At 46.5% G+C, this 72089-nt stretch overlaps 4 protein-coding genes across 4 annotated transcripts in view; 1 reads left to right on the top strand and 3 right to left on the bottom strand.

Annotated features, from left to right (window-relative positions):
- Positions 1-4585, bottom strand: part of LOC142210117 (basic phospholipase A2 homolog ammodytin L-like) — an 8523-nt gene extending 3938 nt beyond the window's left edge. Inside the window, exons 1-3 of the mRNA XM_075279143.1 lie at positions 4555-4585; positions 1941-2085; positions 163-272 (exon numbers count right to left, since the gene is read on the bottom strand). Coding sequence (XP_075135244.1) covers positions 163-272; positions 1941-2085; positions 4555-4585 — 286 coding nt within the window. The remainder of the gene's footprint in view (positions 1-162; positions 273-1940; positions 2086-4554) is intronic.
- Positions 4586-32707: 28122 nt separating this feature from the next.
- LOC142210115 (acidic phospholipase A2 SpII RP4-like) lies at positions 32708-38899 on the bottom strand. Its single transcript, XM_075279142.1, has 4 exons — positions 38869-38899; positions 36982-37126; positions 34899-35005; positions 32708-32853 (listed from the first exon to the last, which is right to left on the bottom strand). Exons 1-4 carry the CDS (start codon positions 38897-38899, stop codon positions 32708-32710), a joined length of 429 nt encoding a protein of 142 aa, XP_075135243.1.
- Positions 38900-48021: 9122 nt separating this feature from the next.
- Positions 48022-50672, top strand: UBXN10 (UBX domain protein 10). The gene is made up of 2 exons (XM_075278846.1): positions 48022-48068; positions 49790-50672. The coding sequence occupies exon 2, from the start codon at positions 49805-49807 to the stop codon at positions 50534-50536; it is 732 nt and encodes a 243-aa protein (XP_075134947.1). The 5' UTR covers positions 48022-48068; positions 49790-49804; the 3' UTR covers positions 50537-50672.
- A 4043-nt stretch (positions 50673-54715) lies between these two features.
- Positions 54716-69881, bottom strand: LOC142208979 (ATP-dependent RNA helicase DDX19B). The gene is made up of 12 exons (XM_075277898.1): positions 69767-69881; positions 63732-63789; positions 62258-62329; positions 61456-61591; positions 59469-59561; positions 59277-59379; positions 58631-58745; positions 57782-57959; positions 57469-57706; positions 57232-57394; positions 56111-56302; positions 54716-55981 (listed from the first exon to the last, which is right to left on the bottom strand). The coding sequence occupies exons 1-12, from the start codon at positions 69821-69823 to the stop codon at positions 55920-55922; spliced, it is 1467 nt and encodes a 488-aa protein (XP_075133999.1). The 5' UTR covers positions 69824-69881; the 3' UTR covers positions 54716-55919.
- Between the last annotated feature and the right edge of the window lie 2208 nt (positions 69882-72089).

The raw sequence follows: 72089 nt of genomic DNA, 5'->3' as shown, positions 1-72089 counted from the left end.
AGATAAATCCCCCAGAGGTTTGTATTAGCTAAACGGACGGCAAAACATGATGTTAACAGACCCCAATAGATTTCTTATACCATTTACTATGTACAAGATCTCTGCTTGTTGTCAGTGAATGGGAAGATTTATGGTTTTATCCCGACAGAATATCCAACTTACTGCAGGTGATCGTCCCGTTCTCGTAAGAGTAATAATAGTAAGGAGTGGTAAGTCTTTTACAGACGTCTTCTGCGATACGTAAAAAGCAACAAACCCTTCTATGACAGCACCTAGGGGAGGAAAACAGAGCAATGTCATCATGTGTTACATAGGACTGCAGGTGACATCTACTACATTACCTGTACTCAGGGAGATATCACTGTGTTATCTGTGGTGTTACATAGGACTGCAGGTGACATCTACTACATTACCTGTACTCAGAGAGTTATCACTGTGTTATCTGTGGTGTTACATGGGACTGCAGGTGACATCTACTACATTATCTGTACTCAGAGAGTTATCACTGTGTTATCTGTGCTGTTACATAGGACTGCAGGTGACATCTACTACATTATCTGTACTCAGAGAGTTATCACTGTGTTATCTGTGGTGTTACATAGGACTGCAGTGACATCTACTACATTATCTGTATATAGAGAGTTATCACTGTGTTATCTGTGGTGTTACATAGGACTGCCGGTGACATCTACTACATTACCTGTACTCAGAGAGTTATCACTGTGTTATCTGTGGTGTTACATAGGACTGCAGTGACATACCTCCCAACCGTCCTGGATTCCACGGGACATTCATGGATTCGATGTCCTGTCTCACGGTCCCGGTCGGTGGGAGATATCACAGCTCAGCTCCTGCTTTAATGCTGCGCTCCGGCTTCTGCATGTGTAGGCGCTATGTGATGACATCACACCGTGCCTACAACTATGTGAGTGAGGCTGCGGAGAGAGCTGTGGGGGAGCGTTGGAAGGTGAGTATAAATGTTTTTTTTTTGTGTTAAACACTGAGGGGAACATAATGTAGGGGACCCATGAAACTGCGGGCAGATGAAGGGGGGACAGCATGAAGCTGTGGGCAGAGATAATGGGACATGAAACTGGGGGCAGAAATGGAGGGGGGACATGAAACTGGGGGCAGAGAGGGGAGACATGAAACTGGGGGCAGAGATGGGGGAACATGAAACTGGGGGCAGAGATGGGGGGACATGAAACTGGGGGCAGGGATTGAGGGGAGACATTAAACTAGGGGCAGAGATGGGGGGAAATGAACCCTCCCCCCTAACTCCCCACCCCCGTCTGAGGCGGACGATCACAAGATGAACAACCCCCCCCCCCCCGGATTCAAAACAGGGGGGGGGAGACGGGAGGCCACCAGACCTCCTCTCTGTCCCCCTCTAGTTGCCCCCCCCCGCTTAATATCCCCCTCCAGCTGAAATAGTTGAATGTCCCCTTCTAGTTTAAACTGGGACAACTGATGGGAGACATTAAACTACGGAGCTACTGGAGGGCAACATTAAACCGTCGGGGCACCAGGAGAGAGATTTTAAACTCCGGGGTCAATTTGAAGACGTTATAAGATGGTAGCATATAGTATTAGGGTGACTGTAAGAGCATTATACTGTGTGGGGAGCACAAAGAGAAATAGATGGGAATGGGCGGGTCCATATAGAAGTGGGTGGAGCTACATTTTGTGGCAGTGTGCCGCACATTTTGTTCCTCTTTCTGTCCTCTAGAAGTTGGGAGGTATGATACTGTATATACATACTGATCTGTATTATAGGACAGGAGTCAGTAACCTCCAGCTGCTGTGAAACTACAACTCCCAACATGCTCCAGTCACTTCCAAGAAAAGAAAAGTAAGTTTGCATGCTGGGAGTTGTAGTTTTACAACAGCTGGGGTGCTGAAGGTTACCTACCCCTACTGTAGGATATCAGGTTACTTACCTATCAATCTCATCCACTATTTTAGTACCACGAAAAATTCCACATTGGCAGCCATAGAAGGTGAAGTCTGATTTCTTTCTGTCTAACACTTTCTTAATCATATCACTGAATTTACCGCGTTTTTGTCCTGACACATCCACTGATACTAGAAAGAAGAAACGTCTGTCAGTAACGTCTTGTGATTCTGGATTTGTCTTGTGAGCAATTTCTTACTATAGATAATTCCTTACCTAGACTAAGGAGGAGCAGCAGACGGAGTAACATTGTGTACAGACAGACGGGCAATACACAGGAGAAGACAATCTGTAACAACAGCAAATATGACCATGTGAATATCCTGTGCGGGATATACAGAGCCCTGCACTATATATCTCTACCACTAGGTGGGGCTGTACTGTATTGTGTGTAATGCTCTGGGCAGCACCATATATGGTCAGGAGTGAGTAGATTAATAATCCTATTAATATTATAAATGTGAAAGTTTGTGAGTTTGGATGTTTGTGGGTTTGTGTGTTTGGATGTTTGGATGTTTGTTCCTCAATCACACAAAACCCGCTCGACCGATTTGGCTGAAAGTTTCCACAAACATAGTTAATACACCCGATTGCGCAATAGGCTACTTTTCGTCACAATAGCGCACATACGTTTGTGCCAGGACCCCCACAAATCCCAAACTCACACCACCATCTCTGCAATCTCACACACTTTGGACCATAGCAAGCCACAAAATTCATATTGCCCTCTGCAGCCTAGCCCCTAACCCCACACAATCACATATACATATACTTTACCACTTTGCCCCTCACCTTAACGATACTCCAGGAGGCTCTCTTTAACACTCCGGAGCAGCCATGTTTGCCCACCCCCACCGCTCTGACAATCCGCGACACCACCCACCCATGTCAATACCCCTAGGCGGTCTAATAAATGCAAAAAAAAAAGTTTTAAAAAAGTAAAAAAAAAATATAAAAAAAAATAAAAAGGATTAAAAATTCAAATCACCCCCCTTTCCCTAGAACACATATAAAAGTAGTTAAAACCTGTGAAACACATACATGTTAGGTATCCCCGCGTCCGAAATCGCCCGCTCTACAAAGCTATACAAATATTTTTCCTGTTCGGTAAACGCCGTAGTGGGAAAAATGGTCAAAAGTGCCAAATCGCCGTTTTTTCACTGTTTTGATTCTGATAAAAATTTGAATAAAAAGTGATCAAAGCAATAACATTTCCCGAAAATGGTAGAAATACAAAGTACACCCGGTCCCGCAAAAAAAGACGCCCTATACATCCCCGTACACGCACGTATAAAAAAGTTACGGCTGTCGAAATATGGTGACTTTTCAAAAAAAAAAAAATTTTTAACACAGTTTTGGATTTTTTTAAGGGGTCAAAATGTAAATACAACCATATAAATTTGGTATCCCTGGAACCGTACCAAAACACAGAATACAGGGGACATGTCATTTTGGTTGCACAGTGAACGCCGTAAAACCAAAGCCCGTAAGAAAGTCGCAGAAATGCATTTTTTCTTCAAATCCACCCCATTCTGAATTTTTTCCCTGCTTCCCAGTACATTATATACAATAAATAATGGTGACATCATGAAGAAAAATTTGTCCCAGGAAAAATTAAGACCTCATATGGCTCTGGGAGCGGAGAAATAAAAAAGTTATGGGGTTTAGAAGGAGGGGAGTCAAAAACGAAAATCAAAAAATGCCATCGGCGGGAAAGGGTTAACTTCAAATTCCTCTGTCCCAAAGTCACTATGTAAAGTTTCTCACAACACCGTATAGCAGCTCAAATACAAATTAACTTCAACACAAAAGTCTCACGTATTCTTAGAATTACAGCAAAAACAAGATACAAAGTTACATTTCATATCCCATACCTTATACACAGTACGAAAACCTTACCCACGCCTGTATATACCCACTGCTACAATCACCGCAGACGAAGTCGCAGGTACCAGCTAGTCTATAATAATCTTGGTTTACTTGGCTCACTGTCCCTAGTACAAGGATACACATGCAGTAAATCTGCTGCAGAAATATCTGTGATTTACAGAAATCCATGAACCTGCTGTAGTTACCTCCTTGTTCTAATGGATGGAGCTTCATTATCTGCATTCAGTCTACCATGTGTGACTATACCCTAATACAGGCTCCTCGCACTCCTCCACCCCTGTGCGGTTTAGTGATGGGTCAGTTTAATATATTAGCTTTTATGTATAGTAGAGTCAGCAGATCCTGCAGCTCCATCCCCCCTGTCCCCTTATATATATGACATATGGACGCTCAGATACAGCAGAGACTAGATTTACATCTGCATCAGAGGGAAACTTCATTCCAAATTCTGCATAAAATCAGTGGAGAGAAATGTCCTGCACTGAGAACTTTTCTCTCTTCTAGTTTCAGCATAAAAGTTACAGAAACTCGATGGACCCCATTATAGTCTGTGGATGGAGAGTTCAGTGCAAGTGTGAACCTAGCCAGAGCCAGTTGGTTGGACAAAGAGCACAGAGTATTGGCCCCTCTCCTCCACTTACCTCTTATCCCGGCCTCACATGACACTACAGGTCGTCTCACCTAGAACTCTGAGATTCTTTATTTCCTACCTGAGGAGCTCAGACACTTAAAGGATGCCATGTGGGCGTAGACGACTTATTTTGTTTGTTTTCTTCCAGGCAATATAATGTTTCTCCTTATTGGTTAATTCTCCTCCAGTCGTGTGCCTAGAGAAGACCGCAGGTAACATGTAGGTAGAGTGAGGCATGTGCAACAATCCAATAATCCAGCTCCCTGTATTCATCGTGTGGCCATATCTAAGAAACATCGATTTCAATGGAGCTTTAACCTTTTCACTGCCAGGGGGTTTCATATTTTTCTCTCACCTGACTGCTAGGGAAATTTTCTAAGTTTTCAGATGGACAAATAAAACCTAAATTGCATCATTAAAAAAAATCATACTAATCCCCCATACTTATATATTTTCTTAAAGGGCTTGTCCCATCTCAAGGATCCTATCTATACTGGTAGCTTAAGTAAATTGAAGACTTTTCCTAAATATATTCCACCTACGCCAAACAGCAGCACAAGATGGGGTATTCCTGCCCCTGTGTGCTGTTAGGACAGGTGGAACTTTTAATTAGCTAACAGTTTTTCCCCCTATAAGAGGCCAGAGCGACCTCCTCCCCCCGTGTTTTTTTCTGTCCTGTGCGACTGGACAGGTGGAGGAGGCTGTGGCCTCCTCTATGGTTTAGAATAAGGTGTCTTAGATCCTTTCTTCTCTTTCCCTTCTTTCTGAGTGAAAGATCTAGGTTTATACTGCAGTCTTTTGTCTTACCTGCCTTGTGCAGGTTACTGACTTTTTCAGCTGCAGTTCATTTACTGCCCTGCAGTAAGGTAAGCCGTGTCCTCTTTCAGCTTTCCCTCTGTGTTCACTGCAGAGACTAAAAGCACTAATTTCTATTGCTATGGGCACTCTGTCAACTTCACAATATCGAAGTCGATTCACCGCCATTATGGTAAGATCCAACCAAATTTTTTTTATTTCTTGCGGTTTTTCAATGTGCATTTAATTCCTAAGCGGGGACTATATGCTGTGAACCTAAAAGAAGGGTTCAGATACCTATGTACTGTCATTACTTATTAGGTGCATATTTGCTTATTGCTCACATGATGGTGGATGCTCTAAGGCAATTTGTTGTAAGGTTATGCATGTCTGCACTGCTGTCAGTACGGGGTCCTCCAGCTAGGAGCCCTTCATTTATTGTTGTCATCTCCTGGGTGAAGGAGTACATGAGATTTCTGGTAAGGTTCCCTCTCCCAGTTTTCATAAGAGGTCTTACTTAGAAATAGAAGCCCTAGTGGCTCAATCTGTAGGGTTACAGACTTGTATGCCTGAATCCACAGTATCCTGGGTTCAATCCCAGTTGCACTTTGCATTCATGAAAAAAAAAAAAAAAAAAAAAAAAAAGTTAATAAGGTACTTGTGGTTCTCATGGTCCATTCACATGGAGAAAGTCTCTAAACTTCATGCTGGACTCTGTCTGCTTGAAAATCTCCCTCCTCTAGGTGGGAAAAGATCATATCAGCAGTGCATTATTTATAGGTGATACAGCGGGTTTCCATCCTAACTGCCAAAGGTTACTGGATCTTATGTCAGGGTCTGCAGTTGCAGTCCCTTGGGCCATATAGCGCATGCGGCCTGCAGAAGGTAAGTCTGAGGCCTGGAATCACAACCCATGGGGCCTGCAGGGGCTTCATTTTAAGGGCTGGATGTCCATGTCCAGATAGTCTGGACCCTGTTGACCACAGAGACAGCCCTCTCCGGTAGAGAGCGCATCTACAGGAGATTCCCATACGGGCAATGAGGAATTGGATGGAGGAGGCTGTGTCATCCAGTTGACAAAAAACTCAGTAGTCTGGGTCAAGCCAATTTAGTTTTTCTTCAAAATTTGTCTTTCATCCAGGTGGGGTTCCATCTTAAGGACCCTGTTGACTATAAACGCCTCTCTCTCACTAGTGGGGCAAATCTAGAGAAAAGTTCCATAGGAATAAAGTGGAATTGGATGAAGAGTTCATGGTCCAATTTATCTGGACCCTGTTGACCACTGATGCATCCCTCTCTGGTGGAGAGTGTCCACGGTCCAGCTAAGGCCGGACCCTGTTGACTACCTATGTCTCCCTCTCTGGTGGAGAGCACATCCAGATAAGCGTTCCATAGGAGGAACATGAAATTGAATGTAGAGTCCACGGTCCAATTTATCTGGACCCTGTTGACCACTGATGCATCCCTCTCTGGTGGAGAGTGTCCACGATCCAGCTAACGCCAGACCCTGTTGACTACCTATGCCTCCCTCTCTGAGGAGAGCACATCTAGATCGGCTGGGTAGGCTATTTGGTCTCATCATATGTCCGCCTGATCACGGCTTATCCAAGATCCATCGGTCCTTCAACTTGTTCAAGCCAGACAAATACGTAAGGACCCTCCCTCTTCAGGGCATCAAGCAACTTTATCTAGACAGCTCTCCCATTCGGCAAATCCTTGGCCCCCCACACCTTCACAAAGGTAGTGGCCCCGGTCGTAGCCGCCCTGTGCCTCCAAGGGATCTTATTGTCCCATAACTAGACGAATGGCTCCTAAAAGCCCGGTCAAAGGAGGTGCTTGCTACACAGTTGGAATCCACTGTGGCTTTCCTAAATGAGCTGGGCTGGCTAATAAACTGGCAGAAGTCGGTAGTGGTTCCATCTACCCCAATTCAATTTCTGGGGTTTATCTTTGATTCTCTCAGCATGATGATCTCCCTGCCTCCTCCTTGGAAGGAGAAGATTGGTCAAGCGGCTCATCACCTATCCACAACCCGGAAGGTTACTATCAGGACCGCCATGAAGGTCCTAGGTCTCATGTCCGCAGCCATCAAGGCAGTTCTGTGGGCCCTATGGCACATGCGCCCCTTACAGTGCGAGATCCTGAGAGTCGGGAACCACAGTCCTTCGGGGCTACAGAGGCCTATCCAGTTATCCATCAGAACCCATCGATCACTGGCTTGGTGGTCCCAGCTCAGAGATGGGAAATCCACGGTCCAGACATCCTGGACCCTGTTGACCACAGATGCCTCCCTCACAAGATGGGGAGTGCTTCTGGGGGAGACCCCGGTACGTGGGACCTGGAACCAGCTTGGAGAAGGCTCATTTGTCCAACTGGCGAGAGCTCACTGCGGTGCACCGTGTGCTTCTAATGTTTGCACCCCACCTGCAAAGGAAAGCTGTGAGAGTGAGAACAGACAACTTAACAGCAGTCCGATATATCAGCAAACAAGGAGGGAACCAGATCCCCCTCGCTTCTGCAGGTGACAAATCTAATATTCTCCTGGTGGAGAGGAATCTTTCACAACTATCAGCGGTTCATATTCGAGGTGGGCTGAACATCCTTGCGGATCAGCTAAGCAGAGGCCTGGTGACGACAGGCGAATGGTCCCTAAAATCCGGACATCTTTCATCATCTCACTGAGATGTGGGGTCTCCCCGAGGTGGACCTGATGGCCACCCAGTACAACGCCAAAGTGACGAGGTTTTGCTCCCTCTACCAGGAAGACAATCCTTTGGCGGTAGATGCCCTGTCAATACCTTGGAGGTTCAAACTGGCATACGTTTTTCCTCCTATTCTGATGATTCCGAAGGTATTGGCGAAACTCAGGCAGGACCAGACTTCGGCAATAGTGATCATGCCGTTCTGGCCAAAAAAGGGCATGGGTTACCCACCTCATCCTAATGAGTCAAGGGACCTACTGGAGGCTTCCACAAGTCCAAAACCTGGTAATTCTGAACTGACAGCTCTGCCAGGACCTGGACAGGTTCAACCTCATGGCCTGGAGGTTGACCGCATAGTATACGGAGATAGACGATTATCCCAGGCCGTTCTAAGAACGTTGGCCCATTCAAGAGCGGATTCAACTAACAGGAGTTACCAAAGGATCTCGGATAGGCAGCTTAATAACTCTATCGAATCGGTCTTGGAGTTCCTACAGAGTGACCTGGATAAGGGGCTAACTCCAGCTACCCTGAAGGTTCATGTTTCAGCACTTTCCGTTCTTCTAGGGACCTGGTTATAACAAGATCCTCTATTAAAGTAATTCCTTAAAGGGGCCTCTAGGCTCCGCCCTCAGATGCAGCCCCCTGTCCCGCAATGGGACTTGGCTGCGGTTCTTCAGGGGCTTTGTTCTCCCCCCTTTTGAACTCTTAACAGAAGTGGACTGGAGATATCTCGCCTACAAGGTAACCTTCTTGTTGGCAATTACCTCTGCCAAAAGGGTTGGAGAATTACAAGCTTTGGCTGCCTCGGAGCCATTCATTACCTTTTTCCCTGATAGGGTTCAACTTGGGTTCATCCAGGGATTTTGTCCTAGGGTCGCATATATCTGCGCATATATTTGGATTGTACAGCTTCCTTTCGAAGAACCTGCTCATCAATACCTACGGCCATAACAAAGGTGTTAAAGCCTCTAAAGCCACCCTGTCAAGATGGATCAGGGAGGCCATCGCTTGCTCTCTTCGCGCTCAAGACCTACCAGTACCGGAATTGGACCAACTTCCCGGTCAGAGAGACGCTCACTCTCCTTAGAGCAGATATGTTCTGCTGCTTCCTGGAGGTTTCATCTGATGTTCGCCAGACACTGCAGATTGGACTGGCGCAGCTCAGAGGCCACAGCCTTCGGACATTCTGTCTTGGCATCTGCTTGCCAAGATCTCCCACCCTAGTTGGGATTTTACTTGCTAGATCCCCATCTTGTGCTGCTGTTTGGCGTAGGGGGAATGGAAGATTATGAAGATAATCTGTTTTCCCTTAGCCCAAACAGCAGCACAGGGCTCCCTCCCATTGTTTATGGTAATGTTTGTATTGTTATATTGCCTTTTATACTTTTTGACTAACACAGGGGGGAGGAGGTCGCTCTGGCCTCTTATAGGGGGAAAAACTGTTAGCTAATTAAAAGTTCCACCTGTCCTAACAGCACACAGGGGCAGGAATAACCCCCCATCTTGTGCTGCTGTTTGGGCTAAGGGAAAACAGATTATCTTCATAATCTTCCATTGTTGTAGAAATTCTGCTTTGTTTGCCTGCTATGTGACCTTATTCCTCCCATTGTTTACACAGCATTTCTATAACCATGGACCGCTAGGACAAGTGACGTCCCATACTCAGTGCTCTTGCCAGCTGGACAATCGTTTAACTAACTGCACTTTGCTGATAAAGCCAAGTGTGTTATCTGTCTATGTAAACATACAGATAACACTGAGTCCATTCTATACAAACAACTGCATGTTATCTGATCTGTGTACGTATTGTGATACTTTATTGTCCCGTTCAGCAAGAGGGAGATGGGGGGAGAGAAATACAGGTAGTGGGAAGCAGACACTGCTGGCTACCTGGTGAAAGACTGAGATGGGAACACCCCTTTAAACTAGACGCCTGCAGCATTGCCAGAATGCCACTTGGTACTGTATGTGAACAGGCGCCTTCATGCAATTTTGATGTAAAGTGAATGTTTTATTCAAATAAATTTATATTAGTTGCTAAAAGTGTAAACCAAACAAAAAGTTATATGCACCAAACCTCCTAAAAACAAGAGTTCAACATGTAAGGCCTACACCTGTATGCATATGTCGGAACTGTAAGGAAAAAAAAAAATTTTTTTAAGCTGGAAATTTTAAAAAAGTATCATTCTAGAAAATGTAAGGCATGCATAGGAGGAGAAAATTATGCAGAAAGGATGTGCTCCTCTATGGAACCACAGTATTGAATTCTTAGGATCCTTGATCTCTGCGCAAGATCTTGAGGTGTCCACTCTTCCACATCCGGGGTGGACCTTAAATTGACAGGCAAATTTGCCACAGTGACGGTCGCATTCACCTGGATAATCGACCGTCGGAGAGGACTAGAGCCGCAAACAATAGATGAAGTAGGTTGGATCTGGATAAATCCTAATTTATGACCCCATTTTTATGGCCTCCACACAATTTATAACCCCTTTTTTATGGCTCCCAAAGTTTATGACCTGCTTTTATACCACCCCCCATGGTGTAATTCCATGAGGTGCTGCCTGAGGTCATTGCAATTACACAGAGATTAAAGGGATTCTACCACTAAAACACATTTTTTTTTCTAGTTACCACGTCGGAATAGCCTTTAAAAAGGCTATTCGTCTCTTACCTGTGGAGGTGCTCTCCGCCGCGCCGTTCGTTCAAAATACCGGTTTGTACCGGTATGCTAATTAGTTCTCTCGCAGCGATGGGGGCGTCCCCATCGCAGGAGCAGCGATGGGGGCGTCCCCATTGCAGCTCGAAAACCAACCGCAGCGCCGCCTCTCTGGTCTTCGGTGTCCTCCCCTTGCTTCTTCAGCGTACTGTCGGACGCCTGCGCAGTACGCTCTATTCGGCGAAGATTGCCGAACATACTGCGCATGCGTGAAATTGCGGTCCCAGCCATAGTGCGGGACCGCAATTTCTACTGCGTTTGGTTTCCACAGAGTTTCACTATGTGGGGCCTTAACCTTGGATGTGGTTAGTACTTGGTCCCGAGCCACCTGAACAGAAAACTAAAGAAATCTAGGTTATTAATATAAGATCAGTCTCCCCCTCCTCACTTCAGTGCATTGATAATTACATGGGCACGATTTTGTTGCCCAACACGTCACATTGAGCATCGTACCCAAGGAGCTAAGATGCTTGAAGGAACTTGGGTACAGAAGGTGTGTGCAGACGTCTTGTTTTCTCTGAGGCAACATAATGTTTATCTGTCCAACATAAATTCCTACCTCTGTTATGCCCGGAGGTGCTCGGAGGAGACAATATAAGTAATGTGAGAAATGTTACATAGTAGATGAGGTTGGATGAAGACATCAGTCCATCAACTCCAACCTATAACCCTACAATGTTGGTCCAGGGCAGGGGTCCTCAAACTGTGGCCCGAGGGCCACATGCGGCCCGCCAAGCACTTCTGTCTGGCCCCGCCGACAACGCCGGTAGGCGTGCATTTATAATGAAGCTCCTGGGGAGCTCGGGCCAGGCCATGGAGTGCACTTCACTTTACCTATTGGAGGGCACCGCTCCCGATGTCTGTGCGACCTGCTCTGCTTCCGGCCCACTGTTTAAAAAGTTTGAGGACCCCTGGTCCAGGGTGAGGCAAAAAAAAACATATGAGGTTCATGCTAATGTGCATCATGCAGCTGTTACATTCCTATAATACAACATCCAATGGTCTGTAATCCCCAGTAATCCAGCACAAAAATAATGCTAAATTCCAGACCTGGGTTAGGAGGATAACCCCAGGTTATAAGGACTGCAAGGGACAGCATGGGGTGCCAAGGCCTTAAGGTGCCACTTAATATCTTACTCTGCAAGGATGAACCTGTACATCCAAGTAAGGTTAGCTTGCTGTACGAAATTGTGCAGCTGTGGGATTGGGATGCGGCTGTCACTACAGCTGGACCTCCCATAGGGAATGCAGGGAGCGGGAGTTTATTACTGTCCCTGCCTTCCCTATTTCTTTGTGCACAGCTATGGGAGCCGCCATTATGTGACTGCCCTCTGAACCAGCGGGAGACGGGAACCTTATGGGTGGCATAATGTGTTAAGAAAAAAAAATACAAAGAAATAAATAAAGTGCCCCTCCCCTCTGTTCCACTACCACTAGGATTTTTTGTTTTTTACTAATTTGTGGAAAAATGTGAAAAACAGGACATTTTCCCTAATTTTTCCCTCCTTTTTACATTTTTTATGTTCCCTCATTTTCCCTGGCCCAAGGATCATTATATTCCGGGGTCTGAAAAGGACCCAGAGTATAATGACAGCAGTGTTTGTGGGGTTTGCGGGCCTGCGGAATCGCATGCCGATTCCCATTCCTGATCACAGAAGGAGAAGCGCAGGCGGCCGTGAGCAGGAGCGAGGATTGGTAAGTAAAACAAAACATCAGAGGCCCTGTGGCAGCGGTTACCGCTGTTTCCCCGGTAGTTACGCCACTGTACTGTGGCAGGCTTCAATAGTTACATAACAAATCTGCCATAGACAGCAATGCAGTAGTATTGCATTGTAAGCCACAGGTGATCTAAAGAAGGGAAGGGGGAGTTAAAAAAAAAAAAAAAAAAAAAAAAAAAAAAAAAATTAAATATGAAAAACTTTTTAAGAACCTAAAAGTTTAAATCACTCCCCTTTCCATAGATCACATATAAAAGTAAACCTAAACACATTAGGCATCCCCAAGTCCAAAAACATTTGTCCCATACGGTAAATGGCCATAGCAGGAAAAAGATCAAAATGGCTGATTTAGTGGTTTTCACCAAACTACTTCCATAAAAAAGTGATCAAACAAGTATCAAGAAGAGCTGCATATTGTCCAAAAAATAGACACCCTACAAAGGTCTGTATGCTGAAATATAAAAAAGATACAGGGGTCAGGATATGGGGATTTAAATTTTTTTTTTTCAAAATTTAGAATTTTTGTAACGTTATTAAAACCGTCCATGGGCGTTAGCGCATAGTGTCTGCTGTATGATACAGCAGACACCAGGCGGCTATGGCAGCCACCTGACTTCCAAGCAGCCGCCATAGTTAAACTCTTGGCATCCACCGTACTAGTACGGCGAATGTCGGGAAGGGGTTAAACACATCAGTAAATAACTACATTCCATTCCATTAAGGACGTTCAGTCAAGAAATGGCAAATATGGGTTTTCAGTATACAGTATACCAAACTGTGGTAACCAGGGGTAAGACTGTTTAGGTTGGCTGGGTATGTAGAATCACATGGCAGCATATATGCAGCCCTAGTGTTTCTGGTGTCCCACAACCCTAGATTCCTCTGGATTACCCGTGTGCAATGTGCAGGCCAATGACTTCTGGACACAAGGTTGGAGTAAACCAGGTAACAGTTATTACTGAAGGATCAGTGGCGCAACTACCGTGGTAGCAGCAGTAGCAGCTGCCACAGGGCCCGGGACATTGGGGGCCCAGTGGCAGCCGCTACCGCTGCGTTTTTTTTTTTAATAGGCCGTTACCGGCTGGAGTTACTCCAGCCGCTAACGGGCCCTATATACTTACCGATCCTGGCAGGGGCCGGGATCGGTAAGTGACACTGCAGGCCCCACAAGCACTATTATACTCAGGGGGTCTTTTCGGACCCCCGAGTATAATGATCGGAAGTGCAGGAGAGATAACTGAACATAAAAAACTGTGTTACTTACCTCTCCAGGCTCCGCGCAGGCTTCGGCCCACTTGTGTGACGTCTCAGACGTCACATGATCGGGGCCTGCGTCCTTATGCGTCGCGACGCAGGCTCCCGGTCACATGACGTCCCTGACGTCATTGAAGATGGCCGCCAGCGGGGAGTCGGGAGACAGGTAAGTTACAGTGTTTGTTTTTTTTTATGTTGTTCTTCCCCTGGGTCTCCGATTATTATACTCTGGGGTCTGAAAAGACCCCAGAGTATAATAATTGTTAATGGGTGTCCACAACGGGGCATAATAGTGGGTGAAGGGGCCACTATGGGGTATAATACTGTGTGCAGGGGCCACTATGGGGTATAATACTGTGTGCAGGGGCCACTATGGGGTATAATAATGTGTGCAGGGGCCACTATGGAGCGTAATAGTGTGCGTAGGAATGCGGGGGGTGGGGTCGTGCAGGGTTTTCGATGTCAGCCGGGGGGGGGGGGGGGGGGGCATGTCAAAGGTTCGCCACGGGACCCCGCCATTCCTAGTTACCCCACTGTGAAGGATTGTGCATAAAACTGTAATCCAGACATAGATGTGCAGAGGAAAAGTCACGTCAGATGTCGGCAGAAATGTACCTACACACATGGATGTAGTCTGTATAGTGCCCAGGCTGGAGGAACCATTAAAGGCCTGGAGCGTATAAAGGGGCCCTGGACATAGGAGTATCCCCTCTGGCTCAGAGATACCTGTAAGGAGAAGATGCTCTTCTGTCATGGACTGGGTGACAGGAGAGAAGCTTGCCCAAGTCTTACAAAGATTTGGCCAGGCCTGACCCCTGGATACAACCTCTTTATAAAACACCTCAGCCGGGACTACTGGAGAAGACATGGCCGCAGAACAATGTAATGGAGGAGCAGAGTAGTAGTCTGAGGGGCTCATCTCCTGAGGGGAGACATGATGAGGTGATGGTGTCCTGTCAGGCCCCAACTCACTACTGAAGGAACTGCACACTGTGCTAGGAGGGAGGGGGGAAATCTAGCAGGTTCTAGAACCTTCTGAGGCATCAGCTGATTCCATTGGCTGGCAGGATCATGTGACAGACTTTTGGCACGTACCATTACAAACAAGGAATAAACCAATATTCATGCAGACAGATTAATGTGTCATTTTGGTCATTAGGTGGCAGTAACATAATAAACCTAATGTGAGGTAATGTAGTATAATGTAATGCCCATAGGAAGCCATTACACACTATTATTTAAGGTGACAGCACTCATTAATATCCCTATGCAAAGCATTGGCAAGTGGCACACGAAGGCCCAATGTATATAGAAATAATGGCCATTTTGGGACTTTACCAAACCCCCAGCAGCTACACACTGGCTTGGAGGTACTAGGACATTGTGTACATATCCCAATCCTATAGGGTTACATAATAAGGCAAGGCCACTGACAATAACAGAGTAAAACATTGGCTTAAAGATGGGAAGCCCAGACGGGCAGGGTCCACTTTTTCTCTTGTACAGGCGCAGGTTTGAACTTAGCCTTACTCCTATGATTCTCTAGTGTCGCTGCTTTATTATAGGAGAAAATGGAGTACCGTATATACTCGAGTATAATAGGCCACCCGAATATAAGCCGAGGCCCCTAATTTTACCACAAAAAACTGGGAAAACTTATTGACTCAAGTATAAGCCGAGGGGGGCAAATGCAGCAGCTACTGGAAATTTTCAAAAATTAAAATGGCCGAGTTCTTGGGTGCAGTAGTTACTGGGGAAGGGGAGGGGGTGTTTTGGTTGTCTGTCTGCCCCTTCTCTGAGCTTGAGGACTGGGTTTTTTCCCCCTACTTGGAACTCAGCCTGGCTGTATGTAGGGTATCTGCAGTGCTCCTATTAACCCCTTCCCGACGGAACAGGAGCACTGCAGATCCCCTATATTCAGTAGACTGGGCACTGTCAGATACAGGGATATCTAATGTGTATGTTTCACAGTAATTTTCTACTTTGAGGGCAGGTTCACACCAGTGCCCGATCTCCATTATGTAGGTTTCCATTTTCTGCCTGAGAAAATGGGCAGGAGACGGAAAATGGCAGGCAGTTTTCAAACCATTCATGGGTTTGAAAAGTGTCCGCCGGTTAGCGTTTTCTGCTCTCCGCGGCGAAACCGTTTTTTTTTTAACCGGACACAAAGTTGGATATGCAGGACTTTGTGCCCGGTAAAAGAAAAAGCGGTTTCGCCACGGAGAGCAGAAGACGTTCACCGGCGGATAGTGAATGTTGGTTTCCGTCTTCTGCTGACAGAAAACAGAAACCTGCATAACAGAGATCAGGTGCTGGTGAGAACCCGCCCTTATATGTATTGAGCTTGTCGCGCAGGAGCCGGCCTGCAACTTTTAAGGTATGTGTCGTATGTCCGTCTCACAGCGGGGCGAGGTAGGACATAGTGTATATGAGTTCTTGGATATTAGAGAGCTTAGACGAAGGGACAATCCCAGACAGCAGTTGTTGTTAAGGTTTTACTTCTCCCGCTTCTCTTCACACAGTCTCCACAGCTATCACATACAGTACAGGAGTCTTTCAGAACAGATATCACTGTATACTGGCAGTTGTATTTATCACTGGGAAAAGATGGATGTCTCAGTCAGTTCTGGCCTTACGGCGTCTAGTATTTAGTCACAACCAGAGCACATGGAGCTGGAGAACAGAAAGCAGAGAGGATTGTAGTGTGGTAATGGAGGATGGAAGGGGAGAGACAGGTTTGTTTTACATGAGACGGCATGTTGGATGAGGCTGAGGGGAGTGAGTGATGTAGTTACATGGGACTGCACATTCAATGAGGCTGAGGTAAGGAGTGATGTAGTTACATGGGACTGCATGTTGGATGAGGCTGAGGGAAGGATTGATGTAGTTACATAGGACTGCACGTTAGATTAGGCTGAGGGGAGAGAGTTATGTAGTTACATGGGACTGCACATTAAATGAGGCTGAGGTAAGGAGTGATGTAGTTACATGGGACTGCATGTTGGATGAGGCTGAGGGAAGGATTGATGTAGTTACTTGGGACTGCACGTTACATTAGGCTGAGGGGAGAGAGTGATGTAGTTACATGGGACTGCACGTTGGATGAGGCTGAGGGGAGAGAGTGATGTAGTGACATAGGACTGCATGTTCGACGAGGCTGAGGGAAGCAAGTGATGTAGTTACATGGGACTGCACGTTGGCTGAGGGAAGCGAGTGATGTAGTTACATGGGACTGCACGTTGGATGAGGCTGAGGGGAGAGAGTAATGTAGTTACATGGGACTGCATGTTGGATGAGGCTGAGGGAAGGAGTGATGTAGTTACATGGGACTGCACGTTGGATGAGGCTGAGGGAGAGTGATGTAGTTACATGGGACTGCACGTTGGATGAGGCTGAGGGAAGGAGTGATGTAGTTACATGGGACTGCACGTTGGATGAGGCTGAGGGGGGAGTGATGTAGTTACATGGGACTGCACATTGGATGAGGCTGAGGGGGGAGTGAGTTAGTTACATGGGGCTGCACGTTGGATAAGGCTGGGGGGGTGAGTTATGTAGTTACATGGGACTGCATGTTGGATGAGGCTGAAAAGAGAGTGATGTTTTATATGGGACTGTATCCCGGAGGGTCTGGGGGATTGGATTGATGTTTAGGGTGGTATAGGAGTCGTTGGCATGGAGGGAGACAGGGTTCTTTGGGTGTTTCTGGCATTTAAGGGGGAGCAGGAGATCTTTGGGGGTACTGCTGCATCTAAGGGGGAGGGCAGTGGCGTGCACAGTATTTCATGCTCAGCAGTGCCCCCCCACAGTATTACATGCCCAGCAGTGTGTCCCCCCACAGTATTATATGCCCAGCAGTTTGTCCCCCCACAGTATAGCAAGCCCAGCAGTGCTCCCCCATACAGTATAACATGCCCATGCTGCGACCTGTGTCCTTGTTTGGAGGTCCCTGGGGTGCGTTTACTATATGGAGGTCTTCCCATAGATAATTAATATTTTTGTACTATGATAATTCTATGTTGTATTTGCACTCTAAAAATTATGGATATTGTATATATCCTTATATGTATGCAATGAGAGTGTCATTTACTTACTAATATATAGTATTATCTCAATTGGGCCTCCATTTTTTGTATGGTTGTACCACCTCATTATCTCTTTTCTTATATATGTTTTAACATGTATTTAAATAAAGTCTGATATATTTTTGTTAAACATTTTTTGTGGCATTGCGCTTTTTTAGCATAGTGTTTCAAGATAGAAAGAAGGTAGTATGACTATAGCCTGATATAAATGGTGTCTCTTTGTATTAATATTCCCCCAATATCCCCTGATACCCCCATGATATAACCAATCCCCCCAATGTGCTCTAAGACCATCAATGTCACCTGCTGCCACCATGTTTTTATACCCTCCTGTAATGTAACCTGATTCCCCCAATAATATAATCCCCCACAATGTCCCCTTATTATAACCCCCCCGATGTGTGAATATTCTACTCACCTCCGCCATCCCGCGGTGACGCTGCTTCTTCTTCCAGATTGTGAGCCACATACAAGGTACCGGGCGTTCTGAGAGGACATGAGTGACCCGACACGGGGGACACAAGGCAGTGATTATTCCACCACCTGCACCAGGACACGTAACTTGTCTGTTTTCCTCGCACTTTGTAGACCGCAGGGTACTTTTAACCTATATATCAGAGTGGTAGGGCAGGAGGCCTATGGCTTCCTGCTCTACCGGAGGCTCAGAATCACATCGGTGGAACCTTTTATCACTGTCTTTGCAAACCTGCCAAATATTTAACAAGTAGATCAACAGAACTGGGGAGAAGCGGCTTCATCCCACCCCTACAGGTGACTCTATAGGCCGTTTTTGGCGGTGTCAGGATCACCACTTCCACCCAGGGATCTCCAAATAAGTGCAGTGTCTCTGCTGTCTTTGCCTCTGGTCTTCAACCCACGGCCTACAAGCTGGTCTCTTACGTTACAAGGACAAACCCAGGTTTGTACTTCAGGTTCCAGGCCAACTCAGTCTCTTGATAAGATGACGTCTTCCATGTTGTTGAGGATTCACAACTGGATCTGTGCTGTACCCATCCCAACTAGCAACATGGACTCTTTTCCATTTTTCTGTCTGCAACATTGTCTAGCCTCTCCAATGGTAGTTCTGTGGCTCAGCCCCATTGTCTACGTACCGGACCCTACTCTGTTCACAGGTGCCATACTGAAGACCCTGCCTCTGTCCTACGGAGACATCTTGGGGCTTTTTGGATCTATGGAACCAGCTACCCCTAATGGCCAGGGGCGAGACTTCTGCACTACAAATACAGGAGGAAAGTACTGAAGTACATTTACACTCATAAATAATGATTCTGGAAGGGGGCAAATACTTTTTTTATAATGCTTACATTGGACGTGACTAGAAAGAAATAATAATAATTGTGGCTCCTGCTGGATTGTCGATATAATTGGGTGATGGTTCTGCTGCGGATTGTGTCCTCTGGGAGGTAGAACGCCGAGCATGTACTGGGAGATGGTAATAATTGACCTCCCGGGTCGGAAGCCTCCATGATATGTACGGTATATATATATATGTAACAAAGAGTGGACTGAATGAGACACGTGCGGCACCGCAGCATCACACAAACCCCTGACAGATGCACTCCAGATGCACTCCATGAAGGTTATATGAAAGTCTGCTCTGTCACTTTAAGCTGTCAGCATAGAATCAGTGCAGAATATGGATAATAACATTCCTATGGGGTCTGACAGATGTAGCAGTGCTGACTACTGAGTCCCCGCTGTGTGAGGCTAGGGATAATACATGCTCAAAACACTCTGACTATAGATAATATTAGATCAGGAGTATACGGAGCCCAAGACAAGACTAAGAAGCATCCAAAGACCAGGCTAAACAGAGCCCTAGGTCAGAACTAGATACAGCCCAAGACAGGACTAGACACAATCTAGGACAGGGTCAGACACAGCCCAAGAATAGGTCTAGACACGGCCCAATACAGGACTAGATACAGTCCAAGACAGGACTAGATACAGCCCAAGACAGGACAAGGTCAGACACAGCCCAAGATGCAGTCCAAGGACAGGACTAGACTCAATCCAGGACAAGGTCAGACACAGACCAGGACTAGATACAGTCCAAGACAGGACTAGACCCGATCCAGGACAGGGTCAGACACAGCCCAAGAATAGGTCTAGACACAGCCCAATACAGGACTAGATACAGCCCAAGGACAGGAATAGACACAATCCAGGACAAGGCCAGACACAACCCAAGGCCAGGACTGAACACAATCCAAGACAGGCGAGGACTTCAGCAAAGACTAGGATCAGATCAGGACAACCAAGAACTTCCATCATATTAAACCTCAAAGATAACACAAAACAGCACCGAGCAAAAACCGCTGATAGTGTAGTAATTTTTAAAATATGGTTGGTACAAAAAAAGTATAAAGAGTAATAATATCTATTTAGACCCGATGGCCTCTCACCTGTTCAGGTTGTGAAACTGACGTGCACAACCACGTGTAAGGGAACATTCACACAGAGTAACGCCGAGCGTGTATCACAGCCGTACATGCAAGCGCTACGGCAGGCTGCCGAACACTTCCCTTTAACTTCAGTGGGAGCGCTCGTAATGGGTTCAGTCTGTAAAGAAAGAATAAATAATTGAGTTATCAGCTGCTAAAATGTGTATACATTTTTTTGGGACACCCAGTATATGTGCGCGCATATATATGGGACACCCTGTATTTGCGAACGCATATATATGCACTCGCATATATATCTCAGACTGAATCTGGCTCTGACCTCTCATACTGCTTCTGGCTCTGACCTCTCATACTGATTCTGGCTGTGACCTCTCATACTGATTCCGGCTGTGACCTTTCTTACTGATTCTGGCTCTCTCCTCTCATACTGATACTGACACTGATCTCTCATACTGATTCTGGCTCTGACCTCTCATACTGATTTCAGTTCTGACCTTTCATACTATTTCTGGCTCTGACCTCTCAGACTGATTCTGGCTCTGACCTCTCAGACTGATTCTGGCTCTGACCTCTCAGACTGATTCTGGCTCTGACCTCTCAGACTGATTCTGGCTCTGACCTCTTAGTCTGATTCCGGCTCTGACTAATCAGACTGATTCTGGCTCTGATGTCTCATACTGCTTCTGGCTCTGACCTCTCATACTGATTCCCGCTCTGACCTTTCATACTGCTTCTGGCTCTGACCTCTCATACTGATTCTGGCTCTGACCTCTCATACTGATTCCAGTTCTGACCTTTCATACTACTTCTGGCAATGACCTCTCAGACTGATTCTGGCTCTGACCTCTCATACTGATTCCGGCTCTGACCTCTCATACTGATTCTGGCTCTGATCTCTCATACTGATTCTGGCTCTGACATCTCATACTTCTTCTGGCTCTGACCTCTCAGACTTATTCTGGCTCTGACCTCTCAGACTGCTTCTTGCTCTGACCTCTCAGGCCGATTCCGGCTCTGACCTCTCAGACTGCTTCTGGCTCTGACATCTCATACTTCTTCTGGCTTTGACCTCTCAGACTGATTCTGGCTCTGACCTCTCAGACTGATTCTGGCTCTGACCTCTCAAACTGATTGTGGCTCTGACCTCTCATACTAATTCTGGCTCTGACCTCTCAGACTGATTCTGGCTCTGACCTCTCATACTGATTCTGGTTCTGACCTCTCATACTAATTCTGGCTCTGACCTCTCAGTCTGACTCTGACCTCTCATACTGATTCTGGCTCTGACCTCTCATACTGATTCTGGCTCTGACCTCTCAGACTGATTCTGGCTCTGAACTCTCAGACTGATTCTGGCTCTGACCTCTCAGACTGATTCTCGCTCTGACCTCTCATACTGATTCTGGCTCTCAACTCTCAGTCTGATTCTGGCTCTTACCTCTCATACGGATTCTGGCTCTGACCACTCAGAATGATTCTGGCTCTGACCTCTCAGTCTGATTCTGGCTCTGACCTCTCATACTGATTCTGGCTCTGACCTCTCATACTGATTCTGGCTCTGACCCCTCACACTGATTCTGGCTCTGACCTCTCAGACTGATTCTCGCTCTGACCTCTCATACTGATTCCAGTTCTGACCTTTCATACTACTTCTGGCTCTGACCTCTCATACCGGTTCTGGCTCTGCCCTCTCAAACTTATTCTGGCTCTGACCTCTCAGACTAATTCTGGCTCTGACCTCAGACTGATTCTGGCTCTGACCTCTCATACTGATTCTGGCTCTGACCTCTCAGACTGATTCTGGCTCTGACATCTCAGACTGATTCTGGCTCTGACCTCTCAGACTACTTCTGACTCTGACGTTTCATACTTCTGGCTCTGACCTCTCAGACTGATTCTGGCTCTGACCTTCTTTACTGTTTCTGGCTCTGACCTCTCATACTGATTCTGGCTCTGACCTCTCTTACTGATTCTGGCTCTGACCTCTCATACTGATTCTGGCTCTGACCTCTCTTACTGATTCCGGCTCTGACCTCTCAAACTGATTCTGGCTCTGACCTCTCAGTCTGATTCTGGCTCTGACCTCTCAGTCTGATTCTGGCTCTGACCTCTCATACTGATTCTGGCTCTGACCTCTCATACTGATTCTGGCTCTGACCTCTCAGACTGATTCTGGCTCTGAACTCTCACACTGATTCTGGCTCTGACCTTTCATACTGCTTCTGGCTCTGACCTTTCATACTGCTTCTGGCTCTGACCTCTCATACCGATTCTGGCTCTGACCTCTCATACCGATTCTGGCTCTGACCTTTCAGACTGATTCTGGCTCTGACCTTTCAGACTGATTCTGGCTCTTACCTCTCATACTGATTCTGGCTCTGACCTCTCATACTGATTCTGGCTCTGACCTCTCAGACTGATTCTGGCTCTGACCTCTCAGACTGATTCTGGCTCTGACCTCTCAGACTGATTCTGGCTCTGACCTCTCATACTGATTCTTGCTCTGACCTCTCATACCGATTCTTGCTCTGACCTCTCATACCGATTCTGGCTCTGACCATCTGTCTCGCGTGTGTATCTCTCCACAACAACAACGGAGGAGGGGGGGGTGGGGGGGGGGGGGGGTGGGGGACCTCTCATACTATTTCTGGCTCTGACCTCTCATACTATTTCTGGCTCTGACCTCTCAGTCTGATTCTGGGTCTTACCTCTCATACTGATTCTGGCTCTGACCTCTCAGTCTGATTCTGGCTCTGACCTCTCATACTGATTCTGGCTCTGACCTCTCAGACTGATTCTGGCTCTGACCTTTCAGACTGATTCTGGCTCTGACCTTTCATACTAATTCTGGCTCTGACCTCTCAGACGGATTCTGGCTCTGACGTCTCATACTGCTTCTGGCTCTGACCTTTCAGACTGATTCTGGCTCTGACCTTTCATACTAATTCTGGCTCTGACCTCTCAGACGGATTCTGGCTCTGACGTCTCATACTGCTCCTGGCTCTGACCTTTCAGACTGATTCCGGCTCTGACCTCTCATGCTGATTCTGGCTCTGATCTCTCATACTGATTCTGGTTCTGACCTCGTACTGATTCCGGTTCTGACCTTTCATGCTGCTTCTGGCTCTGACCTCTCATACCGATTCTGGCTCTGACCTCATACCGATTCTGGCTCTGACCTCTCATACCGATTCTGGCTCTGACCTCTCATACCGATTCTGGCTCTGACCTCTCAGACTGATTCTGGCTCTGACCTCTCATACTATTTCTGCCTCTGACCTCTCAGTCTGATTCTGGCTCTTACCTCTCATACTGATTCTGGCTCTGACCTCTCAGTCTGATTCTGGCTCTGGCCTCTCATACTGATTCTGGCTCTGACCTCTCAGACTGATTCTGGCTCTGACCTCTCAGACTGATTCTGGCTCTGACCTCTCACACTGATTCTGGCTCTGACCTCTCAGACTGATTCTGGCTCTGACCTCTCACACTGATTCTGGCTCTGACCTCTCAGACTGATTCTGGCTCTGACCTCTCATACTGATTCTGGTTCTGACCTCTCATACTAATTCTGGCTCTGACCTCTCAGTCTGATTCTGGCTCTGACCTCTCAGTCTGATTCTGGCTCTGACCTCTCAGACTGATTCTGGCTCTGACCTCTCAAACTGATTCTGGCTCTGACCTCTCATACTGATTCTGGTTCTGACCTCTCATACTAATTCTGGCTCTGACCTCTCAGTCTGATTCTGGCTCTGACCTCTCAGTCTGATTCTGGCTCTGACCTCTCAGACTGATTCTGGCTCTGACCTCTCAGACTGATTCTGGCTCTGACCTCTCAGACTGATTGTGGCTCTGATCTCTCATACTGATTCTGGATCTGACATCGCATATATATGCGCTCATGTATGTATGTATGTAAATATATATATATATATATATATATATATATATATATATACAGTCCTATGAAAAAGTTTGGGCACCCCTATTAATCTTAATCATTTTTAGTTCTAAATATTTTGGTATTTGCAACAGCCATTTCAGTTTGATATATCTAATAACTGATGGACACAGTAATATTTCAGGATTGAAATGAGGTTTATTGTACTAACAGAAAATGTGCAATATGCATTAAACCAAAATTTGACCGGTGCAAAAGTATGGGCACCTCAACAGAAAAGTGACATTAATATTTAGTAGATCCTCCTTTTGCAAAGATAACAGCCTCTAGTCGCTTCCTGTAGCTTTTAATCAGTTCCTGGATCCTGGATAAAGGTATTTTGGACAAACAATTCAAGTTCAGTTAAGTTAGATGGTCGCCGAGCATGGACAGCCCGCTTCAAATCATCCCACAGATGTTCAATGATATTCAGGTCTGGGGACTGGGATGGCCATTCCAGAACATTGTAATTGTTCCTCTGCATGAATGCCTGAGGATTTGGAGCGGTGTTTTGGATCATTGTCTTGCTGAAATATCCATCCCCGGCGTAACTTCAACTTCGTCACTGATTCTTGAACATTATTCTCAAGAATCTGCTGATACTGAGTGGAATCCATGCGACCCTCAACTTTAACAAGATTCCCGATGCCGGCATTGGTCACACAGCCCCAAAGCATGATGGAACCTCCACCAAATTTTACAGTGGGTAGCAAGTGTTTTTCTTGGAATGCTGTTTCTTTTTGGACGCCATGCATAACGCCTTTTTTTTATAACCAAACAACTCAATTTTTGTTTCCAAAATGAAGCTGCCTTGTCCAAATGTGCTTTTTCATACCTCAGGCAACTCTATTTGTGGCGTACGTGCAGAAACAGCTTCTTTCTCATCACTCTCCCATACAGCTTCTATTTGTGCAAAGTGCGCTGTATAGTTGACCGATGCACAGTGACACCATCTGCAGCAAGATGATGCTGCAGCTCTTTGGAAGTGGTCTGTGGATTGTCCTTGACTGTTCTCACCATTCTTCTTCTCTGCCTTTCTGATATTTTTCTTGGCCTGCCACTTCTGGGCTTAACAAGAACTGTCCCTGTGGTCTTCCATTTCCTTACTATGTTCCTCACAGTGGAAACTGACAGGTTAAATCTCTGAGACAACGTTTTGTATCCTTCCCCTGAACAACTATGTTGAACAATCTTTGTTTTCAGATCATTTGAGAGCGGGCTGTCCATGTTCGGCGACCATCAAACTTAACTGAACTTGAATTGTTTTGTAGAAAGAAATGGTCCAAAATACCTTCATCCAGGATCCAGGAACTGATTGAAAGCTACAGGAAGCGACTAGAGGCTGTTATCTTCGCAAAAGGAGGATGTACTAAATATTAATGTCACTTTTCTGTTGAGGTGCCCATATTTTTGCACCGGTCAAATTTTGGTTTAATGCATATTGCGCATTTTCTGTTAGAACAATAAACCTCATTTCAATCCTGAAATATTACTGTGTCCATCAGTTATTAGATATATCAAACTGAAATGGCTGTTGCAAACACCAAAATATTTAGAACTAAAAATGATTAAGATTAATAGGGGTGCCCAAACTTTTTCATAGGACTGTATATATATATATATAGGGTTCTCGCATATATATACTGGGTGTCCCAAAAAAATGCGCGTGCACATGTGCGAGGGTGTCGAATATATATGCGCTCGCAAATATATGCGCTCGCATATATATGCGACACCTGCGCACATGTGCGCGTGCATTTTTTTGGGACACTCTATATATATGCATATATATAAATATGCGCAGGTGTCGCAAATATATGCGCTCGCAAATATATGCGCTCGCATATATATGCGCTCGCATATATATGCGCACGCATATATATGCGCACGCATATATATGGGACACCTGCGCACATGTGCGCGTGCATTTTTTTGGGACACCCTCTATATATATGCATATATTTATATATATAAATATGCTCGGGTGTCCCATATATTTGCGCTCGACCTGGCTCTGACCTCTCACACTGATTCTTACTCTGACCTCTCATACTGATTCCGGTTCTGACCTTTCATACTGCTTCTGGCTCTGACCTCTCAGTCTGATTCTGGCTCTGACCTCTCACACTGATTCTGGCTCTGACCTCTCATACCGATTCTGGCTCTGACCTCTCATACCGATTCTGGCTCTGACCTCTCAGACTGATTCTGGCTCTGACCTCTCATACTATTTCTGCCTCTGACCTCTCAGTCTGATTCTGGCTCTTACCTCTCATACTGATTCTGGCTCTGACCTCTCAGTCTGATTCTGGCTCTGACCTCTCATACTGATTCTGGCTCTGACCTCTCATACTGATTCTGGCTCTGACCTCTCACACTGATTCTTACTCTGACCTCTCATACTGATTCCGGTTCTGACCTTTCATACTGCTTCTGGCTCTGACCTCTCAGTCTGATTCTGGCTCTGACCTCTCACACTGATTCTGGCTCTGACCTCTCAAACTGATTCCGGCTCTGACCTTTCATACTGATTCTGGCTCTGACCTTTCATACTGATTCTGGCTCTGACCTCTCATACTAATTCTGTCTCTGAACTCTCATACTGCTTCTGGCTCTGACCTCTCATACCGATTCTGGCTCTGACCTCTCACACTGATTCTGGCTCTGACCTCTCAAACTGATTCCGGCTCTGACCTCTCAGACTGATTTTGGCTCTGACGTCTCATACTGCTCCTGGCTCTGACCTTTCAGACTGATTCCGGCTCTGACCTCTCATGCTGATTCTGGCTCTGATCTCTCATACTGATTCTGGTTCTGACCTCGTACTGATTCCGGTTCTGACCTTTCATGCTGCTTCTGGCTCTGACCTCTCATACTGATTCTGGCTCTGACCTCTCATACTGATTCTGGCTCTGACCTCTCATACTGATTCTGGCTCTGACCTCTCACACTGATTCTTACTCTGACCTCTCATACTGATTCCGGTTCTGACCTTTCATACTGCTTCTGGCTCTGACCTCTCAGTCTGATTCTGGCTCTGACCTCTCACACTGATTCTGGCTCTGACCTCTCAAACTGATTCCGGCTCTGACCTTTCATACTGATTCTGGCTCTGACCTTTCATACTGATTCTGGCTCTGACCTCTCATACTAATTCTGTCTCTGAACTCTCATACTGCTTCTGGCTCTGACCTCTCATACCGATTCTGGCTCTGACCTCTCACACTGATTCTGGCTCTGACCTCTCAAACTGATTCCGGCTCTGACCTCTCAGACTGATTTTGGCTCTGACGTCTCATACTGCTCCTGGCTCTGACCTTTCAGACTGATTCCGGCTCTGACCTCTCATGCTGATTCTGGCTCTGATCTCTCATACTGATTCTGGTTCTGACCTCGTACTGATTCCGGTTCTGACCTTTCATGCTGCTTCTGGCTCTGACCTCTCATACTGATTCTGGCTCTGACCTCTCATACTGATTCTGGTTCTGACCTCTCAGACTGATTCTGGCTCTGACCTCTCATACTATTTCTGCCTCTGACCTCTCATACTGATTCTGGCTCTGACCTCTCATACTGATTCTGGCTCTTACCTCTCATACTGATTCTGGCTCTGACCTCTCAGTCTGATTCTGGCTCTGACCTCTCATACTGATTCTGGCTCTGACCTCTCATACTGATTCTGGCTCTTACCTCTCATACTGATTCTGGCTCTGACCTCTCAGTCTGATTCTGGCTCTGACCTCTCATACTGATTCTGGCTCTGACCTCTCATACTGATTCTGGCTCTGACCTCTCATACTGATTCTGGCTCTGACCTCTCAGACTGATTCTGGCTCTGACCTCTCAGACTGATTCTGGCTCTGACCTCTCACACTGATTCTGGCTCTGACCTCTCACACTGATTCTGGCTCTGACCTCTCAGACTGATTCTGGCTCTGACCTCTCAGACTGATTCTGGCTCTGACCTCTCATACTAATTTTGGCTCTGACCTCTCATACTGCTTCTGGCTCTGACATCTAATACTGCTTCTGGCTCTGACCTCTCAGACTGATTCTGGCTCTGATCTCTCATACTGATTCTGGTTCTGACCTCGTACTGATTCCGGTTCTGACATTTCATGCTGCTTCTGGCTCTGACCTCTCATACCGATTCTGGCTCTGACCTCTCATACCGATTCTGGCTCTGACCTCTCATACCAATTCTGGCTCTGACCTCTCAGACTGATTCTGGCTCTGACCTCTCATACTATTTCTGCCTCTGACCTCTCAGTCTGATTCTGGCTCTTACCTCTCATACTGATTCTGGCTCTGACCTCTCAGTCTGATTCTGGCTCTGACCTCTCATACTGATTCTGGCTCTGACCTCTCATACTGATTCTGGCTCTGACCTCTCAGACTGATTCTGGCTCTGACCTCTCAGACTGATTCTGGCTCTGACCTCTCAGACTGATTCTGGCTCTGACCTCTCAGACTGATTCTGGCTCTGACCTCTCAGACTGATTCTGGCTCTGACCTCTCAGACTGATTCTGGCTCTGACCTCTCAGACTGATTCTGGCTCTGACCTCTCAGACTGATTCTGGCTCTGACCTCTCAGACTGATTCTGGCTCTGACCTCTCATACTGCTTCTGGCTCTGACATCTAATACTGCTTCTGGCTCTGACCTCTCAGACTGATTCTGGCTCTGACCTCTCAGACTGATTCTGGCTCTGACCTCTCAGACTGATTCTGGCTCTGACCTCTCAGACTGATTCTTGCTCTGACCTATCAGACTGATTCTGATGCGCGTACACATGTGCGAGGGTGTCGAATATATATGCGCATATGACCTCTCACACTGATTCTGGCTCTGACCTCTCATACTGATTCCGGCTCTGACCTCTCATACTGATTCCGGCTCTGACTTCTCATACTGATTCCGGCTCTGATCTCTCAGACTGATTCCGGCTCTGACCTCTCAGACTGATTCCGGCTCTGACCTCTCAGTCTGATTCCGGCTCTGACCTCTCATACTGATTCTGGCTTTGACCTCTCATACTGATTCTGGCTCTGACCTCTCAGACTGATTCTGGCTCTGACCTCTCATACTGATTCTGGCTCTGACCTCTCAGACTGATTCTGGCTCTGACCTCTCATACTGATTTTGGCTTTGACCTCTCATACTGATTCTGGCTCTGACCTCTCAGACTGATTCTGGCTCTGACCTCTCATATTGATTCTGGCTCTGACCTCTCAGACTGATTCTGGCTCTGACCTCTCAGACTGATTCTGGCTCTGACCTCTCAGTCTGATTCTGGCTCTGACCTCTCATACTGATTCTGGCTCTGACCTCTCATACTGATTCTGGTTCTGACCTCTCAGACTGATTCTGGCTCTGACCTCTCAGACTGATTCTGGCTCTGACCTCTCAGACTGATTCTGGCTCTGACCTCTCAGACTGATTCTGGCTCTGACCTCTCAGACTGATTCTTGCTCTGACCTATCAGACTGATTCTGATGCGCGTACACATGTGCGAGGGTGTCGAATATATATGCGCATATGACCTCTCAGACTGATTCTGGCTCTGACCTCTCAGACTGATTCTGGCTCTGACCTCTCATACTGATTCTGGCTCTGACCTCTCAGACTGATTCTGGCTCTGACCTCTCATACTGATTCTGGCTTTGACCTCTCATACTGATTCTGGCTCTGACCTCTCAGACTGATTCTGGCTCTGACCTCTCAGACTGATTCTGGCTCTGACCTCTCAGACTGATTCTGGCTCTGACCTCTCAGACTGATTCTTGCTCTGACCTATCAGACTGATTCTGATGCGCGTACACATGTGCGAGGGTGTCGAATATATATGCGCATATCACCTCTCACACTGATTCTGGCTCTGACCTCTCAGACTGATTCTAGCTCTGACCTCTGAGTCTGATTCTGGCTCTGACCTCTCATACTAATTCTGGCTCTGAACTCTCATACTGATTCTGGCTCTGACCTCTCACACTGATTCTGGCTCTGACCTCTCATACTAATTCTGGCTCTGACCTCTCATACTGATTTTGGCTCTGACCTCTCAGACTGATTCTGGCTCTGATCTCTCATACTGATTCTGGTTCTGACATCGCATATATATGCGCTCATGCGGGTGTCCCATATATATATGTGCTCATGTGTATATATATATATATATATATATATATATATATATATACAGGGTGCTCGCATATATATACTGGGTGTCCTAAAAAAATGCGTGCGCACATGTGCGCGGGTGTCACATATATATGCGCTCGCATATATATGCGCTCGCACATATATGCGCTCGCATATATATGTCTTACTGTGTAAGTTTGTATACATCAAATGAATGAGCCAACATGGAGGCGCAGCCCGCGCAGCTTCCGCCTGAAGAAAGAGCATGTCGCTTCTTTTCTCCGCTAGCAGCAGCCCGCCGCTAGCGGAGAAAAGAAGCCCGGCGGTATCCATAGACCGCCATTTTAAGGGGAGGTTTTGGCCGCGAAATCCGCTGTCAAAAACCTCCCCTTATACTCATGTGTGAACTAGCCCTTAGCCTTTACCCTTTTTTTTTCCTATTACTCCCCTGGATCACTGTCTCCCTCCCAGCACACCCTGCTGTGGCAGTGACCACTTCCTGTCTCTTGTTAGAGCTTTAACTCCACAGGTGCTGGATGATTTTACATCACAGCTGCAGTCTGTCTCTACTTGTCACATATGGGGTCTGTTCGGACCGGCCTTGGGGCTAATTTTAAACTTGGAGGGGAGGAAGGACATCTCCAGCGGGTACCTCTGCTGTAACTCTTACAGCGGAGATGCCGAAGCAGCTCCGGCATTTACAGCTTACGGATTTCACCAGGGCAGTGTGGTCTCCAGCTGCGATGTCCTCCTCCTGTGTTACATTACGAGAGACCCAGTACAAAATTCTCCACCTTGCTGGCCTTGCTCCACCCTTTTATTCCTTTGGTCTCCTCCTCGTGCTGGCGATGTCAGGCCTTGTTTGGTACAGTTTGCCATATCTTCTGAGATTGTCCTGTTATCCTTCCCTTTTGGGTTGAAGCGCGGTTTCTCACTGACAAACTTTTTGTTCAGGGGTCCCATTGGATCCCATGACCTATTTACTGAATTTCCCTCCTAGGCATTTGGGCAAGAAGACATCTTGTCTATTTCTTTACCTCAGCACTGTGGCGAAAACACTTATTGCCCATCACTGGACGGATGCGCTCCCCCCAGGAGGTCTGAGTTGCTTGCCATTATGAGGGATATTCGTACTCTTGAGTTTTTAATGGCTACTGCTTTCAATTCTATCTGGTCGCCCTGGGGCACCTACTGTACATTGCATGGGCTCTGATCTAGCATTGACCTTACACCTCTCTCAACCCCTTTTTTTTTTTCTCTCTCTCCCTTATCATAAGAAATGAAATGCAAGGGACAACATGGGGGGGTAGCAAAGTCTTATCTCTGGAGGAGGTGGATGGAGTCCCACTTGGAGTTGATACTGTGTCTACCCTGCACCCATCAGTTGTGAGTAATAATTCTGGACAGTGCCATGATAGCTATGTATTGTCCCTGCCCATAAGCCTGCTCCACTTATTGATGGTGGCGTGCACCATTCTCTCACATGGACATTTATAAGGAGAGGCCCACATGGAGGCCCGAGTAGGGACAACTTTCCTCAAAAATAACGGTGGCTAGGTATTCTCCAGCGAGACTGTGCGCTGCCATCAGTTGGGGACACACAATGGAATCCAGTAAGTGAAACTGCACCAACTGCATCACCAGTAACTTGGCCAGCCGGATGACTCGGGGCAGATTGTTGTTTACTGGACAGACATTCCTTTATGGATGATGACTGATTGAGGAGGAGATGGAGATAATCATGAATAATAATGGCCACGTGCTAGGTGTGGATGTGACCTATCTACAAAGACATTCATAGAAATGATAAAAAACGAACAATTTGGAATATTTCAGTCAAACCCATTTTGTGATGAATCCGCTCACCCTTCTCTAGTTTCTAGAACAATATAGTGAAGAGAGATTGTTAAGAGATTGTTCAGGCAAAAATCGACATCCCCTTTAACTTTTAATTCAGCCAAGGTTGGCGACAATAACCAAAAAAAAATTCTGCTCACCTGCCAGCAGAACTCCGGAAGAGACCCGTTGAGCAGAAGAACCAGAATTTCCCAGGAGGACACTGGAGCATCGGGGACAGGTAAGTAAGCTTTTTTTTTTTTTTGCTTTTTTCGTTGCCCCCAGCTGAGTTAAAATTTAAAGGGATTTTCCATTTTTACCTGGACAACCCCTTTAATGCAGTTCTAATTCCAATATCAAAAGAGGGACATTTACCGAGAAAAGAGGGACAGACGGACTTGGGTAAAAAGTAGTCAAAAAATGGGACAGTGGAGGTAAGTGGTAAGAAGTGTCTGTGCAGAGTATGTAACACCACAAGAGAAGGACACAAGGCTTTCTATGTATTGCTGATGTGTTTTATTACAGTGACATGCTGTGTGACGTATGACAGCAGCTCCTGTATACAGCCCCGAGAGCTCTTAGGATGTGACACTAGCCATGTATACAGGGAGATACAGGTTTAGCAGGGTGGACTGAGCCCGTTACATTTCCTGCTAATCCGGTATCTTCTATTTTCTTCTAAGTACTTATGTCTCTTGATACATAACACGGCAGCTTTGTCGCACTCACAGATTTGCCTGGCGCAGCTGGACATGTCCTCATTATCTGAGGGGGAAACAGAAAGATATGTGGTTATATAGAGGTAGGGGGCTCCATCTCTTACTGAGGTCCTGCACAACTGCAGTTTTCTATGGAAGGACCTAACAATAGCCTCCCGGCTTGTCATGTACAGGTAGTTATTACAGTAACATGCAAAAGTTTGGGAACCCTGTATGGTTAGCACCTAGTAGCGCCCCCTTTGGCAAATACCACAGCTTGTAAACAATTTTTGTAGCCAGTCAAGAGTCATTCAATTCTTGTTTGAGGGATTTTCATCCATTCTTCCTTGGGAAAGTCTTCCTGTTCTGTGAGACTCCTGGCTCGTCTTCTGCTCTTATGAGGTCTAGCCACAGATTATCAATGATGTTCAGATCAGGGGACTGTGACGGCCATGGTAAAACCTTCAGCTTGTGCCTTTTTAGGTAGTCCATGGTTCATTTTGACGTGTTCAGTATCATTATCCATTTGTAGAAGACAACCTCCTCCTCCTATTTTTAATTTAAGTTTACAGATGGCATTATGTTTGCTTCAAGAATTTGCTGAAATGTCATTGAATCAATTTTCCCCTCTACCTGTGAAATGTTTCCCGTGCCATTGGCTGCAACACAACCCCAAAGCATGATTAATCCACCCCCATACTTAACCCCCTCCGAACATCTTCTGGATGCCGGGTGTGTAAACATGGTGGCCGCCAGGGCCGGCGTCAGCGCATGGCATAGTCGGGCAAATGCCGGGACCCACAGAGCCTCTGGGGGCCCCCCGGCACTTGCCCACCCCAGCACTTGCCTGTCCCGATTTCAGCTCATCAGCGTCCGTCGGACGCTGATGAGCTGAATACATAGGCGATTAAAGCAGGAGCTGTGAGCTCAGCTCCTGCTTTAACGCTGCAGGCCGGCTTTGGCGTGTGTAGGCACGATGTGATGATGTCACATCGCACCTACAGCTATGTGAATGGAATGAGAGAGCGGAGAGAGGAGCGGCGGGGGAGCGATGGAAGGTGAGTGTAAGTGTTTGTTTTGTATTAAACATTTAGGTGGAACATAATGAAGGGGGCCCATGAGGGGGGGGGGGACAGCATGACACTGGGGAAGATGAAGGGGGTGGGGAGAGAATGGCATGACACTGGAGCAGAGACGGGGGGACATGAAACTGTGGGCAGATGAAGGGGGGTAGAACGGCATGAAACTAGGGACAGAGATGGAGGGGGCCCAATGAAACTGGGGGGCAAATGAAGAAGAGGGGGGAACGGCATGACACTGGGGAAGATGAAGGGGGGGAGAATGGCATGACACTGGGGCAGATGAAGGGGGGGAGAACGGCATGACACTGGGGCAGATGGAGGGGGGGAGAACGGCATGACACTGGGGCAGATGGGGAGGTGGAACAGCATGACACTGGGGCAGAGACGGGGGACATGAAACTGTGGGCAGATGAAGGGGGAGAACGGCATGAAACTGGGGACAGAGATGGAGGGGAGACATGAAACTGGGGGCAGAGGAAGGGTGTATATGAAACTGGGGGAGAGAAGGAGGGGGCATATAATTTACGGGTGACTGTAGGAGGATTATACTGTGTGGGAGCACATGAAAAATGAATGAGAATGGGTGGAGTCAACATAAAAATGGGTGGAGCTAAATTTGCCACGGCGCGCATTTTGCTCCTCTTTCTGCTCTTCAAAAGTTGGGAGGTATGGCGTTGGTGACGCCACACTCCTGCGTGACGTCACTCGCTTCATCTGCGACGCACAATGTCTCGACTTCCCCGCCTCCTTTACAAGGGGGCCCACTGAGGCTCTGTCGCCCAAGGGCCCATAAAAACCTGGAGCCAGCCCTGGTGGCCACTAATAATGTACTTATATCTGCACCCCGGGCAGAGGGGTAAAGACTAGAAGATAAATCCCCCCGGAGGTTTGTATTAGCTAAACAGATGGCAAAACATGATGTGAACAGACCCCAATAGATTTCTTATACCATTTACTATGTACAAGATCTCTGCTTGTTGTCAGTAAATGGAAGATTAATGGTTTTATCCCGACCGAATATCCAACTTACTGCAGGTGATCGTCCCGTTCTCATAAGTGTAATAGTAAGGAGAGGGAAGTCTTTTACAGCCTCTTTTATAGATATGTAAAAAACAACAAACCCTTGTATGACAGCACCTAAGGGAGGAAAACAGAGCATTGTCATCATGTGTTACATAGGACTGCATAAACCTTCTACTGCACTGAATGTACCAGGAGAGTTATCACTGTGTTATCTGTGGTGTTACATAGGACTGCCGGTGACATCTACTACATTATCTGTATATAGAGAGTTATCACTGTGTTATCTGTGGTGTTACATAGGACTGCCGGTGACATCTACCACATTATCTGTACTCAGAGAGGTATCACTGTGTTATCTGTGGTGTTACATACAGTCCTATGAAAAAGTTTGTGCCCCCCTATTAATCTTAATCATTTTTAGTTCTAAATATTTTGGTGTTTGCAGCAGCCATTTCAGTTTGATATATCTAATAACTGATGGACACAGTAATATTTCAGGATTGAAATGAGGTTTATTGTACTAACAGAAAATGTGCAATATGCATTAAACCAAAATTTGACCGGTGCAAAAGTATGGGCACCTCAACAGAAAAGTGACATTAATATTTAGTAGATCCTCCTTTTGCAAAGATAACAGCCTCTAGTCGCTTCCTGTAGCTTTTAATCAGTTCCTGGATCCTGGATAAAGGTATTTTGGACAAACAATTCAAGTTCAGTTAAGTTTGATGGTCGCCGAGCATGGACAGCCCGCTTCAAATCATCCCACAGATGTTCAATGATATTCAGGTCTGGGGACTGGGATGGCCATTCCAGAACATTGTAATTGTTCCTCTGCATGAATGCCTGAGGATTTGGAGCGGTGTTTTGGATCATTGTCTTGCTGAAATATCCATCCCCGGCGTAACTTCAACTTCGTCACTGATTCTTGAACATTATTCTCAAGAATCTGCTGATACTGAGTGGAATCCATGCGACCCTCAACTTTACCAAGATTCCCGGTGCTGGTATTGGCCACACAGCCCCAAAGCATGATGGAACCTCCACCAAATTTTACAGTGGGTAGCATGTGTTTTTCTTGGAATGCTGTTTCTTTTTGGACGCCATGCATAACACCTTTTTGTATGACCAAACAACTCAATCTTTGTTTCCAAAATGAAGTTGGCTTCTCCAAATGTGCTTTTGCATACCTCAGGTAACTCTATTTGTGGCGTACGTGCAGAAACGGCTTCTTTCTCATCACTCTCCCTGACAGCTTCTCCTTGTGCAAAGTGCGCTGTATTGCTGACCGATGCACAGTGACACCATCTGCAGCAAGATGATGCTGCAGCTCTTTGGAGGTGGTCTGTGGATTGTCCTTGGCTGTTCTCACCATTCTTCTTCTCTGCCTTTCTGATATTTTTCTTGGCCTGCCACTTCTGGGCTTAACAAGAACTGTCCCTGTGGTCTTCCATTTCCTTACTATGTTCCTCACAGTGGAAACTGACAGGTTAAATCTCTGAGACAACGTTTTGTATCCTTCCCCTGAACAACTATGTTGAACAATCTTTGTTTTCAGATCATTTGAGAGCGGGCTGTCCATGTTCGGCGACCATCAAACTTAACTGAACTTGAATTGTTTTGTAGAAAGAAATGGTCCAAAATACCTTCATCCAGGATCCAGGAACTGATTAAAAGCTACAGGAAGCGACTAGAGGCTGTTATCTTTGCAAAAGGAGGATATACTAAATATTAATGTCACTTTTCTGTTGAGGTGCCCATATTTTTGCACCGGTCAAATTTTGGTTTAATGCATATTGCGCATTTTCTGTTAGTACAATAAACCTCATTTCAATCCTGAAATATTACTGTGTCCATCAGTTATTAGATATATCAGACTGAAATGGCTGCTGCAAACACCAAAATATTTAGAACTAAAAATGATTAAGATTAATAGGGGTGCCCAAACTTTTTCATAGGACTGTAGGACTGCAGGTAGCACATTCTACATTAAGTGTAAGCAGCTTGTAACAGCACAATTCAGCTCTGCTACATCTCTTCATGTATATACTGTATATATACTGATCTATATTCTAGGATATCAGGTCACTTACCTATCAATCTCATCCACTATCTGACCTCTGAATCCAAGTCCACAGTTGCAGCCATACAAGAGAAAGTCTGACATCTTTCTACCTAACACTTTCTGAATCAATATATTGAAGTAACCGAGGTTTTGTCCTGACACATTCACTGAAACTACTGTAGAAAGAAGAACCGTCTGTCAGTAACTTCTTGTGATTCTGGTTTTGTCTTGTGAGCAATTTCTTACTATAGATCATTCCTTACCTAGACTAAGGAGGAGCAGCAGACGGAGTAACATTGTGTACAGACAGACGGACAATACACAGCAGAAGACAATCTGTAACAACAAATATGACCATGTGAATATCCTGTGCTGGAGATATACAGAGCCCTGCACTATATATCTCTACCACTAGATGAGGCTGTATAGTATTGTGTGTAATGCTCTGGGCCGCACCATATGGTCAGGAGTGAGTAGATTAATAATCTATAATAACCTTTTTAATGGCTAACTAATAATAATGATGACAGATTACAACGTTTCGGAAATCTCTGCTCCTTTCTCATGTAAATTTAAAAACCATTTCTAGGGGCCACACGGTGGCTCAGTGGTTAGCACTGCAGCCTTGTAGCGCTGGAGTCCTGGTGTTCAAATCCTGCCAAGGACAAAAAAACATCTGCAAGGAGTTTGTATGTTCTCCCCGTGTTTGCATGGATTTCCATCCCATATTCCAAAAAGACATACTGATAGGGAAAAATGTACATTGTGAGCTCTATGTGGGGCTCACAATCTACATTTAAAAAAAAAAAAAAAAAAAAAAAAAACATTTCTGAAGGATGCAGATTTATGTACAAAAGGACACATAGGGATAGAATTCTAGGAGGAAGGGGGGTAGGGGGTTATTAGTAATTGGTGGAAACAATGTAACCATTTCCAGGTTCTTATCCGTTCTCATGGTCTCAGGTCAGTGATTTCTGTAAGATGCCATAAACCCATGTGACAGATTTAACCCTTTCTCCAGTGTTTGAAGCAGGGTCATGAGTTTATACTCATAAATCCGTCGCTTTCCTTGATTTAAAATTCCCTCTTAAAAGCAAAATTTTCATGTGATCGGTGATATTATGATCCTCATCGCAGAAATGTTTTGACACGGGAAGGTCCATTCTTCGTTCTCTAATTGTATGGCGAGGTGAATCCACATTCTAAGCTGCTGTCTGGTCTCTCCAACATACAGATTTTCAGTGCGACATTTGGTGCATATTATTAAATACACTACATTAGGTGTGTTACAGGTGAACGTACCCTGGATTTGGTATATCAACTACTGAAGACTATCAATTTTTTTTATTTTTTTTTAAATATTTCCTACCCACTGGCTAACACGGTACGAGAACAAACATTTTCCTTAGCAGAAATATCTGTGATTTACAGAAATCCATGAACCTGCTGCAGTTATCTCCTTGTTCTAATGGATGGAGCTTCATTATCTGCATTCAGTCTGCCATGTGTGACTATACCCTAATACAGGCTCCTCACATTCCTCCATCTCTGTGCGGTTTACTCCCCCCTCTCTCTTATATATGACATATGGACGCTCAGATACAGCAGAGACTAGATTCACATCTGCATCAGAGGGAAACTTCATTCCAGATTCTGCATAAAACCAGTGGAGAGAAATGTCCTGCACTGAGAACTTTTCTCTCTGTTGGTTTCAGTATAAAAATTATTGAAACCCGATGGACCCCATTATAGTCTGTGGATGGAGAGGCCAGTGCAAGTGTGAATCTAGCCATAGACAGTTGTTTGGACAAAGACCACAGAGTATTGTCCCCTCTCCTCCACTTACCTCTTATCCCGGCCTTGCAGGACACTACAGGTCGTCTCACCTGGAACTCTGAGATTCTTTATTTCCTACCTGAGGAGCTCAGACACTTAATGGATGCCATGTGGGCGTAGACGACTTATTTTGTTTGTTTTCCTCCAGGCAATATAATGTTTCTACCTACTGGTTAAACCTCCTCCAGTCGTGTGCCTAGAGAAGCCCGCAAGTGACATTGAGGTATAATGAGAAAGGCAGCTTTAATAGTGTCTCTGATCCACCTTGACAAGGAGGGTTTAGAAGCTTTGAGACCCCCTGTCTGCTATACATATTAACCAGGAGATTCTGGATCTTTTGAAGGCCCGAGTGCGTATAAAATAGATCTGGAGATAATTTACTACATCCAGATTATGTAGCTCTTCTTCCTCCGATGATGGAGTAGGGGATAAAAAGGGAATGAATCTAAGTTGAATCTTGTCTGGTAAAAATGTAATGTATGGCTCCTCACGAGAAAAAGCCTGCAGCTCCCCCACACTTTTAGTTGAGTTAATGGCAAGCAAAAAAAGTGGTTTTATAGGCTAGGAATTTAAGGTCCACCTCTTCCAAAGGTTCAAAGGGTGATACAGAGATCCATGAGAACTGTGGCTAGATCCCACCATGGAACAGGGACTGAGACCACTGACCTAAATCTCAGAGCACCCTTAAGGACTCTAAAGATTAAGGGATTCTGAGACAGACGTCCGCCTATACAGGCGTATAGGGCTGAGACCTGTACCTTCATAGTGGCATTGGAAAGGCCCTTATCCAAGCCATCCAGAAGAAAGTCAAGAATCACTCCAGCAGAAGGATTCAAACTCTTAGCTTCCTGATTGAAGCATCACTCCTTGATGACCTTACCTATGCTTAGGTAGTTTCGGTTGGTGGACTCTGAGAAACCAGGTTCTAGAGAGGGGGAAGCCTCCAAAAGATCCCTCAACTCATAGCATGAGTTAGGTAAACCAAGCTCTATTTGGCCAGAAAGGTAGGATGGCTATCACAGAGGCTTGGTCCTGTCTGACTTTCATCAATACCCTAGGAATCATGTAAAGGTCAGGGCCAAGGGATCAACAGGGTCCAACGAGGTTGGGCCTTGGATATCCCATCTCTCAGGTGTATCCACCAGTTGAGGGAAAGACGGGTACTGGGAGAAAGTCCGATCCTCTTGTCGAGACCCACAATTCCAGAGATTTAGGACTTCTATCTGAAGAGGACGCATATTCCCTAAAGCCCAAAGGACTGTATAAGCAGAGGCTGACACAAGGCCCAGGACTCTCATAGCTGCCCGATGGACACTTGGTGTGCTATGAGAAGATACCGGACTGCTCTGAGCATCCTTTCTTTCCTTGCTGGTGGTAAGGAAATTTCCATCCGGCCTGACTCCAGGCCAAATCCGGAGAACATCTTCCGAGTTGAGGGAATCATCTATGACTTCTCCCAATTTATTAACCAGCCTAGGTGTTGGAGAAAGGACACAGTGTGATGTTCTCATATTTATTAGTTAAATGTCCTGTATTACTAATTCCTTCTCATGTTATTTTTATGCATTATTGTTGCTGTCATCCGCTTGCCAGAATTTGCATGCTGCATGCCCTTGCTTTTATTAATAAAGTTTTACTTCTGGATGTGGTTTTAGGCAGCCCTGGTCCATGTCACTCCCTGCAACCATTTTAGTTCTTCATAGCTGTGTGACAGGACTTGCTAATACTTTGGGATTGTGAAGGCATTAGTTTTTGACCAGCAGTTAGCCTCAGGATCTAATGTATAAGGGAAAAGACATAATTATTTATTCATTGACACAATTCCAACAACAAGGTTGACAATTAGAATATAAACAAATTGCATTCGCGATTGAGTCGATGAGGTGACAGTATGCGCAATGTGTGTATCCAATAACATTTGCATTGTTTTAACCTGAGCACATGATCAGCCCCTCTCGTGACAAAGGTGCATGCTCCAGCACCTGAAAACGCAACTGTGATTCAGTATGTTTAAGTCTCAATGGCACGATATTGTTGCTGCACTGAAGTTGGGTAGAAGAACACCCTGTCCCTGCATAGCGCTTGTGCTAAACGTATTGGTGCGACACTTTTTATAACACATATAGTGGCTTTCACCATCTCCAGTTCTTAGCACTATTTGATAGGCGCTGTCCTACTGATTCCAGCACAGATTACATTTTTATGTAAATCCCAACATTCCCAAGCAATCTGTCTTGTTAGTTTTGGTGCAACATAAACTCTCTACTGTCAAGTAGGCAGGAAAGGAGACGTGATTCACAGCTCCAATCAGAGGCAGCCAATGTCAGAGCTCAGAATCACACCCACTTGTCTGATCCTGCCTGACCCCACCCTCCTGACAGTACAGAGACTAAATGGTATATCAGGCCCAGCATATATTGCTCAGGAATGGTGGGGGCTAGAGAGAAAATTCCAGTTGTGTAAGTATCAGTGGAGCAGTGCCCATTAAATGATGCATAGATTTGGACTTTTTTGGAGATGGTGACAGGTCCTCAATAAAGGAGGTGCTGCCCATGGCCAGAAAAGTGATGAATGATTATTTGTTATTTGTGCATTTAGAGGGAAGTATATCCACACCTGAAGTCCTTTGACGAAGCCACCAAATATGTCAGCAGAGACAACTGTAACATCAGTGATGTCATCACTTCATTATATATATACAGGAAACACACTCATATAACAAGGGATGAAAGAATGTTTCATTGCTTACACAGTGGCACGCATACTTACCCGTCACGTGACTGCTGATCAACAACTTCAGCAGAACTCCTGAAGAGACCCGTTGAGAAGAAGAAGAACCAGCACGTGCCGGGAGGACACGGAGTATCAGGGACAGGTGAGTATGAATTTTTTTTTTTCTCACTGCCCCCAGATGATTCAAAAGTTAAAGGGGTTAACGGATGGCTTGCCAGCTGAATTCTATAAATGCTATGAGGGTGCCCTGGCCCCCAGGCTTCTTCAATTGTATAGCACAGTGTATGGGTCGGGTTCTCTGCCACTCTCCATGACCGAAGCTCGTATAGTAGTTTTACCAAAGCCAGGGAAGGATCTCGCCTTGTGCGAGTCCTACTGTCCAATTTCATTATTGGAAGTAGATGTCAAAATTTTAGCAAAATTTTTTTTTTTTTTGTAGATTGTCAGCCCCTCACAATGTACATTTTTCCCTATCAGTATGTCTTTTTTTTTTTTTTTTTGGAATATGGGATGCAAACATGGGGAGAACATACAAACTCCTTGCAGATGTTTTTTTTTTTTTTTTTTTCCCCTTGGTGGGATTTGAACACCAGGACTCCAGCACGGCAAAGCTGCAGTGCTAACCACTAAGCCACCGTGTGGCCCCTAATTCTAGCTAAAATTCTGTCATGCAGATTGAATCGAGTGATTCTTTCATTTATCCACTCAGATCAGAATGGTTTTATGCCTGGCCGCTCTACCGCCCGTAATCTGCGCCATCTATTCTTGAATATCCCGGCAGTGCACGATGGTCTCCCTGGATGCAGCCAAGGCATTTGACTCCCTTGCATGGCATTACCTGTGGTTGGTCGTAGGCAAATTTGGGTTTCCTTCAGAATTTATTTCATGGGTCCAACTTTTGCACTCCCACCCCAGAACTTTGGTCATGGTGAATGGCTTTCTCTCTAGATCAGGGGTAGGGAACGTACGGCTCTCCAGCTGTTGCAAAACTACAACTCCCAGCATGCATACTGGCTCTGCTGTTCTTGGAGCTCCCATGGAAGTGAATGGAGCATGTTGGGAGTTGTAGTTGCACAGCAGCTGGAGAGCCGAAGGTTCCCTATCCCTGCTCTAGATCATTCGCTCTCCAATGCGGATCCCGTCAGGGCTGTTTGCTCTCCACTCTCCTGTACGTGCTGGCAATTGAGCCTCTGGCGGTTATATTAAGATGGTCCCCGGGAGTGATGGGATTGGTACGGGGCTCGTTGCGGGAAGTGGTCAGTCTCTATGCTGACAATACTTTGTTATACTTGGTAGACGCTGGAGACTTGTTGGCGGAGGTACTGAGAATTATTAATGGATTTGGTGCCCATTATGGCTTATGTATTAACTGGTCTAAAGCTAATATCCTGCCCCTTGACTATATGGTGCCCTCCGCCTCTGAGCAGCCGTTGAAGGTCTCCTCTGAGATCACGTATTTGGGAGTGTGTGTCTTTCAATCTCTCTCTGACTACTATAATCTCCCATTGCTTTCTTTTGTTCATATAAAGGTGACGGTGTGGGCTCGGTTACCTTATTCTCTCCCCTCACTGGTAAAGCTCATTAAAATGGCCATCCTTCCTAAAATTCTGTATATACTCCCGCATTCATCCGTGTATATCCCAGGCAGATTCTTCAAGAAGTTACATGGTGTCTTTTTTTATGGAGGGGGGTTGCACCCGGGTGACCACAGCCCTACTACCCCACCCCTGGGAGGAGGGAGGTGTTGGACTGCCCAACTTCCATATGTATTACCGAGCGGCTCAGCTTTCTCACATTCTCTGGGCTGTTCATCTGGAGAAGGGCCAGGTTCTTGAACTGATGGTCTACACCTATTCTAGATCTCACTCTTCCCCTGGGCACCTCCTGCTGGTGGTCATTTTTGGCACGGGGGGCGGTTGGATGGCTCATTCCCTATTACGTCAGATCCTGTTGATTTGTTCTCAGTGCTGAGCTTTGTTCTGCCGATGCGGGTATATTCCAGCACTCCCTGAACTGAGGAGTCTTCCCAGCGCCTCCTGGTGGAGGGCTAAGGGGGTATTCTTTAGGGGGGATATCTGTGTGGATGGTGTCTTCCAGTCTTTCCAGCAGTTGAAAGATAGGTTTGATCTTCCTAACACGTTTCACCTGCCGTACCTCCAGCTCTGCCATGCCAATCTCAGTTCCTTGGGACTAAATTTTGTGAGAGTCCCTTTCCTCACCCACGCTACTTATTGGAGCCCCTGGGGGGGGGGGGGGGGGGTCGAGCCATTTCCATTATATATATAGGGATCTTTTGTCAGCAATCTTTAATAGGTCTCCCATTCCGTCTAGGTCTCGCTGGGAGAGGGATGTAGGACGTTTAACAAGGAGTGGGAGTTAGCGGTTGAGACTCCAAAGCTCGTATCTCCCAACATGGGGGAGCGGATGTTCCAGATATATATTCTGCACTGTGCTTATATGAGCACTGCTCGGGTCAACAGGTTCTGGCCTGGTTTTCGGGACCTTTTCCCCAAGTGTGAGAGGAGTACGCAGGTACGTTCTATCGTCTTCTTGGGAGCAAGGTTTTCTTGCACGACCAGATGGGGGCAACTGTCTCAGATGATCCCAAACTATGCCTCCTCTATGTGGATCCAGTGTTTCTGTTCTACCACAGAGAAAATGTTTCCTAATAAATCCCTGTATTGTGCTCGTAAGACTTTGGTCTGCCGTTAGATGTCCTCCTGCCCTCCAGTGCTTTGCGACTGGATCAGATCTGTGAATGTCTCTTTACCTCTTAAAAAATGGATATTTAAGCATAGGGATCTATCTATGGGATCTACGTCTAAATTAAACGATGCCTGGGACAAATGGATTGCATCCCCCCAGACCATGTCTCACCCTAGCCAGGACTATGACTAAATACTTTGTGTTCGTCCCATGTTCCTGTTTGGATGGGTACGAGTGTATGCGTATATTGGTGTGGAGTTCCCGGGGGGTGGTCCTGGAGGAAGGGGGGTTGCTGGTTGTTTATGGCTTACTGTGTACTATTTTTCGATGTTTTGGTATAATTTGTTTCCTTTTTACATGAGGAATTACAATTCTTATATGATCTCTATTTAGAATTTGGGTATTGCCTTTTCTATTACTTGTTACTAAGGTTGAGCCGATCTTGAGATTTCAGGATCATTTTTAAAATCCGATTTCCGATCATTTTCCATCTGATCCCGATCCTAATGCAAGTCAAAGGGATTTTTTAATGCTCGAAAATCGGATTTTAAAAACGATCCTGTTCACTACAGGCTTCAATTTGTGGACTCCATGCTGTGCAGTGATTAAAAAATCCCCCGGCTGCTTAGTCCCCTTACTTACCTGCACAGAACCGCTGCCGCTCCCCGTTGTTCTCGCTCCTCTTTTTTCTACTTCACATGCCTGTAGAGCGCCATGCGTGCCACCGCCTCCCAGACTAGTGTTACTGATGCTGGGAGTAGGCGGGGCTTGTTGTGGCTTAGGAGAGTGTGGGCGGGTACAGGGCGGGGAGGTGTGAGTGCATCACTTACGTCTCCCCTACCAGTACCCGCCCACACTCTCCTAAGCCACAAGCCCTGCCTTATTGTTAGACTCTCAAGCATTGCAAAGCGCTGTAGCCACTCAGGGTCGTCGTCCCCCTAAAGTTGATGACCAGGCTCAATAGCTACATAGTGAATCTGCCGTGGACTATTTGACAAACAAGGCCTTTGTTTGTCAGGCGAAACGCACATTGGGAGGGTCTACGGCTGTGGTGGTAGGTTTGACATGTGAGGGTTTTATTTGATTATGCTCTTCTATGGCTCTGTGACTTTATAGTGGTATATGTGTAGATGTTTGTACCTTTTATGTATCATTTACTGTTGATTTATATCCATAATAGCATGTACATATAATGCCATAGCCATTTTTGTATCATCCCTCACTTTTCCTCTCTAACCCCATACCTTGGTAGTGTTTGGTTTTTGACTACATACTGTCCCCCCTACCATAGTATTTTGTCTACATGTCCTTATATATTTTTATTATGAGTATTAATAAATTATACCGTTTTATGAGCTAGTGTGTGTTCTTTTGGGTTTAATTTGGTATGCTGCACACTTGATATATTTGTTGTATTTTTACAATAACACATTGACCAAGATCCCTGCTCTATCACATTAAGATTTTCCACAGATTTCCCCAATATCTAAATCCCAAATACCCCTGGTTGGCAAATGCTGCTCCGGAGCCAGATGACACATACAGCAGAGCCAACTGGGTATACAAATAAAGACAGAACATTTAACCCCATAGATTGCACCGACCTGTCTGCTTACCTCTTATACCAGACCTGCTGGACATTACAGGTCAATTCACCTGGAACTCTAAGATTCTTTAGTCCCAAGGACTCTCTAAGGTTCTCATGTGGGTAAAGATGTGAGCCAGGAGGAGATAAGACAGCTAAAGAGAACCACAATAGAGCACTGGATTCTTCGCAGGATCCAGGAGAGGAGATGGAAGGTTTTTACTACTTATTGCACCTCTCTTGGGCCTCTGCTTATAGTACTATGATGTCTGAAGAGTCTCTACAATATAATAAAAACACAACTGATTTGGAACGAAACAAAACTGGTGAGCAAACTCTGCACAACAAATCTGGAGAAGTTCACCCATCTCTACCATTAAGGTGTCCATATCATGTATGTGGGACAGACTCGCTGATTTTGGCAGGATCAAATGGACTATCTATTGTGTATGGGTAGTCTAGAAATGAAACATGTCTAATCCTTTCTTTTTTTTTTAAATGTAGATTGTGAGCCCACAATGTACATTTTTCCCTATCAGTATGTCTTTGGAATATGGGATGGAAATCCATGCAAATACAGGGAGAACATACAAACTCCTTGCAGATGGTTTTATGCCCTTGGTGGGATTTGAACACCAGGACTCCAGCGCTGCAAGGCTTCAGTGCTAACCACTGTGCCACCGTGTGGCCCCATGTCTAATCCTTTCTTCCCACAGAAGATAATAAACTGCAGGAGGTGTTTGGAGGTGTTGGGGAAAAAACAATGGTGTTTAGAGAGGACAGAGGTGTGAGCCAATGGTTTATTTCCCATCCCCGTTAAAATTAATGCAAGTTGGAGCAACACGGTGGCTCAGTGGAGCCTTGCAGTGCTGGAGTCCTGGGTTCAAGTCCCGCCAAGAACAACATCTGCAAGGAGTTTGCATGTTCTCCCCATGTTTGTGTGGATTTCCTCCCACTCTACAAAGACGTACTGATAGGAAAAAATGTACATTGTGATCCCTATATGGGGCTCACAATCTACATTAAAAAAAATAATAATTAATGCACGTTTAGCCCCAGTCCGGGGTGTACGGGGAGTCTTATCTTCATCGTCCCCACACGTACTTCATCACTAGACTGGTCATATAGATGTCTACCTCGGAGTGGAGGGTCTGACACCATCACTGTCCACTTGCCTAGAATCCTATAATATCAGCCTATGAATTTATCTTTTTTTTCCCCTATAGGTGATTGTGATTTCCATAGTGATGCAAATAGCGCCATCTAGTGGTATCTAAATGATGGTGCTACTAGTACAGTTTATTATCAACTATATTATAGATTATGCGGTACATTTGGGGATTACACGTGCTGTCTGGGTAAAGCAGGAGGGAAATAAAAGAGAACCTTACATTTTGGTTCACTGTAATACTTGTAGTTTTGCTTTACAACCATCATAATATGCAGCGCCCCCTTGAGGCCTAAGCGTAGGTGACCGTAGACAGGAGCAGAGATGGTAAAGTGAAAATGGGCCATTACCTGTTGTAGTAATCCAGTAGGTAGAGGCCTAAAGTACCTCTATGGGGGGCAGTAATAGGGGTGGGTGATGGACAAAGAGGCGTACTAGGCCTAAGTATAATACTTGGGGCATAAGGGTGTTTCTCCAGTCCCTCACACTACAGGGCGAAACAGCGATCAGGGGTCGCACCCAAAATCACAATGTAGCCCCAGGGAGAGGCCTTTAGATTAAGGGATGAGACATATTGGCGAGAACTTTGCACCCTCAATTTTTCACTTAACTATTGTGCCACAGTATGCCACCCTGGCAGAAGACAAGGCTTTACCCACAGAGTAATATTGGGCCGTGCAATTGGTTTAGTAATGCAATACAAGACATACACTAAATAGAAGTCAATGGAAACCACCTGCAACCATGAGTAATGTATATTATCTGGGGTGTTAATAGTAAAAATGGGGCCCCTTTACAATATTTTGACTGCCAGACCAAAGTACAGGCCAGGCCTAGAAAGTTATCTGTCACTTACATACAGCACCATAGTAAAATACTGCACAAATCTACTTTCCATAATAGATATCCTAACCCCGCCAACAATATGGCCGCCGCCAAGGCAGCGACATCCGTTACCAACCAAGACGTTCTTGCTAAACGTGATGACGTTGTCCGGCGTGTGACGCATGGTTACCCCGGGAGACGGGGTTGTTTACTAGCCATTACTGGACAGGCAGATGGCGGCGATAGGAGCGGCCGTGCACAGGTAACCCGGGGCGGTTTCCTAGTGAGTGAATAGACGGGTCACTAGCTGCGTGGTGGGTGACGTGCATTATGGGGACCACTAGTTAAAAGGACGATATTTTGCACCCCCATTAGCTAATGGATTATTCCGATCGGTCGTCGCAAGTTACGAACTTCCCTGGTGGGATTGTACCATTTATAGGGGTGTTTAGTCAGTCATTAACTGTATGGGGTAGTACATTGTGGGTGTATATTTGGGAGGAGAGGGGTAATATCAGGGGCCTTGTGGGTAATAGTGCCATGATGGATGTTTAGGGGGTGCCCTCTAGGGGTGGGGTAGTGTCATGATGGATGTTTAGGGGGTGCCCTCTAGGGGTGGGGTAGTACCATGATGGATGTTTAGGGGGTGCCCTCTAGGGGTGGGGTAGTGCCATGATGGATGTTTAGGGGGTGCCCTCTAGGGGTGGGGTAGTACCATGATGGATGTTTAGGGGGTGCCCTCTAGGGGTGGGGTAGTACCATGATGGATGTTTAGGGGGTGCCCTCTAGGGGTGGGGTAGTGCCATGATGGATGTTTAGGGGGTGCCCTCTAGGGGTGGGGTAGTGCCATGATGGATGTTTAGGGGGTGCCCTCTAGGGGTGGGGTAGTGCCATGATGGATGTTTAGGGGGTGCCCTCTAGGGGTGGGGTAGTACCATGATGGATGTTTAGGGGGTGCCCTCTAGGGGTGGGGTAGTACCATGATGGATGTTTAGGGGGTGCCCTCTAGGGGTGGGGTAGTGTCATGATGGATGTTTAGGGGGTGCCCTCTAGGGGTGGGGTAGTGCCATGATGGATGTTTAGGGGGTGCCCTCTAGGGGTGGGGTAGTGTCATGATGGATGTTTAGGGGGTGCCCTCTAGGGGTGGGGTAGTGTCATGATGGATGTTTAGGGGGTGCCCTCTAGGGGTGGGGTAGTGTCATGATGGATGTTTAGGGGGTGCCCTCTAGGGGTGGGGTAGTACCATGATGGATGTTTAGGGGGTGCCCTCTAGGGGTGGGGTAGTGTCATGATGGATGTTTAGGGGGTGCCCTCTAGGGGTGGGGTAGTACCATGATGGATGTTTAGGGGGTGCCCTCTAGGGGTGGGGTAGTGCCATGATGGATGTTTAGGGGGTGCCCTCTAGGGGTGGGGTAGTGCCATGATGGATGTTTAGGGGGTGCCCTCTAGGGGTGGGGTAGTGCCACAATAACAGAAAGTGAGTCAATATGTGCATTTTCTCCAATATGGATGCATTATTGCACCTGGGCCTGCCTGTACCACGGGTGGCGGTGACCTCGGTGATGCATTTCCATCGTCCCCAGTGACTGGTGCACGTAACTCACATCCCCAAGGGGTCAGGTCATTTGGCAAAACAACAAAGTACCAAATTGTCCATTTTTGTATTGTTTGCCAAGAAAATTGCGCTGAATGATCAGGGCATCCGAACGTATCTGTCCGGGCAGACGTGAAAGTGTTAAACACATGGCGTGATTTGTACCGCCTGCACCTATTACTTTGTGACACTTTGGGGATCCCATTGTAAGGACTATTGGGCAGGGGCACTGAATGGTCATATGACTTTTTTTTTTTTTTTTTTTTTTGGGGGGGGGGTCTTTGTTGTAATTAAGGGTTATGGTGTGTGGGGGATTTTATCGGATTAAGGTGCCGTCTAGATTAGGGGCCACATTGCTGCGGACTCTGATTTGTTGTCCTTTCTTTCAGGTGCAGTGAATAGAAATGGCGTCTGCTCCGACCGGGCTTAACTCTCCTGCCACGGGGGACCCCTTCCAGAGGATGCACGTCACCAGACCCAAATCTGCCAAAGGTCGCACCAGGACCACCCCGCAGCCCACCGCCCACAGTACAGAGCCTTACCCCTGTGGCATGTCACCCACTCCCAGGGTGTCATCGGCTAGGTCCCTCTCTGGTCCCAGGATATCTCAGGACGACGTCCCGGAGCTTCTCCACCAGCTTCCATATAGACCGCCATCTTCCAGTCTCAACCGCTATCGAGTTCTCCCCTCCATTGGCACAAGCGGGGGTGGGGACAATGCAGAGGATGAACTGGTCCATAAAACCAGCGCCATGAGGCTGGCCCCCGAGGTCCGCGAACGCCACAACACCAAGACTCTGTATCGGGAACAGAGCAGGGGAGAGATGGGGAGCGGCCAGGGCCAAGTCAGTATAGACACTCAAGTGCAGGAGCCACCATCTGAACAGGAGCCTAGACTCCTCCTGGCCATCAGGTCCCATTCTGGTCAAAGGTTTGAGCGATTTTTCCGCCCCTCGGACACGTTGTTGGCCGTCCTTGCAGCAGCGGAAGAGAAGACGGGCGTCTCGTGTAAGAACTGCGCTGTGGAGTCAATGGAGGTACCAAGGAGGAGCTTCCCAGACCTCAGCCGGACCCTACAGGAGTGCGGGATCCCCAACAAGTCTGTACTGTGCATCCATCGGCTTGGAAGGGACTGAATCTGAGGTGCCTTAACATCATACACCATGACCCCGTGCCCAAGCCGTGCAGGGTCACCTCCGGAAATCCTCTAGGACTAAGGCTGCCTGTTTTTTGTTGCAGATTTTGCTGCATTTTTTGACCCAAACCCAATAGTGTCTACAAAAGGAATGAGAAATAGATAAGAAGTTCTTATATTTCTTCCTTCTGCTCGATCCATTCTTGGCTTTGGCTCCAAAAAAGCAAAACACAGCAAAATCTGCAACAAAAAAGGCAGCGTTTCCACAACGTCGGGCCTCAGACTATAAATGTAAGTCCTTGACATAATCGCTAGGTCCCAGTTACATTGTTTAGTGGTCGTCACAATTCTGCAACCCAACTTTCCCTGCCTCTGAAGGGCTGATCTTTCTGTTTACTCATCAATATGGAACTAGGCAATGTATCTGTCCGTTATTAGACATTTGATATGCAGGGGCCTGGGAAAGTGTGGTGGTTAAACCAGTGGGGATTGATTGCAGAGATGTTTATTATGAGGCAGCTTTCCTGGATTCCTGAATGGATCATCTGACTGTTTTTTTTTGTTTTTGCATCATCACAGAAACAGGTGATGTGACAGGGTACAAAGTTAGACACATTGGTCTTTCAGTGCTCTGGGAAAGCTGGGTGCCAAATCCGGCGGGTGTCATAATCAAGGCCATCCTGGTATAAGATGGCAAATCAATCGGTGATCTATCCCTAAGATAGGTCAATAATTGAAGATCAGCAGGGGGGGGGTCTGACATCCAGGACCCCACAGTTCAGCTGTTTAAAGAGACTAGATTAGCACTGTTGCTTCTTCATTACTTACCAAGGACAGCGCCATACATTGTTTAGTGGCTGTGCTTGGTATCACAGCTCAGCTAATTCACTTGAAAGGGACTGAACTATGAACAAACCAGGTGACCAATAAACATGATGGCACATGGCTTGTGAAGCGGTGCCTCAAACAGCTCATCCATGGAGGGTCCTGGGTTTTAATCCCTCACTGATCTTTAAGAGAATGACCTATCCTAAGGAAAATTCACAAATTATCAGATCCCATAAAAACCCCTTTAAGGCCGGGCCCCATGGGACGTAAACACCGCGATTTGCCCGCAGCGGGAAAAATCGTGGCGTTGTACAGTGCAGGCAAAGTGGATCGGATTCATGCGAATCCCATGCCCACTTTGCGGAAAAGATTGCAGCGCGGACAGGCTGCGATTTGGAAAGCCGTTGCGACTTTGCAAATCGCAGCATGTCAATTATATCTACGGAAACGCCAGCGGCTTTCCCGTAGATATAATGTTAAGAGAAAGTCCGCGGAAGAAAACTCTGTGAACTTTCCCTTAAAAAGCTGAGGAAAGAAGAGCAATGTGTTCACGCCGCGGTTCTTTCCGCAGCGCTGTGATTATGGCCCGTGGGGCCTTAGCCTAAGTCACACGGGTGACAGGGACACTTGACAATCTTTATTACCTCCTATGGGGCTAACGTATATACTGCGACACCACATGCGCTAGATAGCGGCACAGGGCGCTGCCCTATTGTCTTGTATTATCAGTAATGAGTATTAGACATGATCACTGTAGATAATGACCCCCACATGACATGTTATAGAAGACGTAGTGATTCCTGGAATCGCACCGTTACTTCAGTAGATTATTATTCTTCTCTGTGATTCTCATCCCACGTTATGTCTCCTCCATATTACTACCAGATCTGTGTTCAATGAGCAGAATGACAACGTTATTAACCGGCCAGTATCCACAGTGTTGTATATGGACCGCACCCCCTCCCCCATGCTCATCTCTGGGGCCAGCGTCCGGCTTATGGAAATGACGCTTAGTGATTGGGTAATGAAAACTTCTGCTGCTTTCATCCTACGCCCAAGATCTCTGCTCCCTTACAGTAAAACGTATTATATTTACTTTATATACTGAAGCCCCACTAGTTACACGATCGGTGACCTATCCGTAGCCTAGGCCATCGATATCTGTCAAAGTATAGTGGCTGTTTTTGGGGCTGAGCTGCAATGCTGTTCACTTGAATGGGACTGAGCTGCAAACAGAGCACGTGACCCATGAACACGACAACACTGATTTGTGACGTGAAAGCGGAACTTACCTGAGCTGATCCTAAGTATTGGTCCCCCATGGTTTAGATTTTGCTGACGTATGCCAACATGTAAGGCCGCAGCACATGAATAAGTGCGCCATCCGATGGTCCGTTCTTTTGCAGCATGTGATCAAGCGTCTTCGAAAACGGTAATAAAGTCTGTTAGAGAGTTGCAGAACGTATCACACAATGATCAGGACTGACGTACAGAAGACTGGACACTGGCCCTTTAAGGCTGTACATCAGCAACCTTTGGCATTGCGGCTGCTGTGGTGACGCTATATGCTGGGAGTTGTAGTGTCACCACCGCTTGCTCCACATCCCATTATTCCAGTCCTGAACAAGTTACTCGGCAGCTGCACAATACTGTGCTCCAAAGAGGATCCATTAAAATACAAGATGGCGGCTGCTGCCAAGCAGCCTGTACAGAGATTACTGAAAACCTAAACATTTGGGGTGACCGCTGTGAACCCCATTTACTCCGAGTCACATCAGAAAATCTGCATAGTCAAGTGTGTAGATATGGCAAACAGCACCTCATACTTCAGCCTTTTGTGACTAGAGGGCGATGGGGCTGAGGGGGTCCCTCACGTCACCCCTGAATTTGTAGGTTGGAGCTCCACAGGGGCCGACCGTCGTCATCCTCCGCCGATCCTGCGTTTGCTGTGAGCTCAGTATTGTATCTACAGAGCTGAACCAATCGCACTTAATAAACAGATTGACACCGACATTGCGTCCAGTTATTGCTCTAAACACAACTCAAGCTGCGGCTGAATAACCTGGGACACACGGGAGTGCGGTTTTACATATATATATATATAAGGGGAACCATCTCGATGTTTGGGACCACTAGGAGTTTAGCATCCAAACCGGACAAGTAGCCATCTGCCTTAGTGTCACAGATCTTTGGGGAAGGCGCCCGTGCCTCCTCATTGGCAGCTCTGGGCACACATGTGCCAAGTATAGTACACAGTGCATGTGCCCAGAGCTGCAGACTTCGCTCCGGGTGGGCGATCTTCCCTTCCAGCATTATCCCCAATTTGGCCTTTATCCCTAGTCAAGATTTCTTTAAGAGCTGTACATTGACGTACATGGCTACATCCAATAGGTGGCGCTAAAGGCACAGCATTCCTTAGAATCCGATCAAAGAACTAGAATCTCGTTTCTGTTTCTCCAGTCAGTTTCAGATGATTAACCCTGAAACTGACTGGAGAAACAGGACTAGAGGCAGCACCTTAATAGACTCTTTAAAGGTTATCCAGGCCTATGTTTAGCTGAAAAAGGGATTTCTGAATGATAGAATCCCTTTAAGGCTGAGGCCTACGTTGCAGAGAAGTGGATTTTGTCGCAGATTTTGCTATGGTCTTTTGAGACAAAGCCAAGAATGGCGTCAACAGGAATGGGAAGTATAGAGGGAGTTCTTATATTTCTCCCTTTTGCTCAGTTCACTCCTGCACACATATATTATGTATAATTTTGTGTAATATACGCGTTCAACTTTGCTACAATATGGGCCCTAAGCCTAACAATTTGCCAACAGGCTCTCATCCATATTGATCAGACATGACTGATCCCGCAGACCACCAAAGCAGATCATTACATTTCACACAAGGCCAGTAGTTATTCCTTCTGCCACACCCCTCATGTTGGCTGCCTAACCTTTAATAGACATGTTGAAGTGTAACATACCTGATCCGTCCCACCCACCCACTTGCAGAATGACCTTAAGTCAGACAACCAAATATACATAGGCAGTCACTTGGTCCTAGAGATCTGCTGCAAGTGTGCAGATATTCTGCCAGACTTCTCTAGCATGTTAAGATTCAGCTGCCTGTCCGAGCCCTGCTGTCAGAGCCCCCTATACATAATAGGGAGCCTTCACACAGAGTAAACGCGCATGTATTTTTGCAAAATACACGTATGTTTACTCCATGTGAAGCCTCCCTTAGGCCAATGTTGGCAGGACTGACCAACTATCCATTGTGTACAGCCATGTTAACTCTTGCCCCTTTATACAATTCCCCCCTCCCTGACACCAGGGGTGACACATAGAAGGCAACAGCCATCCGTACGGTATCAACACATTCTTTATTCAAACATAAGGAAACGGCGGAGCAGCAGGAATCCATCCCTCCCCGGCACGAGCATCGCTCCTGCAGAACATCCTACAAATTTCTCACCTAATTAAAATCGTCCATTTTCCTAAAACTTTAGGTACAGATTTGTCACTTTTTTTTTATTTAGCCTTTAAATTTTACTTGGTAAAAGAATTTTCTGCTTCTGTCCTGAAGCAAATTGTGTTATATAAACCAAAATGCTAAAAAGGAAAGTGGGGGATGGGTATCCAGCGAGATGGAGAAATGGGTATGAAAGGCGATCTGGGTAATTCATGGATCTCAACCTGCAAACAGAGGAGCAGACCCAAGAACAATGGACAGGGGTGCCCTGAACACTTCGTTTGGGGCTACACGGAGACCAGAGATTGCCGGGTCACCCCTTGTGACTCCTCCAGTAATGTTAGTGAATGGAGTGACATTGCAACCACAAAGCAGTGTTCAATCTGTCATGGCGGCCTAGGAGGAGACTCCATTCAGGAACAAAGTCGCAGGGTGACCCAGTCAACAAGGCCATGTAGCCTCATGGGAGACGCCATGTGTCGGCCATACTAGCACAGTCAGCGACAACCATGCACCTCACTGCATCCTACTATATCCCCAACAGGCCTTTGCCCATCTACCAGGGAATGCTGAGACTTCCACGAGAGTCGCTGGATAGTAAAACAAAGCAATTAAGACCAAAATGATAGAAACCCCCCCAAAAAACTAATATATAAATAGCTGGTAGCGCTACCGAGGGAGGTGCAAAATAAAACAAATGATAAAATTTGGATCAAAAACTGAAAGTCTCTCCAGGTTACCCAGCACAGGCACAGCAATAGAGGCGGCCATCACTTCACGCCAGGTCTGGACATGTAAAATCTCATTGCAAAGGCGGCCGTAGTCCCAAGTGACTTGTGTGGGGTGAACGGGTAACGGGTTACATAAAGGAACCCCAATGCTGGAAGAAAAACAAAAGTCCTGACAGCAGAGAAGGGGTTAAAGCCTGGTCCAGAAAATGAGGAAAGAAAGTTTAAGAATTCTTTATAACACTAGGCTAAAAACATCGGGTTTCACGTCCCGCACGGAAGCTCCTTCCCAGGTGGTGGCGGCGTCTGACGTGACGTCTTCAGAGTGCCCCGATCCTGGCGGAGTTGGGAGGAGACCGGAGGTTTGTTCAGTTGTTGATTTTCTCAATCTCATCGATGTCGTCTGTATCCAACTTCTCGATGGTTTTATCTAAGAAAGAAAGGACTGGTGAGTCGCTGAGGCCGTTCCAGGACAAACCTGTCACCCCACAGCACCCTATAGAACCCCAAATAGTCAACCCATGACCCCTTCACGTTTGAGGATCCAATGCCCACTTACTGAAGTGCTGCTCAATTTGTCTTAGGATGTTCATGCTGTGTTTGCTGTCCACCATGTTGATCGCCAGGCCCCTCTTGCCAAACCGCCCGGTGCGTCCGATTCTGTGCAGATACGTTTCGTTATCTGGATTTCCATCTTTGTCTACGGGAAGGTCAAAGTTGATCACCACCGAGACTTGCTCCACATCGATGCCTGGAGAAAGACAGATCGGGTCAGCACACAACACGCCACCATGACAAGCCACTATATAGCACCAACGTAAGGTGCAGCATTGTACAAAGACTGTCACACACATCAGTCCCTAGTCCAAATCTAAACGTCATGTTAACCCATTGTGTTTTGCAGTGTGCAAAGACAAATCTCATGCACATCTGGCTCTGTTGGATTTAGTAATAGGCACCTTCACATGGTAGAATCTGGCACTGAATGAGGCGGATTGCACTACAAAAATCAGCTCCAAATTGATTGATTTTCATTGGAGGTGAATGCTAGTCACCCCTGTACTACCTAAAAATAAGAATCCCGCTCAATATTCAGGCAAATTCCATCTATTCAAGTGAATGGGAGGCAAAAAATTCCACCTGGCTGATGCAGAATTTGGACAAGCAGAAAAATTCAGCTTCAAATTCCTGAAGTCGGGGCAACACGGTGGCTCAGTGGTTAGCACTGCAGCGCTGGAGTTCTGGGTTCGAATCCGCCAGGAACAACATCTGCAAGGAGTTTGTATGTTCTCCCCATGTTTGTGAGGATTTCCTCCCATTCTACAAAGACATACTGATAAGGGAAAAAAACCCTGTACATTGTGATCCCTATATGGGGCTCAATCTACATTAAAAAAAAAAAAAATCCTTTTCAACACTTACAGCCTGCATATGGTAAGAATTTATTATATTGCACCAGAATGGAGGTCTGTACCCATCAGCTACTGGGAACGCAAGGGAAATTGAATTTCTCATCACCTTTAAGGCTAATAAATGATATTGCAGATTTTCCTCCCCTGATCACTTGACTATATTCTACATTGGACCACTAGACTGCAGATGGCACACTTACTATTCAACAGTATTCACCCCTTGGTTTACTGCGAGATCCCACACCCCAGTCACCCCGGCTGTACCCACCTCTGGCGCACACGTTGGTGGTAACAAGAACCTTCTCTTTGCCTTCTCTGAATCGGTCGATCACAGCCGCCCTCTGCTCCACCATCATCTCACCGCTGAGTAACGCCACCTGGTGGCCTTCTTTAGATAACTCTCCAGCAAGCCAAGAGGCCGTTTTTCGGGTCTGTAATGAACATCATGTATTAAACATACTGGTACTATAAGTGTCCCCATCTCACACCAAGCAGCAGAACTTACATGGCAGAAGATCATGGCTTGCGCTATGGTTATAGAGCCATAGATGTTACACAGGGCCTGGAACTTCTCCTCCCGGCTGTTACAGAGCACGTAGTACTGTTTAATGGTGTCCAGAGTCTCCTCTTCTCGCTTCAGTTTAATGATGTTGGGCTCGGGGACGACTTTCTGAGCAAATCTCCAGACGGAGTCTTCAAATGTAGCGGAGAAGAGGAGCATCTGGCAGTCCTTGGGCAGCATCCTGCAGGACACAACGTCTCATCAGCTCCATGTATACGGATACAGCAGGAACGTCGCTGACCTACCCGGCACTCACCTCTGGATGCGGATGCTTTGGTCCTGGTGTCCCTGGGTGGCTATCATGACATCTGCTTCATCCAACACAAACACTTTGATCTTCTTGGGATCAATGAACCTCAGCTTAGAGCACCAGTCCAGCACGGTCCCTGGTGTCCCGATGACAATCTGCTCTGCAACCTTCTGCCCGCGCTCCACTGTACGGGTATGAAAGGCGACATCGGTTATACAAGTGCTACATATGGCAAGTGCCTGCGCCGTGCATTGAGGTTAATCCCCTTAACTTTTTTTTTGTACTACTGATGGTAAAAAAAAAAAAAAAAAAAAAAAAAGGTCATTCAGGAACTGCTGAAGCCTGTTATGACCTCTCCATAGACTTCTGAGCTTTTTCCGTCCCTCTAGAGGACTTGAACATCCATAGTCTTGATCACTGATCCCCTGCACTTCAGTACATTGCAGTCATGTGACTGCCCACCCCCCATCTTAATTTAAAGCACACCCCCAATAATAATCCACAACTTCTCATGAATGAAGACTACGAGTGAATAGAAGCTTTGTAATCAAGGGGATTGTTTCCTTCAGTGACCATTGCAACGAGTCTTATCCCTGTTTGGGACTTGAGTGGAACGAACTAGTGACAGGCGACTATATAGAAACATGTTTAGTGGGAAGATGATGTGCAAGGCGTTATGGGATCAGATACCTTCATAAAACGAGACACTCAGGTTTCCCATACGACAGATGTAGGATAAGCATGTAAAAGCAGCATCTAAGTAACATCTACTATATGGTCCGAACTCTGCCACATAGGTACTAGTGCCCCAGATAAGGATATGCACAAGTAACGCCATTTACAGGGATCACTTACATTTGTTTCCTCGTACAGCATAGGCCAATTTCAGCTCTGGGTAGAAGTTGCCCATCTGTTCAATGACTTTTCCAGTTTGCAGGGCGAGCTCATACGTGGGAGAAAGGCACAGGCACTGACGAAAGAACACAGGATGAATGACCAAGTGACCTCATGTGAGCAAGAAGGCCAAACAACTGAGTAATGGGTGTAAAGCCAGAAAGAAGGGACTGCTCTGGAGTGTAATACTCAGGATCAGTAATGTAATGTATGTACACAGTGACTGCACCAGCAGAATAGTGAGCGCAGCTCTGGAGTATAATACAGGATGTAACTCAGGATCAGTACAGGATAAGTAATGTAATGTATGTACACAGTGACTGTACCAGCAGAATAGTGAGTGCAGCTCTGGAGTATAATACAGGATGTAACTAAGGATCAGTACAGGATAAGTAATGTAATGTATGTACACAGTGACTGCACCAGCAGAATAGTGAGTGCAGCTCTGGAGTATAATACAGGATGTAACTCAGGATCAGTACAGGATAAGTAATGTAATGTATGTACACAGTGACTGTACCAGCAGAATAGTGAGTACAGCTCTGGAGTATAATACAGGATGTAACTCCGGATCAGGATCAGTAATGTAATATCTTTTCACACTCACCTGTGGATATCTATTTGCAGGGTTGACCCTAGACAGCATAGCCAGAACAAAGGCAGCAGTTTTCCCTGTGCCGGATTGTGACTGAGCTATCAGATTTTGGGGCCTGTGAGACATGGAATCAGAACATCAGTGTTCTTGGTGTGAACATCAGGTGGAGAACATTGCACACATTCCAGCAGATCAGATACTTACGGCTCTGCCAGCATCATTGGCAATGCATTTTCCTGGATTTTTGAAGGTCTGTTAAATCCCATGGCATAAACTCCTTGCAGAAGTTGGGGCTTCCTGAAAAAAAAAAAAAGAAAAAAGAAAAAAAAAAAAGAAAAACATGTCAAAAGCCAGAACAACACAGAGCAGAGACAACAGGGAGGTTTGTTCTATAAATGCCAAGACAGACCGTCAATAGTAACATAAGACATCCACTACCCTCCTCCATAGAAATAACCCAGTCCTCGTGCAACATAAAAACTTCTCCATTGGCTCATAGCAATATATGAATATCTCATTTGGAATAATTTTATTTAGTTGCTTCATTTTAGCTATAAAACTACAGGCAAAAGAAATTGGATGCATTACGTTAATCTCTGCGCTAATAAAATGATATCAAGTTTATATAGCGCGCAGGAAGCACATCTGCTCGGGAGGCCTGACGCCAGTCATTAAAGAGCAGGGAATAAGCTATTACAGGCCCAGGAGCCTCCGTGCAGGGGTGGGGGGTCTCCTTTGGAGCTAGTTGCTGTGGAGACAGAGGCGAGAGATTTGGCTCGGTAATGTAATTAGCGCTGCTCCTTCGCAGTGGCTGCACAGGAAAGACGGCGGCCAGAAACACAGGCACAATAATACCAGGGAAAGATCTTAATGTATCTGATAACACTGCGGGGGTCAATGTCTCACTGCATTGTATAAAACCTAATAATGGCTGGACTAATGCAAGCCCTGGTAACTTGAAATCGGGAGTCCCCAGGACCAAAGCAAATATTTAAAGGGGGATTTCAATGCTTATTTCCTTGTTGGTTCTATTTGGGGAAATTCATGGATTTCAGGGCTGGTTTGGCCTCTGGATCACAAGAACGGAACTGGCACAATTGTCCCCTCTCCCATGTACTAGGAGGGCTGGCAGAATAGATTGTAATTTAAAGGGATCTGCAGCACCACCCCACCCACAGGTCCTTATGGACTAGATCAGGGGTAGGGAACCTTCGGCTCTCCAGCTGCTGTGAAACTACAACTCCCAGCATGCTCCATTCACTTCCATGGGAGTTCCAAGAACAGCAGAGCAAGTATGCATGCTGGGAATTGTAGTTTTGCAACAGCTGGAGAGCCGTACGTTCTCTACCCCTGGACTAGATGATTAGTGTCTTGAATCCCTGTTATAATGCAATTCACTACTGCATTAAATATATTATAAGATTTACCTAGAGGTTACATTGACATCTCTAGCATCTGTGCTGTTCTTCATTGACGTACACCCCAGGTTCATTGTGCATGCATCGGAGGTCCTGGATTCACTGAACTGTGCCAGGAGCACGGCCAATAGTTGGAGTATTAAGCTTTTTATTTTAAAGTGGCCATGGTTTACGTTATAACAAGGCTATATGGGACACTAAACCCCAAATCATCCTGATAGATTCTCTTTAAACACTTATTTGGGAGTAACCTGTACTATGAAGCAGGCAGGCTTCATAGTACAATCCCATAGAAATGCTCCTGTGTGACTGCTGCTCCATTCAGGTGCTATGTGTCCCAGCACTGGGACTCCCACCGAACTGCATCTTATATCCTATCCAATGGGAGCCGGTCGTTTCTTTTTTCTGGGAGCAGTTTGTTCCGTCTCCCATAAAAAAGAACGGACATGCTCATTCTTCAGGCGGATTGTGCCTCGCAAATCAGCCTGAACACACTTTCAACTAGGCCCTTTAATTTGGGCTTAATCCGGATTGTAGTGCCATGACTGGATGCTGATGCACGGCATCCAGTTGTGGCTGCCCTGTATTTTGGACCAGAACATGAGGCAGCCTCCACGTTAAATTCCGATCAAAAATACTCCGTCTGAACTCAGCCTAAACCAACTGTTAGCAACTTGTGTGTCTCCAGCTGTTGCAAAGCTTCAAGTCCCAGTAACAGACAAAACCAAGTAGTTAGGATCCCTCCATTTTTTCAGCAGCATGACAGCACTTACAGCCTCAGCTCTTCGAAGGACTTGACAGAATACAGGGGTGAATTTGGGTCACGCTGCAGAACCTCCACTTGGTTTGTTGTATTGACCAGGTTATTCCGTATGAGCTTATTGAGCAGAGACTGAGCTGCTTTATCCTCTGAGGAGGAAACAATAAATAAAGTTAGTGTAGTGCAGGTGCGTGGTAGAGTATATACACAGTATACAGTGTTGTGCAGGTGGGTGGCAGAGTATATACGCAGTATACAGTGTCAGAGTGAAGTCGCCTCAAATGCCAGTAGCTCAGATGCAAGTAAGCCATGATGGCATGGAGACATTTATCTATTGTGCCATTCAGACTTCCACTGCCTATGGGTTATGCCTGACCGTGGCAAAGCTTTAGAACGAGGCCATTATGGGTTGTCCAAAATTTGGCATACATGCATACACGTCCAAAATTTGGACAACCCTTTTATAAATTTTTGGCATTAGGAGTCCACAGAAGTCAGAAGGGGACAGCGACAGTCAATACAGTAAGGCTGCCTGTGCAGTATGACAGAGCTCCGTCCGTTTAGCTCACCAAAACATCATCCCATAGAGTTTGGGAAATGCTTCACACACAGACATTTTAACAGAGAAGACTCCTGTAAATGCAGCCCAAAGCTGGGCTTGGTAGCAATAGTGTGCTGCATGGCCAGATATGTTGAGCAATGATGTCCGTACAGGTGAAGCACATATCCAAAACCGCAGCCATAATATGTGTAATCCCACCTACATCCCCACCAATGGCCGTCATGAACTACAGTGTCTGGACCTGGTAGCTCACCTTTATCATCCTCTTCAGATTTATCTTCATTGTCAGTCTTCTCAGGTGCTTCATTGTCCACAGGAACAGTGCCTAGAATAAATCAGAACGGAGAGGCCATGAGCAAGAGAATAATCCACCATTCACTCCATCCCATGGCCAAGGTGTGGCCAACGCTCTCCTTCGTAAATGGCAGCGGGGTCTCTACTTGACCATAGACAATGGGTGATAATTCAGTGAACCGTCAGCACGTTCCCTGGTACTGGAGATATCGGAGCCTTACAGATCAGCCATCACTTTGGAGACCACCGCCCTGCCAGTACTCTTCCATAGCCTTGTACTGTAAGAGGGGGCATTCCTCAAAGCCCAGTAATGTCACTAGGCAGTAAGGCCCGTCCTTCTCACAGTGGAGGGACGTCTGTGCCAAAAATAACACAGATGATATCTCTGGGACCAGGGCATGTATCGGCAAAGCTTTCTACCAGTAACCGAATCAAATATAAAAATAAAACTGCATCTGTTATTCCAACCTAAGGATATGTTCCCATGGCAGAATTTGGTGCCAAATTTGAGGTAGATTCTGCCTCAAGAGTCAGCTCCAAGTTCTCCACTTATATCAATGGAAAAAAACCACGTCATGCTCAATCTTCAGATGGATTCTGCCTGGTAACGTCCATTGAAGTGAAGGTAGAAAATTCCTGATGGCAAGTGTGGAATTCTTTCAATCGGAAAATTCAGTCAGTTATTTGCAGTGGTAAGAGGGAAACAAATTGCCCAAGACCGTTCTGTTGTCACCTTATCTCCTGTAGAAACAAAAGATCAGGCATGGTAAGAGCCAACAGGCCTGATCCCTTGCCCCAAATATCTACTGTTGAAGGGCTGGGACACTCCCTTAATGGCAAGCCACCTTTAGGCCGGGTTCACATGGGGTCTTTTGGTCTGGAGCCTGAGACGGAGGCCACCTCAGGTTCCGGTCCAAAATACGGGTAGCTGTGACTGGATGCCGATGCAGTGCACCAGCATATAGTCGTGCACTCTGCTACAGATTAGGCCCAAATGAATAGGCCTAGTCGGGAGGAGGGAGTGTCTTCAGACGGACTTGTAAGGCGAACCAGAAAAAGGAACTGACCGGCTCCCATTGATTTCAATGGAAGCCATCTTTTTGGTCAGGATTTTGAGGCGGATACGGCCTCAAAATCCTGACAAAAATACCCCATGTGAATTCAGCCTTAGACAACGGTTAGGACATGCTGGAAGCCAGAGGTATAGCTACAGGGGATGCAGAAGTTGCAGTAGCTTCAGGAGACCAGAAACCTCTACATCACAAGACATCAGTATTATATGGCAAGTGTGGTTCAATTACAGATATTGCATCGGGCCCAGGACAGTTAAGTTACAGCTCTGTCTGTAGTTTCACCCCAAGACGTAGGCCAAGGAAGCAGCGGGACATGAGATTCACAGCCAAGGATCTGAGAGTGGATGACCTCAAACTCACCGTTACTCTCGGGTTTCAGTGCATCAACTTTATCTTCTTTCAGCTGCAGTTTGGTTAGCTGAGGGGATAAAGGAAGAAAAGGTAAGGCTGAGAATCGAAGAGAAAACAGAGAACTGACTCATTTAAAGGGATTCTACCACTAGAACGCTGTTCTGTACTTTAGACGTCGGAATAGCCTTTAGAAAGGCTATTCGTCTCTTACCTTTAGACGTGGTCTCCCCCGCGCCGTTCCTTAGAAATACCGTTTTTTACCGGTATGCTAAGGAGTTCTCTGCAGCAATGAAGGAGGGCCCCAGCACTCAAACGGTGATGGGGGCGGGACCATGTGGGGACCACTGCTGCACGAGAATCCACCCCAGCGATGCCTCCTTCTTCAGCTGCATTCTCCCCTTTTCTGTTGTCTTCTTTCTTTGTCGCCTGCACAGTCGGCTCTGCCGTGAGACACTGGTAGAGCCAAGTGCGCATGCCAGCCATATTTTTGAGGCCGCAAGGCAAGACTGCGCAGGCGTCAGAGCTGACGAAGTAGGAAGACGACAGAGAAGGAGAGGATGCAGCTGAAGAAGAAGGTGTCGCTGGAGCGGGTTCTCTGGCAGCAGTGGGGACGCCCCCATCGCCGTCTGAGCGCTGGGGCCCGCCCTCATTGCTGCAGAGAACTCATTAACATACCGGTAAAAACCAGTATTTCTAAGGAACGGCACGGCGGAGATAACATCTAAAGGTAAGAGACGAATAGTATTTCTAAAGGCTATTCCAACGTCTAAAGCAGAAAAACCAGTGTTTTAGTGGTAGAATCCCTTTAAACAGAATCACGTTCATATAACAGGTCTATAAACATTCTTTGATCTTCCTCCATGTCCCACGGACTATAAGTATCCATACCAGATCTATGCGGACGGCTGGTTGTACTGACAGAGTCTCCAGGACTGCAATACATCTGACAAACCACCTCATATACAGACAGGCGTAGATGTGACCTTGTTCTACGCCCTGTTCTGGGTGGAGTAGGACAGAGAAACCTAAGCCTAATAAAGTCACCACTGTTGGCCCTAAGTAACAGCAACGTCTCCCAGTCCCATGGGGTTCTACAGTGAATCACGAGAGACGTCTACATTACAACAAACCCTCAGCTGTGAGGAGTATTACACGTCACTCAGGCTTTAATAACAGAGGAAATGATCCCATAATGTGTATATACTATCCCTGTGTAGATCTCACTCTTCTAGTCCGCCTTCACATTCCCCAGCACTGTAGGCCATTTGACTTCCTTGCCACAAACGCATGAAAACCTTCTATACAGAGGACGGTCCTCAGGGATAGGAAAGGCAGAGCGTGACTGTACTTCAGGGATGAACGCGCCATTCACTGCGGCCGCTCCATACAATATACCTGCTGTTCATGAGACGTACGTGACAGGCAGAAGCAGATCCAAGTCACAGACTGTAGGGAGCGACCAGACCGCCAAGACCCTGGACCGAACTCATAACCAGCAATATCTTCCTGCTCCGCAACAACTTCATCTTCTATCATTAATAAACCTTGTAGTACTGTATTCAGCATTTTGGTCTCCTTTCTGTGAATCCTGCAATCTTTTATTCCCCAATGATATCTGTCCCCTGATTCTTACTGTATATGGGATGGTGTGTAATCATATTGTGGGAGGGGGGGGGGGCACTTAATTATCTCTCAGGCATCATTAAACAGAAACTCGCTCCTGGTGTCATAGAAATGGGGAGATTCTGATCTTTTTATGACACCAAGGTTGTAGTTCCATCAGCGGAGATCACTGGATGAAAATAAAGTTGGATAAAGATATACTTATATACAGCTGCAGCTACAGACCCCCCCCACCCACATACAGCCTAGCATTTTCCAATGAGAAGTGGGGGTGTCCTGAATGTAAGACTTTTCTCCTCTGCTGACAGACCCCATTACAGTAAATGGAGTCGGCCAGGCCCCTCGTGTAACTGCTATTACAGCAGTATGCCTGTCCGTTGTTCTGGTCCAATGGATAGGTCAACGCTAGTATGAACCTGGTGTAAAGATGCAATATTTGGAAGAACTTGATGGAGATTAGTCTTTTCAACCATAACTGTAACCATATAGAAAAATTCGACAATTCCTGGAGGACTGGACATCTGTATATGCAAGTCCTGCACAACCTTCAGTAACGTCGCTCTGCTGTCTGTCCTCTAATATTTTGGACGCAGGATATTGGAATATATCATCAAGCCCTAATACGGTATAAGACAAGGTTCCATAAAGCGATGTACATTAGTGACACGTAGGATTGTGTGTTGTGGGTCAGAGCTGGTGAACAGCCATGTGAACAGTCTTCTATCCAGGAAAAGCAGGCTAACTGCAGCAGCCATATAGGATATTCCATCTTTACACCCAACTCCAGTGCTTTACCTCCAGGCTGTTTGTACCAGGTGACTACAGGCCACATTCATACGTGACAAGGCCTGTGTATGGTTGCAGTAGCCCCCTACCACAAATGGGATGTCACTGCTGACAGCCAGGGAAACTTAAGGCTGAGGACCCTTGTTGCAGAAATGCAACTTTTTTTGTTGCAGATTTTGTTGCAGTTTTTTGAGCCAGAGCCAGGAGCGGATTAAGCAGAAGGTAGATGTATAAGAACTTCTTATATATTTCTTATTCCTTTTGCAGACATTCTGGGGTTTGCCTAAAAAAACTGCAACAAAAAAAAAGCTGTGTTTCCGCAATGTGAGGCCTTAAAGAGGACCTTTCACCATATCTGGGCACAGGCAGTGTTATATACTGCCAGAAAGCTGACAGTGCGCTGAATTCAGCGCACTGTCGGCTTTCCCGATCCGTGCCCGGTGTAAAGCGCTATCGGTCCCGGTACCGTAGCGCTTTACAGTCAGAAGGGCGTTTCTGACCATTAGCCAGAGACGTTCCTTCTGCCTCGCGGCGCCTATCGCGCTGTGCTGTGGAGCCGGGAGGAACGCCCCCTCCCTCTCCTGATAATGCTGGTCTACGGACGAGCTGTGTGAGCAGAGGGAGGGGGCGTTCCTCCCGGCTCCACAGCACAGCGCGATTGGCGCCGCGAGGCAGAAGGACGTCTCTGGCTAATGGTCAGAAACGCCCTTCTGACCATAGAAGAGCTACGGTACCGGGCCGTAAGCTCTTCACACCGGGCACAGATCGGGAAAGCCGACAGTGCGCTGAACTCAGCGCACTGTCAGCTTTCTGGCAGTATATAGAACTGCCTGTGCCCGGATATGGTGAAAGGTCCTCTTTAACCTAAAGGGGGTTCTCCCCATCTTACTGTTTCAGTTTTACCTGCTGTCTCTTCTCATGTCTTGTGTTCCCTCCTCAGCTTGCTGAACAAGACTATGAAGTATCACAATACTTATGCAGATGAGATAATATGTACATGCTTCTAGAGAAGGACTTTGTGTTATCAGCGTGTTTACCTATAAGAAATGACAGACTATCAGCAAACTGCAACTAGCTGAACTGATTGTCCTGCTAGCACTGAGCGAGTGACATCACTTGTCCTATCACAAAGGTCCATAGTTATGGAAACGCTGTGTAAACAATGGGAGGAATAAGTTCACATAGCAGGCAAACATAGCAGAATTTCTAAAGTATATTTAGAAAAAGTCTTCAATTGACATAAGCTACCAATATAGATAGGATCCTTGAGATGGGACCACCCCTTTAATACAGAGCTGCTAGTAGACTGCCACCTGGTATATCAGCTGGAGATCAAGTGACGCCCAATGTAGAAAGATGTAACACGTGATACGCAAATGCAGTGGTCCACACCTCTTTCATGGTTGGCCTATGAACAGCTTCTTTCCATCCTTGTGATACTCATCGATTGGCTTTTATAAGCTATTCTTGACGCATTGGTACCACCACATTACCTATCCTACATGTACTGGTTGCTCCACATTACATGGGTGGAGGAGCAGAGAGGAAAGAATACACTGAGGCTGGGGCAACACAGTGGTTGAGTGTTTAGCACTGCAGTCTTGCAGTGCTGGAGTCCTGGGTTTGAATCCCACCAGGAACAACATCTGTAAGGAGTTTGTATGTTCTTCCCGTGTTTGCGTGGATTTCCTCCCAATCTACAAAGACATACTGAGAGGGAAAATGTATATTGTGATCCCTCTATGTATATCCCTATATGGGGCTCACAATTTACATAAAAAAATAAAATAAAACACACACCACTGAGGCTGGTTTGCAATTACAGTGTCCTGCTTTTACAGGGAGGCGCTTGTGAGTGATCTTATGTTGTACCTCGGGTGCTGATGCTGACCTGGTGTTGGCCCTTTCTTTCACCCCAGTGTTAGGCTTCGTTCCCACGGAGTAACACGCCGCGCATTCAGACACGTGTCAGAGTGTGAGCGCTCAAAACAGATCCCATTCACTTCAATGTCTGCCGGCTTACGGGCGCTAAACATTGAAATCAATGGGAGGCTTTTTAACCCATCGATTTCAATGTGTAGCGTGCGTGAGCCGACATCCATTGAAGTGAATGGGATCTGTAATGAGCACTCACACTCTGACACATGTATACGTGTCTGAATGCGTGGCACGTTACTCCGTGGGAACGGAGCCTCACATTCATTATAGTCTTTGCTACTCTTTACCCCTGGTCATTTGGATTCCCGCCACTTTCTACTTTTTTTGTTCCTTTCTCCCCTATGGCTTTTTTGTTTTTATTCATGTAAAACTGATTGACATTGGTTAGAAATAGATCTCGAGGTTAGGTGAAAAAAAAAATAACAGGCAAGTTAAATTCATTTTTTTTTCCACTGCCAGTTAAACTGATGCAAATCAGATGACAATGCCATTAGAACTAGAAAGCTGGAATGGATTGTCAATTTTTTTTAATTTTTTTATTTTTTTTGAGACAAGTGACAGTGACATGTCTGTCCGCTTTTAGTGGTCCTTAGATCTGTCAAGAAAATGTGAGTCGTGTGAATAAGGCCTTACTGTCAGCTATCCTAGAATGGATGAAAGCAACAGACATTAATAAGGGTAGTGTGTTTGTGTGTGATTGAGAGAAGGAGATAGATAGATAGATAGATAGATAGATAGGAGATAGATAGATAGATAGATACTTTCTGAATCGACACCTCAGCTCCTTCATGCAGATGTTAGATCACTGTGTTGTGTACCTGTGTAATGATCACATGACCATGGACTGACAATAAGTGACAGCAAGCAGAGATCTAGCAATCCAGGGGGCACTGATACAGAAAGTACATTGGAAACCTGCAGAACTTTCCATTATACAAACAGACTGGTCACTTTAAAGGTTCTGACTACCATGGACAAAGATCGGCTGCTACAGCAAGATGAAGTTCTCAGGTATCACAAGTGGAGGATTCAATTTTGGGGAGGGGGTCTCAAAGAACCTGTAAAACTCTGGAGTTATTTTTCTATCACTTGCAGGGTCTCCCACGTGCTCAGGCACCGGCCATACATCCCCCACCTGGCATCCGCTCCTAACATACGAAATCTGCAAATTGCTGTTTAACCCCTTAGATGCCACCGTTAAAAGACGTCATAGCATCTAAAAGAGGTTTTGGAAGGAGGGTGCTCCACCCTGGAAGAATCAGCACCCCGGCAAATATGGCAGTCGAGGGTCTAATACATTTATCCCTTAGCCTTTAGATAGCAGATAACTTCTCATAACTGGGCACAGTGACTCAGGGGTTTGCACTGCAGCCCTGGAGTCCTGGGTTCGAATCCTGCCTAGGACAACATCTGCAAGGAGTTTGTGTGGGGGGTTTCCTCACATTGCTTTTAAGAAAGTCTTTACTACAGTGAAGTGCCGAGTCCTGCCCTAGTCCCAGGAGCCTATGGTGAGAGCACAGGATGTGCACAGTACACAGAGCCCGGGTGATGGGAGGACCAGGGGGGCTGAGCAGGCCGGCACTGCACCCCCACATGGCTCCGGTAGACCCGGCACTGCAGCCTCCCCAGGGTGTCACAGGATAACGTAACCCCACACACCAGGCAGCACAGCGGCCCCGCCACCCCCGGCCTCTCACCGACTCAGCCGCCGCCTCCTGCTCGTCCACCGCCAGGGCCCAAGAATCAGTCGCCATCGTGCTACAGCAATCCAGCACCGGAACCTCCCGAACCAGAACAAGCAGCCGCTTCCGCCTGCACCTAACCAATCAGAACACAGCTCTGCCCCGCCCTCGTGCACTTAAATATCTCCCCCCGAGCGGAAACTCTCCCTCAGAAGTTCCGTTCCGGCCTCCAGACGTTCCGCTCTCCGCCACTCCCTGGTCTTTTGATGTTGGAGGTGTCACATGACCATAAGGCCACGTGACGGAGTGATGTAGAGCGCTCTGTTTCCATGGAGACCGCCTGTGGTCGAGGTATATAGTATATATATATATATATATCCCATAGTCTGTGTATGGAGCCAATTATCCTATAATACTGATATGGGAGTATACAGCTGTATAGTGTCCATAGGGGAGGCTTAGATACACCGGTGTATTATACTCCATCACACATAATAGCATACCTCCCAACTTTTGAAGAACCGAAAGAGGGATAAAACGTGCAAATTTAGCCCCGCCCACTTTTGTCTTGACTCCGCCCACTCGTTAATTTTTCATGTGCCTGCACACAGTATAATCCTCCTACAGTCACCCGTAAATTATATGTCCCCCCTCTATCTCTCCCCCAGCTTCATATACACCCTTCATATACACCCCATCTAACCCCCAGATTCATGTCCTCTCCATCTCTGCCTCCAGATTCATGTCCCTCTTCTATCTCTGCCCCCAGATTCATGTCCCTCCATCTCTGCCCCCAGATTCATGTCCCTCCATCTCTGCCCCCAGATTCATGTCCCTCTTCCATCTCTGCCCCTAGTTTCATATCCCTCTTCCATCTCTGCCCCAGATTCATGTCCCCACATCTCTGCCCCAGATTCATGTCCCCACATCTCTGCCCCCAGATTCATGTCCCTCCATCTCTGCCCCCAGATTCATGTCCCCCATCTCTGCCCCCAGATTCATGTCTCCCATCTCTGCTCCCAGTTTCATGTCCCCTTCATCTCTGCCCCCAGTTTCATGTCCCCTCCATCTCTGCCCCCAGATTCATGTCCCCTCCATCTCTGCCCCCAGATTCATGTCCCTCCATCTCTTCCCCCAGATTCATGTCCCTCCATCTCTTCCCCCAGATTCATGTCCCCTCCATCTCTGCCCCCAGATTCATGTCCCTCCATCTCTTCCCCCAGATTCATGTCCCCTCCATCTCTGCCCCCAGATTCATGTCCCCTCCATCTCTGCCCCCAGATTCATGTCCCCACATCTCTGCCCCCAGTGTCATGCCGTCCTCTCCTTCATCTGCCCCCAGTGTCATGCCGTCCTCTCCTTCATCTGCCCCCAGTGTCATGCCGTCCTCTCCTTCATCTGCCCCCAGTTTCACGTTCCACCTCTACATTAAACATGTGTTCAACTCAGATCTGCGTCCTCTGGACGCAGATCTGAGTTGAAATCGGGACATACCTCCCTCCTGCCGGGACCGCAGGACATGTCACCCAAATCGTGAATGTCCCGCGGAAATCGGGACGGTTGGGAGGTATGTAATAGGGTTAGATACATCGGCATATACACTATAGGACATAACAGGGTTACCCTTAGTTCACATCTGCGTTGATAATCCGTTCGGGGGAGTCCGCATTGGAACATCGAACGCACTGGCAAGCGGTGTGCAGTGAAAGCACAAGGACCCCTTAGACTATAATGGGGTCCATGTGCTCTCCACACGGTGCCCGCACGAATCATGCAGACATGAAATTAGATCACAATCTACTTCTCTGTCCGCATGTTCCATGCGGACACTGCACGGAGAGCACATGGACCCCATTATAGTCTATGGGTCCGTGTGCTTTCACTGCACACCGCTTGCCAGTGCATTCGGTATTCCGGTCAGGGGGTCCCCATGCTGACTCCCCCAAACGGATTACCAAAACAGATGTGAACCAGGCCAGGCTAGATACACGGGTTTGGCATGCAGTATGACACATAATAAGGTTATATATTCTGGTTTATCACACAGTATCGATATAGTGGCACAGCAGACGGTATCGCACATGATTTAGACATACTTGCTAATTCTCCGGGAAGTTTCTGGAGACTTCCAAGTGCTCAGTAGGATGCTCCTGTATTTGCCGGGCTAGCAGTCTTTTCTTACGTGACTTGGGCACTTTTTGCGCTGGTCACAGACCAAAAATGGGCATGGCCAGCTCACTTCATGAGAACAAGGGTCGCGGCCTTGTCCATATTGGCCATGGCCACATGAATAGGGGATGTCACTTTTCACACCAATCTTCCAAGTGGTTGGCAAGTA

This window comes from Leptodactylus fuscus, chromosome 6 (assembly GCF_031893055.1).
Source record: "Leptodactylus fuscus isolate aLepFus1 chromosome 6, aLepFus1.hap2, whole genome shotgun sequence".
Lineage (NCBI taxonomy): Eukaryota > Metazoa > Chordata > Amphibia > Anura > Leptodactylidae > Leptodactylus > Leptodactylus fuscus.
This window is presented reverse-complemented; position numbering and strand designations above follow the sequence as displayed.

Coding starts and splice junctions, on each gene's coding strand:
- LOC142210115 (XM_075279142.1), bottom strand. CDS start 38,899: ATGGCATCCATTAAGTGTCTGAGCTCCTCAG. Junction 37,127..38,868: donor TAAGTGTCTGAGCTCCTCAG/GTAGGAAATAAA, acceptor TTTCTACAGTAG/TTTCAGTGAATGTGTCAGGA. Junction 35,006..36,981: donor ATAGTGGATGAGATTGATAG/GTAAGTGACCTG, acceptor TTCCTCCCTTAG/GTGCTGTCATACAAGGGTTT.
- UBXN10 (XM_075278846.1), top strand. CDS start 49,805: ATGGCGTCTGCTCCGACCGGGCTTAACTCTCCTGCCACGGGGGACCCC.
- LOC142208979 (XM_075277898.1), bottom strand. CDS start 69,823: ATGGCGACTGATTCTTGGGCCCTGGCGGTGGACGAGCAGGAGGCGGCG. Junction 61,592..62,257: donor ATCTGAAGAGGATGATAAAG/GTGAGCTACCAG, acceptor TTTCCTCCTCAG/AGGATAAAGCAGCTCAGTCT. Junction 56,303..57,231: donor CACCAACGTGTGCGCCAGAG/GTGGGTACAGCC, acceptor GTCTTTCTCCAG/GCATCGATGTGGAGCAAGTC.